This window comes from Patiria miniata, unplaced genomic scaffold (genome assembly GCF_015706575.1).
Source record: "Patiria miniata isolate m_02_andy unplaced genomic scaffold, ASM1570657v1 HiC_scaffold_7, whole genome shotgun sequence".
NCBI lineage: Eukaryota > Metazoa > Echinodermata > Asteroidea > Valvatida > Asterinidae > Patiria > Patiria miniata.
Genome location: NW_024037074.1, coordinates 6,373,422 through 6,445,510, shown reverse-complemented (window position 1 = coordinate 6,445,510; position 72,089 = coordinate 6,373,422). Strand labels below are relative to the sequence as shown.

At 41.6% G+C, this 72,089-nt stretch overlaps 3 protein-coding genes and 1 long non-coding RNA gene across 6 annotated transcripts in view; all 4 read left to right on the top strand.

The window, feature by feature from the left end:
* LOC119744703 (highly reducing polyketide synthase FUM1-like) overlaps positions 1-12,383 on the top strand; it is a 19,630-nt gene extending 7,247 nt beyond the window's left edge. The window contains exons 2-5 of the mRNA XM_038220775.1: positions 1,081-1,129; positions 1,169-1,276; positions 3,138-10,033; positions 10,411-12,383. Of these exons, the coding sequence (XP_038076703.1) occupies positions 1,177-1,276; positions 3,138-10,033; positions 10,411-10,746 (7,332 nt within the window). The 5' untranslated portion in view covers positions 1,081-1,129; positions 1,169-1,176 and the 3' untranslated portion in view covers positions 10,747-12,383. The remainder of the gene's footprint in view (positions 1-1,080; positions 1,130-1,168; positions 1,277-3,137; positions 10,034-10,410) is intronic.
* Positions 12,384-17,893: 5,510 nt separating this feature from the next.
* LOC119746281 lies at positions 17,894-21,393 on the top strand. 2 transcript variants are annotated; one of them, XR_005273716.1, is made up of 2 exons: positions 17,894-18,444; positions 21,019-21,393. It is a non-coding gene; the product is annotated as an uncharacterized LOC119746281 (long non-coding RNA). The 2 variants fall into 2 exon arrangements; XR_005273717.1 differs by having other exon boundaries at positions 17,910-18,444; positions 21,051-21,393.
* A 2,901-nt stretch (positions 21,394-24,294) lies between these two features.
* Positions 24,295-35,975, top strand: LOC119746280 (highly reducing polyketide synthase ZEA2-like). Its single transcript, XM_038223125.1, has 3 exons — positions 24,295-24,355; positions 26,550-33,442; positions 33,779-35,975. The coding sequence occupies exons 1-3, from the start codon at positions 24,295-24,297 to the stop codon at positions 34,112-34,114; spliced, it is 7,290 nt and encodes a 2,429-aa protein (XP_038079053.1). The 3' UTR covers positions 34,115-35,975.
* Positions 35,976-45,024: 9,049 nt separating this feature from the next.
* Positions 45,025-62,515, top strand: LOC119746219 (lovastatin diketide synthase mokB-like). Of its 2 annotated transcripts, none has more exons than XM_038223038.1 (4): positions 45,025-45,154; positions 50,756-50,946; positions 52,429-59,315; positions 60,074-62,515. In XM_038223038.1, the coding sequence occupies exons 2-4, from the start codon at positions 50,847-50,849 to the stop codon at positions 60,407-60,409; spliced, it is 7,323 nt and encodes a 2,440-aa protein (XP_038078966.1). In that variant the 5' UTR covers positions 45,025-45,154; positions 50,756-50,846; the 3' UTR covers positions 60,410-62,515. The 2 variants fall into 2 exon arrangements, with proteins under 2 accessions (XP_038078966.1, XP_038078965.1); XM_038223037.1 differs by lacking the exon at positions 45,025-45,154 and adding an exon at positions 46,957-47,104.
* Positions 62,516-72,089: the final 9,574 nt, after the last annotated feature.

Below are 72,089 nucleotides of genomic sequence, written 5' to 3'. Positions count from 1 at the left end.
TCTCTATAATGAGCATTAATAGGACCGTATGCGTGAAAATTTCCTTCCAAAATTACCAATGCATCTTCACTTTCAGATTCTCCGCCGTTACTGCAAAACCTACTTCGAGTCAGAGAGAAATCATCGTCTGAACTATCAATTTGTCGACGGAAAGAGCCGGGACAAATGTTGCAACCTGACGCCACTTTTTTTCTCCATATACCATCTCAATGAATGACATTCACTGCAAAAATGATGATAAGACATGAATCTGGGACTATGAAATATTTCCAATTTTGTTAGAAAATACTTTAAAAAAATTCTTGACTCTCCATACACTTTAATTGTACACAATCGCGGAAGTGGCGTCAGGTTGCAACATTTATCCCAAGTCTTTTCATCTCCACTCACTGTTAATGCCAATACTTAACACAATGGTTTAAGTCGAAGAATACACTCGCAAGTGTGGATTCTTAATTTACGAATTCACTCGGCGCTTCGCGCCTCGTGAATTCTTAAATTACGAATCCACACTTTCTCGTGTATTCTCCTTAACATACAAAACCATGGCCTTCTAACTCCACCTAATCGATATGCGTGATTTAGTCCCTATCGCTTCTCCTCCATTCAAAAGGACGTCGCAAGATTTACATGTCGTAAATATCTATTCAAAATCGCGAATAATTCATTGAATAAAAAAAACAATGATTATTGTGAATCCAGAACTGTGTTTTCAGCACGATTTAAAACGATTCATCGAATTTGAATGAAACTTCCTTTGATATGACCCTATTAAGCTGAACAGAAACAGCCCGACGGCCTCCAATAAAGCAAAACTCTTTAGACAGAAATTGAAATTCCATTTCTGTATATAGGAAAGTTATACTTATACAGGTCCCACGTTTTCTAAACCGTCAAAGATCAACACGGAACAGCTTCCCATATTGACGCTTTACACCACACAAGACCTGAAGGGCAAGATATGGTGTAACATTACGTTTCCTTTTAAAATTCTGAATTTGTCTTCTTCTTTTTCATTCAAAAATACGGTGTGTGCTGTGTACTAAAAAAAATGTTTTTCCATATTTTTTTCGTTTACAGGACAATTCAGCTTATTTATTTCAACGTACCCTATTTATTGAGCAACGGGATTCAGACGGGATTTCATCGAAACCGAGACAACACCGAGACATCAAGATGCACAGCAAACCGGTAAGGATGGAACAGTCCTCGGGTTCAGCAAAGATGGAACGGTCGTCGGCTGCGGCTAAACCCCCCATAGCAGTTGTTGGCATTGGTGAGTGTGAGATTCAGAAAGTTTCATACAATGCAATTATGGGTACAGGGTGAGTTCCAAAAAAAAAGAGACCCAAATGTCAGGACCATTTTTTTTTAAATGAAGTTCTGCATGTAGCACTTTCAAAATCTAGGATGTGAGTGAATTGTTTTCGTTTTGCTGAAAAAAAAAACACTTACCATTTTTGTGATCCGTGGACAGAACTTTAAAACGGTGTTGTGTTCGAAATTCCGTAACTTGAAAAGTACATGAGTGACTTGAATGATTCTTGTAATAAAAAAATAATTGGGCTTATCCTACATTTTGAAAGTGCTACATGCAGAACTTCATTAGATAATTGGTCCTGCCATTTGGGTTTCTTTACCCTGTATAACCCGAAACAGCCCATACAACCCGACAAAGCTTGCACGCGGGCATTACTTAAAGGAGGAAATAATAAAGGAAACTGTCTTATTAGGAGAAGATACACGGCAAAGTCTGTCCCGCACATAGTGTCTTAGCACTGTGACTGGTTGGAAATTATATCGAGAGTAAATTAATAGCGCTTCAAGGCATGGATAAATTAACAAGAAAATCAACTGTTTACACACTGAACATCTCCTTGACCTTTTTGGCCAGAGAATCAAATCTCGTTTTTAAGAACATGCACGTCTGATGTCATCGTTACATCATGCATATTTGATTTGTTTGGGCGATTTCGGGGTTTGATTTGAACATCAAGCCCATTGTCATAAGCACATTATGGATTGTACAGGGTGAGTAAAAAAAAACCGGAACCCAAACCCCAAAAATTATATTCTATATTTTAAAAAATATGTAGCACCAAAAATAATAATGACTGGAAAGCCAATTTCATAAGCTACTTTAGATGAAAAAAAATACTGAAATTGATCAATCCGTTGAGAAAATATCACTATTTAAACACAATGACCCTAAAACCTGTCTCGTCCAAAAAAAAATGCGATTTCAAGAATCGTCGTCGCAATGGTCTTCAAACATCACCAGCGATAAAATCTCAGTTTAAACGTTATAAATATTCAACAGAATCCCTTTGAAAGCCTGTCCTTTAAAAAAAAGTAGATTTTATAAATCATATTGTTTGCCTAACCAGGGTTGTTAATAAAGATATTGTGTACTACAGGTGGTGACAGTTGTTGAAACAATTAGTATTCTGTGTCATTTTCTTTGTTATTCCAAACAGTCAAAACACACAATGAATAGCTTTAGGACAGGTTTTAGGGTCATTGTGTTTAAATGGTGATATTTTTTGAACAGATTGAGCAATTTCAGTATTTTTCTCATCTAAAAGTAGCTTATGAAATTGGCTTTTCCAGTCATTATTATTTTTGGTGCTACATATTTTTTTTAATATGCAATATATTTTATGGGGTTTGGGTTCCGCTTTTTTTGACTCACCCTGTATGTAGGAAACAACTGTTTCTGTACCAGAGCAATTAAATTAACCGTGTAATTGGAAAAGGACTGTTATGGTTAACATGATATTAGTTAAATTTCAAACTATTTCCCTGTGTGATTGCATATTGGAAATTAGTCGAACCCACTTCATGAACGCTTGTTAAATTATTTGATTCTTGTTACATTCCCGGAACATGCATTACGCGCTCTTTAACAGGTAAAAACAACATAACTAACTAAGCAATATCAGGATTTCAACCTCAAAACATGAACATGTCTCTTTGTTCGTACAAGCCAGAACCAGGGATCGCTAATGAAAAATATTTGAAAATATTTTTAAAAATGTACTCAGTAAATTAAATCAAATAATAAAAAGAAATGTTTGCTTACCAATAAAATAAAAGTATAACCATTGTAACAATTTTTTGACGTTGTTTACTTGCAGGGTGCCGCATGCCCGGAGGTGTCGACTCACCTAAGGCATTCTGGGATGCCTTGGTACGGGGTGACGACATGATCAGTGAAGTGCCTCCAGACAGATGGTCCTTGGAAACCTTCCATGATCCTGACCAGTCCAACCACAGCAAGATGGTGACGAGACGATGTGGCTTCGTCCATGGCATAGACAAGTTTGACAACACCTTCTTCAAGATTTCACCTCGTGAGGCAAGCTCCATGGACCCCCAGCAACGCCACATCCTTGAGGTCACCTACGAGGCTTTTGAGGATGCAGGAATCATCCCCAGCACCTTGGGAGAATCCTGCGGTGTCTACATCGGTGTTGGCATGATGGATTACCCCATTATGTTGATGGAGACATCACTCATCAACCCTTACACTCACACGGGTGTAGCACATTCTGCCGTCGCCAATCGCATCTCCTACGCCTTCGATCTCCGTGGCCCCTCCTATGTAATTGACACCGCCTGTGCTTCGTCTATGACAGCTATGCACAGTGCCTGCAATGCTATCTGGGATGGCGAATGTACAACTGCTGTTGCTGGAGGTTGCAACAGTCTACTCATTCCTGAGGTTACGGTTGGTTTCAGTGCTTTGGGCGTCTTATCTCCTGAGGGGAAGTGTTGTCCATTCTCTGACACGGCCAAGGGCTACGTAAGAAGCGAGGGCTTTGGCGTCTTCATCCTAAAACCACTTGACATGGCACTAGCAGACAACGACCATATCTATTCCGTCATCCGAGGAAGTGCCATCGCAGCAAATGGTTTCAGCAAGAGTCTTACAATGCCCTCAGCTCCCGCCCAAGAGATGGTGATGAAGAAAGCCTATGCACGCTCTGGAGTTCCACTATCGTCTGTTCAGTATGTGGAGGCCCACGGGACTGGAACTCCTGTAGGCGATCCCATCGAAGCAAGTGCTATCGGGCGTACCTTTGGCCAACTTAAAGACACCCCAGTCAAAATTGGATCCGTGAAGAGCAACTTCGGGCACAGCGAGTGTGCTGCCGGGATCACAGCTGCCATTAAAGTGGCTCTCATGTTGGAGAAGAATATGCTGGTTCCTACCATCAACTTTTCCAATGCCAACCCCAACATTGACCTTCAAGAACTCAACCTCGAGGTCCAGACAAAATTGGAGCCGCTGGACACCAACCCTGGTGTTAGTGCAAAAGACACAGATGACACCTACACAGTTGGCCTAAATAGCTTTGGCTTCGCAGGTGCAGTTGCTCACATGATCTTCCAGAAGAGACCAAAAGCAGACAAAAGCGCCATGCAGACAGCATCGGCTGGCTGGAAGTTAGGTGATGATAGTGTTGGACGCCCAATCATCCTGCCGCTGTCTGCAAAATCTGGAGAGGCTCTGAACGATCTTGCAAAGAAGTGGTTGGAGTTCGACTGCGACAATGATGCCCTCAGCGTGACATCATGGCAGGCAACTCGGAGAGACCATCACACGTACAGGATGACTGTCATTGCCGAGTCTACAGCCTCCTTTAGAAAGAGCCTGGAGGGATTTCTTCAAGGTTCTGGATCGGAAGCTGTTGTGACTGGCACAGCTCCCCAAGTTAAACCAAAGGTCTGCTTTGTTTTCCCTGGCCAAGGGCAGCAGTGGGAGGACATGGGCCGCAAGCTCTACAGAGATGAGATGGTTTTCAGGGACAGCATTGATACTTGCGATCAGATCTTCAAAAAGATGTCCGGATGGTCCCTGCTCGAATACTGTGGCTTATTCAACAGCCATCCAATCAATCCAGACACCTCTCCCTACACATCTGTAAACAACGCACTCAGTCAAGTAGAAGTCATCCAGCCCGCCATCATGTTCATCCAGGTCGCACTCTACCATCTCTGGCAGCACTGGGGAGTACAGTCTGACGTTGTTGTTGGGCACAGCCTTGGTGAGATCTCTGCAGCCTATGCAAGTGGTGGCCTGACCCTAGAGGAAGCCGTGGCTGTAATCTATCACCGAAGCCACGAACAGGCAAAGCAAGAGGGAACAGGTAGAATGGCTGCACTGCGAGCTACAAAAGAACAGGCAGAGAAGATCTGTCAGGAGCACCAGAATCTCTACATTGCAGCAGTCAATGCACCTGGTGCAATCACTCTAGCTGGCAACAGAGATGTAATAGCCGCTGTGGTTGAGGAAAATCCTGGAAAGGCCAAGCAGCTCCGGGTGACTTGTGCCTTCCACACACCGGAGATGGATCCAATCAAGGAGCCATTTTCCAGAGGCATGGAAGGTGTGGTCAAAAGTGAACTTGGCAAGAGAGATGTACCCTACTACTCCACTGTGACAGGCGAATACTACGACGGCAGTTTTGGCACTGACTACTGGTGGAGCAACATCCGAGGTGCAGTACTCTTCCAGCCTGCAATTGAAGCTGTTCTGCAGGAGACAAAGGCAGATGTCTTCCTTGAGATTGCAGCCTCAAATACACTGTTGTCCTCGGTAAAACAGATTGCCCGTGGTTTGGATCCCAAACACCCACCCATCACCGTCAACTCTAGCCTGCGAGATAAAGATGATTTGCAGAGTATCCAAAGAGCAGTTGGAACCCTCTATACAAATGGAGTTCCTCTAAATTGGGCTGCAATAACTCATGAATCAGGTGAGTGGGCACCGCTTCCAACATATCCATGGCAGCACCAGTCTTTCTGGTTGGAGACAGAGGAGAGACAGAAGCGTCGCCTTGGTTTGGATGACCGTACCTTCAAAGGACAGAGTGGTAACATCTCCCTAGAGATGTTCCCCTTCTTGGCTGATCACGTTGTGGGTGAGAGAATCGTATTCCCTGGAGCTGGCTACATCGAGTACATGACACAGATGAGTTTTGTGGAAACTGAAAAGCCGGCTCTAAAGAACATAAACTTCACCCGTGTCCTACCATGGCCGGAAGACTCAGACTCCAAAAAGTGCACCCTAAAGCTTGGGCTCGTGAAAGATGGGACAGCGATGCAGGTTACCTGTGATGGCAATCTACATAGCAACGCTCAGATTGATGTCTCCAGCAAAACAGATGTGGAAGAGTGTCTCCCTCTTGAGAAGATTACAGAGAGGTGCTCTACTGAAGTCATAGGTGAGGAGTTTTATTCCAGGCTCCAAGACCTGGGTCTCAGCTACGGACCCGCTTTCCAGATGGTGGAGAAGATGTTCCTAGGTGATGGCGAGGCACTTGCTGTTCTGCATGCAGTTCCTGACAACAAGCAGAGAGTCCAAGTGGCTCATCTGGATGCAACTTTCCAACTGGCTTTGTCTGCTGTGGGTTCAAACAGCGCAATGTACCTTCCAGTGCACATAGATTCCTTTGAGTTATCCAGAGAGGCTATTCCATCAGGGCAACCCATTATCGCCTACACCAGAATTATCGATTGTGACAGTATGATTCTCACAGCAGATATCACCATGGCCACTGAGCAAGGCAAAATCTTGGCAACTATGAAGGGCTTCCGGGCGCAGAACTTCAATGGGAGCCAGTCAGACGTACCTATCGAATCATGCATCTACACTACCGAATGGCAACCAGCAACGGCCAAAACACTGTCAACATCAGTTCTGAAAGACGTATTTGATGAAAGCAATCTGCTTGAGGCATATGGGGATGAGATGGATGCTGTTGCTCGAGCAGAAGACGTAATTGATGAAGTTGAGGGTGTGTGTGTGTCGTACATCCGAAATGCCCTTAACACAGTCCCACCTGCCGAAAGGGCACAGGGTAAGAGCTACACTAAGTACATCAACCGTTTCCAAGCCATCGCTGAAAATGCTACAAGCAAAATAATCGATTACAGAGATATTCCTGCAGTGTTGGAAAAGATCATGGGACATGTTCCTGAGTTAGACTCAGAGGTTAGCCTGATTAAGAGTCTTGGTGAGGCCTTGCCTGACACTCTTCGTGACCCACAAGTTGCCGTTCCTCTCATGTTTTGCGCTGAAGGGTTGGACCGGTACTTCTATGATTCACTCAGCACAAGAATCTACTACAAAGCTGGAGCTGAAGCAGTTGTCAGGGCTGTCCGAGAAGCTGCTAAGCACAAGAATGTTGTCCGAGTTCTGGAGCTTGGGGCTAGGATCGGAGGTTTGACTCGCTTCATCGTTGATCCACTGAAGGATTTTGGGACTGAGAAGAAGATGGAGTATGTATTCACAGATGTGAGTGCGACATTCTTCCAGCAAGCTCAGGGAAATCTCCAAGAATTCCCGTTCGTCCAGTACAAACAGCTAGACATTGAGAAAGAAATCAAAGACCAAGGGTTTGTTCCTGGCAGCTTTGATGTCGTAGTCTGCTTGGACACCCTACATGCAGCGGTTGATGTTCAGCGAAGCACGGCTTTCATGACCGACCTACTCAGTGCTGATGGGCTCATGTTCATCATGGAGGGAACCAACACCCACTACCTGACTGAACTCTGGTTTGGGGCTATGGATGTCTGTTGGGTGTTTGATGACTTCCGAAAGGAGCGTTGCTGGCTGCATCACCAGGGTTGGTTGGACACCATGGAAAAGGTTGGTCTGAAAGATATCTCATCGGCTTCCTCACCAAACGAGTTCTTCCATTCTTTGTTTGTTGGAAGAAAGCCTTCAGTTTCAGAGCGGGATCAAAGACGGATAATCCAGCAAGACAAGCTCTTCATAGTACGAGATGGCAACAACAGGTTCTCATCTGAGTTCCTTCCTCACTACCACGGTGAAGTCCTGATCAGCAACTTCTCCGAGGCTAAGTCTCTTGATCATGTGTTCAGTGAGCACACTGATTCCCCAATGGAATTGATGTACATCTACAGCGACGAAGACTCTAAGCTTCACGCCCTGTTGAAACTTTTCCAGGCAGTTGAGTCATACCCAGAAGTTGTCAAACGTATGTGGGTTGTGACAAAGGGAGGAAACATGGATTCATCTCTTCCGAATAGTTCTCTGGCAGTTGGTCTGACCCGGGCTGTCAGCAATCAGATTCCAAGTGTGCCTGTTTTCTCTGTAGACTTTGACCCCCAAAATTCTCTTGTAGAAAATGTCCATGAAATGCTCAAGCTGATGAATGACCATGATCTTGGTGAGCGAGAGCTTGTGATCCGAGGAAAGGAGAGGTTCGTTCCCAGGGTTATGCATCAAGACCTGAACACTGAAAACAAGATTCAGTCTATGAAGTGGCGCGTGGAGCAGGATTTGAGAAGTCAAGCAGGTAAAGGGGCTTCCATTGATGATCTTGCCTTCCACGATGTTCGTGATTTTGAAGTCCCACCGGGCCATGTCAAGATTAGAGTCAAGGCAGCTCCTCTCAATTTCAAAGATGTCATGATGGCACTTGGTCTTCTTGAGGGACTGGAGAGTGAAACACACCCATCATTCGGTCTTGAGTGTGCTGGAGTTGTCGAAGAAGTTGCATCGGGAGTACATGGCTTCAAAATTGGTGATGAGGTAATCGCATTCGGTAAAAGCTGTTTTGGTTCCCATGCTATCTGTGATGCACGGTTGACTGTCTCGAAACCAGACAATCTCAGCTTCGTAGACAGCTCAAGTGTTGGTGTGGTTTTTGTGACTGCATACCTTTGCCTGGTTGAACGAGCCAATCTGCAGAAGGACGAAACTGTCTTGATTCACTCAGCTTGTGGGGGAGTCGGTCTAGCGGCCATTCAGATTGCACAAATGATTGGAGCCAAGATCATATGCACAGCAGGTACAGAGGAGAAGAGGAACTATCTACAGAAGCAGCTTGGCATAGAGATGGTCAGCGACTCTAGATCTTCTCGTTTCTATGATGACGTCATGGAGTGGACTAATGGCGAGGGAGTAGATGTTGTCTTGAACTCGTTGTCCGGTAAACTGCTTCACACAGGTATATCCCTGCTGGGTCCTTGTGGACGATTCTGTGAGATCGGCAAGAGGGACATCCTGCAGAGCTCTAGTCTAAGTATGGGATTCTTTCTGGAGAACAAGATCTTCAATTCCTGCCAGGTAGATGTCTTGATGAAGCAACGTCCAGCAGTAGTGAAGAAAATAATGCAGAAGGTCGTTCGTCTGTTTGAAAATGAGAAGCTGAAGCCAATTCCAGTCACAGTCCATCCCATCAACGAACTCAAAGAAACATTCCGAATGATGTCCAAGGGCGCTCACATCGGTAAGATCGTCTTTGAAGTGCCAGAGGATTTCCAACCAATGGAGCTACAGCCATCATTGAACCAGTTCACACCCAATGCTACTTACATAATCACCGGTGGATTTGGTGGCATTGGACAGGCTCTCTCCAGATGGCTTTGCCAGAACGGTGCCAAGCACATTGTACTCGTCTCACGAAGAGGGGCTCAGACAGCAGCTGCAAAGAGAACAGTGAACTACCTGAAACACAATGGGGTTAACCTCTATGAGTTTGCACTTGACATCTCCAGCAAAAACAGCGTAGCAGCGATGTTTGAGAAGCTCCGAGATGACAAGCGAGTCCCTCCAGTCAAAGGCATCTTCCACCTAGCAGGAGTCATCGAGGAGGAAGACCTATCAGAGATGACATTTAATCAGATGTCCCGCATCCTTGGTGCAAAAGTAACAGGCGCAAGAATCCTCCATGAACTGACTCAAGACGACGACCTAGACATCTTCTTCATGCTGTCTTCAATCTCCACCACCTGGGGTCATCAAGCACAGCCTGTCTACTGCGCCGCTAATGCCTACCTTAACGCTTTGGCTGAGAAGCGACAGAGAAGTGGACTTCCTGCACTTTCAGTGCAACTGGCCCCCGTCAGAGGAGCAGGGTACTTGGAGGACAAGGGACAGACAGTTAAAGTTCTGGCCATGAAGGGTAACCACCAGCTCTATGTCGACGAGTTCCTTGACGTACTGGGTCAGCTGCTGCCACGGAAGGATCTGCCATGCGTCTGCCTAGCAAACCAGGTGAGTTCATCATAATTTGTCTCCTTTTTAAAACATTGTTCTATTTCTTATCGATGAGGATTCGGGAGAATCTTCAATTTGTTTTTTTTACCTCAAAGCATGCATGAATAAATGAAATTGCTTTCAAATAACCCTTGAAAAAATGTTTTTGAACCCTACTGGATTTTTCAAAGAATTGTTTTAAGGGCTGTTGTATAATATTTCCCCCATTTCACAAACGTTTTTGCACTTTCTATCAAAAAACCTTCTAAACACAAAGCTGGGGAAAAAATTACAGGAATACAAATGTATTATACCTTTGTCTTTTTCGTTACATTACCCGAACGGTTATAAGCGTTTGACTTATGTGGATGTTTTTTTTTTGCACTTACCATCAGGACTGGGGAGCCACACAGCAGTTCTGCCACAAGTATATGCTCAAATTCCACCACTTAGCAGCCCACAACTCCAAGTCTTCAAAGGGAGAGGCTTGTTGCCTTGACGCTGCCGACTTGGAAGCCAGAGTCAAATCCAAGATGGCTGAACTTCTGTGCATGCCGGAGGAGTCCATTGACGTCAGCCAGCCCATGGTGAACTACGGCGTGGACTCGCTGGTTGCCTTGGAGATGGTGAACTGGGCAACGAATCAGCTGGGAGTGACCATCTCTCAGCTAGATATCTTAGGAGGCATAACTACAGCCACGTTGCTTGAAAAGGCCGTGGAAGCAAACTAAACAGGGTAAAAATGGCAAAGGTTGAACACCAAAGGTGTAAAGAAACAAAAACAAAATGTTCGTCATTCCTTCCCTCAACAAGTATTTATTATTCATTTATCATAGTATAAACGAGAAAAAAAGTACCTCAATGTATTGACAATTTTGGAACAAAATCAACAACTGAAGATGCTCAAAAATTGAATTCAAAATCTCTCTATTTCAAAGATTTTAAAACAAACGAGCGTGCATAACTTACTTCAATCCATTTGAGCTGCATTAAAACTTAAACCTAGTATGTATTATATTCAATGAAGAGCTATTTGTCTCCAGGAAGTATCTCAAAAACCTTACAATCGTAATTACGGAAAATAGCAGAATATTGTAATGATATATATTTTTAGTTAAAGAAAGTTTTACATGTATATTTATTTATTTCACCATATTCGGAACTTCCAATTATTCATGCGGACAGTACTGTGCACAAACTTTAACGAATTTACCTCTGTGAAGGCTTAACACTTTTTTAAATTGTTTCCTAAATAACTCTAAGTAAATGTTTGCAAGAACATTTATAGTAACACTCCATAAATGCAAAATATCCAAAATAGGATTTCCTAATGTAAAAAAGAAAAGAAAAAAAAAGAGCTAAAAAGAAATCGATTAAATCGACTGAATTCGAAAGGAGCAACGTTTACCCTGAAAAGTCAGTATATTCGCGTTTGCTAAAAGCTATTACGTTTTCATTGTTATTAAAAGTTTTCTTTGTTTTTAGCTTTTTATTAACAGCAACAGTTTGGCTTTTTACACATTTCAGACGGCTTCTTTAAATTTTAGATTTTAGTTGGCATCGGACTCGTGAAATGTTTTTATGGCAACTTTATAATTATAGTCTTGTATATAGTAATTTTGAACTAAAGAAACAGTATTTCAGAGATAAGATAGAGACGGTCTCCTGATGACGAACAGAGCACACTGTTCGAAACGTCGAGTTAAGACAACTGGTTCTTTTCAGAACCAGACAACTGAAAAAAGATAATATTCACACGGTGTTAACGCAAACCTTCCATATATTTGTTTATGTCCACCATGAAAACCTCATAAGTCTCATTTAGACAGTATTTTGTCAAGTTTGTCGGACAAAAGGTGTTAACATTTACTTGGACTTCAAATTTTCTTAATTTGTTACTATTGCAACTTTTACACGATTTCGTTTCAATTTAGGTTACTCTGGGAATAATCACATAAATTTACTGTTTTGTCAAAATGAACGGGAATTCTGGAATATTTACAACATAGCCTGTCGGTTTTCGTTTGTAGCAAATGTGATGAACGAAATCACTTTAGGTTTAGAACTGTGGCTGTGTTCATGCGAAAACGTTAGTTGGTTGCAAAAGCATGCGATTTTTTCTGCTAACAACCTAACAGAAAGTTCCATGCATTCACATGCAGTTTGTTATTCCACTGAAATTATTTTTAAGATAAACATACTCGTCTGTCAATATTAAACTATCAGCGTTACAACAGCGAGTTGGGTCCATATCGCCGCTGAGGCATATACAATAGTTGAAACTTGTGTAACGTGTTATGTATGCTGTGGATTTTGTTTAATTATATGCTGTAATAAATTTGAGGAACTGTTTGTAATGTAAAAATAATTTTCTTTGGGAATTGTATGTTCCAATACGGTGTCTCAAGGTGACAGATTTGCATCACGGCTGGTCGGGGCCATGCCCCCCCCCCGACCCCCCCCCCCCGAAAAAGATCCAATCCCCCCCAGGAAATAAATTAAAACGTTGCGGATCTCCCTCGCAAGCTATCAGTTACACACATCTGTTCGTTTGAATATTACAATGTGAAAATAGCACACAATACTACACACTTAATCTCCTTCCCCTTTTTGAAAAAACTAAATACTCGAGCCCTTCCCCCCCCCCCCCAAAAAAAAAATGGTTCTAGATCCGCCCTTGACTGCGTGACAATCGTTTTCGTAAATTAAAAAAATCCGCTCTTTTATTTCCAAAAAGTGAAAAAATCGCTTTATTTTGGTGGGGTTTCAATCACACCGACAATCAAATAGAATTTGTTTTCACTTGAGTTTCCACTGGATTGCCTGTTTGTTTATTTAGATTGATTTCCACTCTAAATCGCCTGGTTCCTGTTATTTTACTCTTTGAAAGCGGTCCATTGAAAATGTACAGGGGTCCAAATACGGGTCACTTTATCTCAATTTATCCTGTATTTGTCGCTTTTTATTTAACCCCTTAAAGGTAAAATACAACATTTGCAAACATAAAAAAAACAAAATGATCAAATTATCACGAAATACCTTACTGAATTGTTAGGGACTGACAGTCTAAAGCATCCTTTGAAATCGTGGCTCCTGGTGTGCTGACATTTTCAAGAAAACCTGTATTTTTCCAACGCTGGTCGGCCGACCAGCGATGGAGAAAACTGGCTTTTTTCAAAAATTGTTCTTAATTTTTCATATTTAGTTATTTTGACTTTTCTTTGCAATTGATTTACACACCTCTGAAGGGATACAAGCCTGCTAGACTGATTCCCTGATCTTACTCTTCTCCAAAGTGTATTAATTGCTCCGTTTCATCTTAAGTGGGGTCAGGGAACCAGACTACAATAACATGATAGGTTTTCTTGGTTTTTCCAGCATATACAAGCCCAAAACGTGAAACAAGTCAGTTTACAAATATTTTCTATAACATATTAATCCTCCAAATCCATTTATTTCTGAAAATTGAAGCAAAAACAAATGCTGTACATTCCCTTTAAATCACCTAAGGCATTACTTTCTGGCCTAAGTGTGTTTTTGAGGGCACAGAATGAAAACTTAAAAATTGCTTTACCGTGCACACGAGGGCTAAGGAAATCAGCAGGGCCCCTTTCCGCACCAGTAAAAAAAATAACCGCGTGCTTCGGGGTACCCGTCCACCAAATTTCGGAACGGATCGCAGTGACTCGCGCCTGGCTTCACCGTGGCTGACTCAACCCGGCGATTCATCCACAGTGAACCCAGGCGCGATTCAGCACCGCGATCCCGGCCGGCTCGACATTTGGTGAGGAAAGGAGCCCTGCTGAGTTCGCCGGCCCTCGTGCGCACGGGACGAAAGCAGTTTCAAAAGTTGTTATTCTGTGCCCCAAGAAAACCACTTGGGCCAGAAAATAATGCCTAGCGACAAATTCTGGACAACCACCTCCCAACCTATTTATTTTACGGAGGCCAAGTGTCCAGACAAAAAAAATCTGTTAACATTTCAGCATTGATTTGCTGATGTACCCCCCCCCCCAACAAAAATAACTGGATCCGCCCCTGGAAAATGACCCGAATATTTGGACCCCTGTAAATTTTCAATGGACCGCTGTCACTTCCCTCCGCCAGGCCCATTGATGCGCCTGCGTGCATAATTATGAATAAACTAGTAAAAAAAAGTCCATAGCCGCAATGAATAGTGCCCACATTAGGCTAATTAGAGAGTTGGACAAATTATTATCCTTGGCGATCGATTTAGCGCCAAGAGTTTCTTGTACACACAATGGAATGCGCACTCAATATTAATACTGCGGTTTGCATTGAAAGCTATAAAAGCCCTCCCGAGAAACACGGACCTAGGCGAGGTCAATGGTGTGTACGTACGTACGTACGTACCCTGCCGGTCCCTAGTCAAGCCCCGCTGAGGTACCGGTACGCCCACACGCCCGTGCTTTACGGACTTAAGCTTCTTTTCATGATCCTCCAAGAATTAAACAATGGAGAGGGAACAAAAATTGCCTGAGGTTTCAGATCCGGTGTATTGTTCACTTAACATGTCAAAGGCGGATCCAGAACAAGTGGTTTTTTTTCTTGGGGGGGGGGAGGGCCCGTTGGACCCCCCCCCTCCTACAGGATCCGCCCTTGATACATACCGCTTGCATCAGAAAACCGTTCTTTCGAAACGGACACGGCGGGAGAAAAAAAAATCAAAACTTTCCACTAGGTTGATAACTTATACCTTATACAGGGTGAGTCACAAAAAAAACGAAACCAAAATGTTGGGACCATTGTTTTAGAGAAGTCCTGCATGTAACATTTTCAAAATCTAGGATATGAAAGCTCAATTCATAAGCTTTCTTTTAATACAAGAATCATTCAAATCACTCATGTACTTTTCAAGTTACGGAATTTCGAACTCAACCACTGTTTAAAGGTTCTGTCCACGTCATGATCACAAATAAATTCAGCGATCTTTCAGCAAAACGAAAGGAAATCACATAGGGATGTGTGTAAATTGTTTTCGCACACCCTTTTGTAATCCGTGGACAGAACCTTAAAACGGTGGTTGCATTTAAAATTCCGTAACTTGAAAAGTACATAAGTGATTTGAATGATTCTTGTACTAAAAGAAAGCTTATGAATTGGGCTTTCATATCCTAGATTTTAAAAGTGCTACATGCAGAACTTCAATCAAACAATAGTCCCGACATTTGGGTTTCGTTTTTTTTTTACTCACCCTCTCACCCTGTGTGGAATCTCTCCCGACATGCGCGATGCTCTGATCGGTCATACCGAGACATGCGCGATATGGCTAATGAGTCAATTTGTCATGTGGACCGAATTACAAGTCACTTGGTTTTCCGGAAATTTTGCTGCAGGAAAACGGAACGCTATTTTTTTGCTGGCAGCAAAATTTCCGGAAAAGTTTTGTCATTCCGTAAAATAAACAGACCCTTAACATGAGTTTGGACATGTGTACACGGTTGTGGGTGAAATAACAATATGTACTTAGATGTAATATAATGTGTAGGTGTTTGGGCCGATGTTTGGGCCGATGCGGTTGATTGTAATCACGCTAATTAGCATAATTAACATTTGCATTTACGGAAAGTCCGTAAAATTACGCCGAAAATACGGAATATTTCACTTTACGGAGTCCGTAAATTTACGGGCATTTTTAATACTGGTGTTTTTGCAGTGTATCGTCGGGCTTGTTGGCCAACTGATAGTCATACATATTATTTGGAAGAATTTAGGCTTGAATAATTTGTGGCATGTTAAAATAATATGCACTTGCTTATAAGAAAAAGTACCATACTAACATTTTTGCCTTATAATGTAAAAAGAGATGTCGTGAACATGCTGTGGTACAGCGAATTTTCATAGAAATAATCACGATCTCATAGACAGGGCTGGGGACCGCATTATTATATGATCTGTTAAATCATGGCTGCGCAGGATGTTGGGTCTAATTTTCCATCGAATGGACAATATTCACCAATGATACTTCATTGCAACTTTACACAGATCCAGTATCTGCGAAATCCTAGCACCCGACAGTCCAAATCACCTAGTCTTTATCTGGAAGCACGGACCAACAACACAAACACGCAACCTGTCAAACCCGGCATGACCGGATACGCGTATGTATACCGTCACTGGTTTTTGTTTTTTTAACTTCACTCTAATAACTGTAATGAACAGTACACTGTAAAAACAGTGCTTAGCATTTAAACACATCAGAAACGTGTTTATAGTTTAATACGTTTAGAAATGTGTTTCAATTCTAAACGTTTACCAATTTTTAATGTTGTGAAACTAAACGCGTTTACGTTTTGGACATGTGCTTAGGATTGTATATCTAAATGCGCTTAGGAAGGTGTTTTAATGCTAAACGTATTATTCACTGTACATGTCAAACGGATAATGCGTGTCACAGAAAAAGGACATCTAAACATGTCATGGTTCTAAACGTGTGGAAAAAGTGGGTACAGAATAAGTGTTTAGAAATGTCGTCACCGACACGACGAAGTATACACTCTACCGTGTTAAACCATATTTTTTTCGATTTTCAGTTTTTTTGATTTTTAAACATTATTCATCAAGGCCTACCATTGCACGAAATTTCAAAGCTTCAAGAGCTTTACTTTAATAATTACGCTAAGTATCCACGGCAACTTTTGCGCAAAAGTGACAATTTTCGTTTTCACGAAGTAACACTCAAGTTCCATTTACCATTGCAATGCATGGCATGCACTCTGCTCATAGTGAGCAAAAACGTTTTCACGAAGTAACACTCTTCTTGTAATAAGTTGTATGAGCGCGCGCGCGCTGGCCTGAAGTTTCACTTTCCTCGTGTTGTATACATTGAAGAGTGTTACTTCGTGAAAACGAAAATTTACAGTCTCGCAGCTTTTTCGGTTTCACGAACTAACACTCATCTTTTTCTCTTATTTCTTGTTTATTTAATACACAATCGGGTGAAAAAAAGCAGATTTAATAAATTAAATTCATCAAGTGTCCACAACGAGAAACCCAACTGAAAATACTCTGTCGTTTTGACGCAAAGTGTTGTTTTAGAAGGCGTTCAACTTTAGTTGCCGTTTTCTCCGATTGCTAGTTTTTACTGGTATGTAGATGGGTGTTACTTCGTGGTGTTGGTGACGATGCGTTCAAATCCTAAACACCATTTTTACAGTGTATTTCTGCCTAACATGAAATGACATTGACAAGCGAAATATGACAATGACTATCCTTGGTCAGGCGCGGTTCTAGAGCCAATATTTTTTTTTGGGGGGGGGGGCCTAGCAAGGTGGTTCCAGAATTTTTTTCAGGGAGGCGTGCTGAAATGTAGACAGGTTATTTTCTCCGGACACTTAGGCCTCTGAAAATCAATAGGGGGAGGGGGGGGGGGGGGGGGGCTCGTGCCATATTTTCAATGGGGAGCGCTGATAAAATCCTACGATCAGGCACACTATATTAACTAAAAGTGTACAAATGCACCCTTCTCATTTAGGGGGAGAACGTTCCCATGTAGCCCTTCCCCCCCCCCCCCCAGAACCGCCACTGTCCTTGGTGAGGGATTAGCGCGAACAGTGCACAATGCATTGCGCACATAATGCATTGTGCACACAATATTTTGCACTGAAGGTAACGCCTTCCCGAGAAACGCGGACCATGACGAGGTCAATGGATTGACGTACCTCCGTCTACTCCCGCACGCTGAATGCGCATGCCGTTGACAATAACGTATACAGCATAATTCAGAAACTTTTTCTTTCAAACCCCTGGAAACGGCGGGAGATAAAAAAAAACAAAAGTTTCCACTGCGTGACACTGCCTGTTACGCATAGCTTTTTCCGTTCTGGTTCACGTGCTGATGTGCGCGTGATGTGCGCGTGAACCAGAATACGCGACTCACTTCGGTGCGGTACTCTGTACCTACGAACTCTCGCCCGCCACTTGCGGTACTCTCACTGAATCATACGAGGATGGTGGGTGCAGGATGTAAATATTTGTTTTGAATGGTTTTTGCGGAGGTGTGGCTTCGCGCATCCGCCTGATCGGGAATTGAATTGGAGGGGCCCATCTGGTCCGATCACCTCAACCTTTTACGTAATCAGAAATGAAGTGACCACCGATGCCAGTGACCACCAGTGATATTAGGCCTATGACATCATCGTCAGCCAATCACAGCGATCGTAACCAAGCTTTTTTGTACTTGATGACTCTATTTGGTCATACAGTAAGGGGTTGTCCGCGACGGAAATTTCTCCAGCCTTTAAAAAGGAGCGAAACGTTTCAGTTCGGGCAGTTTCGGAAAAGGTTCAGTTTCAGAAAGATTTGGACGCCGAAAAACCTGATGCTCAGGATTTTCGCAACGGGAAGAAGCAACGAGACATTTTACAGCCAGTTAGATTCAGACTGATCAATATTCTTCGCAAACTCAGGTAACAAAGAGACAAGATTTTCTTTATCGATTCACTTTTGGTTTCATCATTATTTTTTCCCGGGATGATACTGTATTAATTATACCCGAATCAGAACACTCTCAAAGCGCTGGTTCAAATTAGGTTCGTTAAAAAAGTTGGTTAAAATTTTAACCAACATTGTGTAAAATTGTCCAATTGGTTTAAATTTTAACCAACTTATTTAACCAACAAAATTTTAACCAGCGTTTTGAGAGTGTAGTTAGTTTTATATTTGGCCGATCAACAGTCTGAACATATTGTAATCTTTGAATATTTTTACGGCAGGACAATCTTAAGGTAAACTTCGATATTTTAACATGATAAGGCTATTACTTATTGGACGAGAGGTAAGATTAAGGACCTGTAAAGTTTATTACAGTTTATTAATGATTATTTAGTTTGCAAAGACACGAATTAAGAAAACGGATTTCATATTTCTTCAGTTGGGCTGACTATTCATCTTGTCTGCAATACAAATGGAGCAATGTTAAAATGTTAAAAATTAAAAACTGTAATTTGCGGATGAACGGTGGCAAGCGAGTAGGCCTATGTGGATCGCTCTATTAAATCTCGCTCCGATCCAGTTAGCTTGGAAGTATTTACATAGGAATAAGTACATACAATAGACTAACCGGCTGCAGTCCATACCGTTACGCATTGATGCCTTTCGTTGAATTGACGAAAATTTGCTACGAAAATCTCATTTGAATTTGAATGCATGTGTACAATTTCTGGTTCTCACTCAGCTGAATAAATACCGCAAAGAAAGAAAGGCCACACTCATAGGAGGGGTCATAATTTAGAATCTGATGGTCTTATGATAACGTCATTTATATAGACCTTTGGGGAATGTTGTTGTTTTGATACCTCGTTTGCTACAAAAGACTGTAAATCTTCCAACATTAACAACATTTTTCGAAAAAAAAATGACAGTTTGATGCATGGGAGCACGCGACTGCACAGTGCCCGAATAAGGGGCCAAGCATGTATGTTTGCGCTTAGCAATTTCTACTCCCGTAATCTTTAAATTTGCAACTTTTCAAACTGCCTCATTTTTTTTCATAAACCAGTGTTGTTGTTGATTCACCAACGTCGAGTCCGAGTCCGAGTCTCGAGTCATAAGCCTCGAGTCCGAGTCCGAGTCTCGCCGAGTCACAAGCATCGAGTCTGGGTCCGAGTCTCGAGTCACTTGTTCTTAGTTGTTCACCAACACAGTAATGCAATATATGATGTAATATTCACGCTATCCAAGCGATGACTAGGGTTGCACAAAAACTTGAATAGTTAGATTTTAACCAAAAGAAGTTATTGTGAAGACATAAATACAGGGCGAGTAAAAAAGAAAGTGACTCGGATTTTGTTCTCCTTAAAAATAAATTAAATTCGATACACCATTGAAGCACGTATCGAACAAGTGTACCAGTCCGCTTCCGAGACTAAATAATTGTGTATATAACAATTTTTTTCATAAGTATTTTTTGTTGTTGTCAGGAACCAACATTTTAAAGATGGGGAAAGTGTAAAAGGAGTAGAAATAAGTTAAAGTTTTTCCCTAGTTTCAGATCTGCTATACCCGTCTTTTTATAGGAGTATACCCCCTCTTCTCCCGTGTTTAGTTTAGTAGTGGCTTCCCCCATTGTTTATTCTAGCCCCAACTTCTTGCGTTTCATTGCTCTATGGTTCATTGACCTAGAGGCTCATTCAGCAGACCAGCATCACACACGGATCCTACACACAAGGATGAACGACTCGGCCCAACTCCTGGTTAGACGCGTGATAACGGCCTGTACTAATGGCAAATACCATGAATACTTTTCAACAAAGACCACTGCGCGCGGTGGCTTTCAGATTTGCAAGGCTCTGCGCCCGATCTGGCCTCGAAGTCTGTCAAGCCAGCGAATGATATTTTTGAATATTCATGAGTCTACGTTTTTGGTCTTGAATTATTGAATTCTGATAAGTGGTAACTACGTTACCATGGTAATGCCGAGCACAATATCTTTAGCTTTAAGATGAACAATGAAATGTCGCTTTTGTTTCATCGGTTCGGCATCCTATCTCTCTAAAACTTTTTAATAAAAGCCTAATTAAAAACGAAATTTGGGTAAACGGTGTTCTCCTCGAAATTTGACGTTTATTTCCCGGGTAAATACTGCACAATACCATCTGTTATATCCTGAAGTATTTATTTTTAAAATAATTTGGAACAATTATATCTTAAATAAGAAGTAGTTTTCAGTTTTATGAATATTTCCGTTTTAGATGTCGTGCAAAAAACCAACACAATGACACATCTGGAAAATTCCCGATTACGCGCCAACGGGTATTAATGCCCTTTATCATCGCGTCTAACCAATTAAGGCAAGTCCACTGAGTGCATTTTGTACTACACAGAAAACACAAAAAGAGTCATTAGACTCATTATTGTAAAAAAAATGAGTCAGTTTGTCCGTATAGTGACACATTTTGGCTCAAAGTGTCTCACTACACGGACAAAATGACTCAATTGTTACGATATTGAGTCAAATTGCTCACTTTGTGTTTTCTGTGTAGGGCTCAGAACAGTCGTTTATCCTGGTGTCTAGGATCCGTGCATCACACAGGCAAGACATATAAGCCCTGCTCCAGCATTAGTGCATTTTCATCCCGATCACAATTAAGTGTCTGCTCTATTTTTGGTACATTTCATGAGTTTCATTACTTTTCTTATTATTGTATAAATCCAGGTTTATATTTGCCTTTATGATACTCATATTATCCAGTTCAGTATCATTTGTTTAGCTCCTTTTTTCCCTATACATGTACATGAAACTGTTTTTGTCTCCACTCTTTTCTTAGAAATCGTTTTAACTAGCCTTTCTGTTTGGAAACTTTGAAACTTTTGATTACTGTTATAAGTTTTTATTCCAACTTGATTATTCTTTTGGCTCATTTCTAAACATTGGAAGTGTTCATTTCTTGGAAAGTATTGAAGTTGTGGGATTCTATTAAGTTTTGTAATATACGTTTGTCCAGGTTTTGATTACTTTAGTCTATAGGATTACCTGCATTTAAGTTTTATGTGTATGTTATCCACAGAGTTTAAGTTTCTTTTTCTTGCATTTGAGTTGATTTTTATATTTTTTAAAAGGTTTTTTGACTTGCCCGTTCATTTTTTTGTGAACTTCTGAATATATTTTTCAAGAAATATGTTACTAGGAGCAACGGTATGTTTTTGTTCAGAGAGTGACGGAACTGCTAATGCATGAGGACATTGCTGATCACTTGTTTCGCAAAACATTGTAAAAAAAAATTATAAAAATACTTTCTGAACACGTAGACGAAAAAGCATGAACATATTTCAAAACTTTACTTTGAAAAACCGCTTGGCAAATTTGCCTGTATTTAAAGGTAATGTGGACTGTTCGCAAAAAAAAGAAAGGATTTTTGCCTATACAAAGGATAGCAAAACAGTAATTGGGAAGCAGATTATAAAAAAAAATCCTGTGGAAATTGAAGCTCATAGAATACGTTTTGAGAAAAATGTGAAAATTAAAGTTTATTTTTCCTGACGCAAAGCAGGATTTCCGTTGAAAGTTATCCTTCCAAACTTTTTATTATTATGTCTTGACTTGCATCCTTTTTTGGAATGATGCTAGTTTGCCACTATATTTGGTCAAACATTTACCATGCGTAATAGCATAACAGGGAAGTGATGTAATCCCCATTTCTCGAATGATGACTGATATCACAGGATACTCAATACTATAAATATGATTTTTCATTATGTTTTGACAGTTTCGTTGCACAGTTTCGTTTTGACAGTTTCGTTTTGACGCAAATATAGGGCCTAGAGTCCATTAACTTAAAAAAAAAAAAAAAAAGCTTTTTCTAAGGGGTTGTCTGAATAATACCGTGACACCCCACTCGATTGCGTTTTGTTTGTTTGCAGCATACATCGTATTTTAACCACTAAAATCACGCACCCTAACATGAATTTTTATCACGCTGTGTGGATCACGCTGTGTGGATTTATCCCCGTGCTACATTCGAGTTTCATAGATACTTTTTCTCAGCTGCTTTTTTTCCCTAGCAATACCAAAGTTATTCACTTTTGAATGAGACATGGACCAAAAAAATCGGCCCATTATTTAGTTATTGAATTGTTACTTTTACAAATTATTGGATGTCATAAAAAAATTCACGTTCGTTTTCCAATGGGACCAGTTGTTTTAATTTACAGTAAAAATGTGTCCTTTTGCGTTGATAAATTGTAATATACATTTTACATATACATACACGCTATTTCCGGTTTGATGACGTCACCAGTTAAAATGTGCAAACGCAATATTGACTTGGTTCAGCGAGGATAAATATTCATCATGAACTGAAAAGAATCATGAAGCGAAACGAACGTACGAACATTGAAAAAGTACAACGAATGTATGAGTGTATTTATTAATAACACCTTACTTCCAGTCTGATGACGTCACAGCATTTTGAGGCAAAAAGTCAACATATTGTACGGAACATCATTATTTGTGCTTCTAAAAATGGTCATTATACACGGATCAAATAATGGACTTTTTAAAAAGAAAGAAATCTGATAATTTTCGATTTCTCTCTACAATTACGTCCGGTCCGATGACCGTTTCCGGTCTTAAACCTTGCTGAGTCATTTGCAGTTTTCAAAAGAATATCTGGTTGAATTTGTCAAACTTTTGACAAATGGAGTTTAAATTCAACTGTCTTTTATATGTTGCTAGATGACGGCCTGTTGGGTAATGACGTCATCATGCTTGTTTTTTTTGTGTTTGGCGTTCCAAACCTAACACTTTCCTAATGTGTTTGTCTGAAGTAATATGCTTCCGTTTTCAAGTTATATTCAATTTTCACTGCACTTCCAGTAACACTGGTAGTAAAGGTCAAACGGCTTTGGGTTCGAAATCACAAATATTGTCTATTAAACTGATCCCAAAAAAAATAGAACGTTACACCTTTCATTTGAAAAATTACAATTCCAACTAATCATTCAAATTTTGACCTTTAATCGTTTGTAATTATATACTTGATGACGGTCACAAAATTTATCGCATCTTCAGACTGAGGTTCAAGTTCATACTAGGTTTTATTATCATCCCGTACCCCGTTTGGAGAAATTTTCGTTTGTTTTGATTTGAGGCTCATGCCTATATTTTGAAATAACTTTCACTATCCGGTCAGACGAATTTACCTTCGGAAATCAACATGTTCTACAAGGTGTGAACCATCAGATCACAAAGTACGAACATGATTTTTCATGAATTACAAATGAGAAAATAAAATGATCACTTTTTAGGCCCCCCAAAAAGTCTTCGGTTTCTGGTATGGAGCTTGCCCCAAAAGTGGTGCGGCGACGCGGTGGTTTTGTTTTTTTTAGTTTTTTTTTTACTTTTTTCCCCCGCAAATGTCGGCTGATGACTGCAAATGGTGCCCGACTAAATTTAGTGCAAAATAAATGGGATCCCGAGATGCCACATAAAGCTAATTCTCGATCGTAACCCCATCTAAAACACGTTAAATTGTGCAGCAGCAGGATTCCAGTCAAACCAGTGAGTTTGGCGGTATTGAGACACATCATCTTACATTGAAAAAAAAAACACTTTTAAATTTTGCCGACGCGCATGGCTACGGCGACGCGCGCATACAAGAAACCGGAGCTTTTTTTGGCCTTAACAAAAATCGCTTGTAATTTGATAACTGATAACGTCATCATGACGTCAGAATAATATTCTTGTAATGAACAAGCAACACTGCATTGTGTTCTGCAGCCAATCATTTATTTTATCTCCTATTTTCTGTATTTTCAGGATGGACAAGTTGCAACAGACGATGGAATCAGCTAAGACTCCTATTGCAGTTGTTGGCATTGGTGAGTAAACTTGTTTTCTGTATATCAAAAATTACATAAGTTCTCTCTGTGACAGAAACATGATTTTTTTTCGACGCAAACCAAGACAACTCAGCAGACACATGTTATGCATCCTCGGAGACACATACAAAATATCCCTTTTCGACCAAAGGGTTAATTTGACCACAAACTATGTTTCACAAATAAGAACAAGAAGCGGATAACAATGTTTTTTTGTTGGTTGGAAAAAAAAATCCATTATTTCTACTTTCCAGGCTGAAAGCTGAACCTTCATGTACTTCAGTATTTTAGACGTCATGTAATAAATTTACACTTTGGAAAAAAAAGTGAAAAATGCCAAAGACCACAAAGCTACGGAAGCATATTGCTGCCAACCCCCCCCCCAAAAAAAATTAAAACAATTTTATTAATTCGAAAAACAAACCCAAAAATTTTGTTAATTCGAAAAACAAACCCAGAAATTTTATTTATTCAAAAAGCAACCCCCAAAAAATATTTTGAAAAACAAACCCAAAGATTTTATGAATTCAAAAAACAAACCCCCAAAAAATATTATTTCGAAACACAAACCCAATTTTTTTTATGAATTCAAAAAACAAACCGTGCGTTTGAGCGTGTTACTCTTGTTACTCCCGAGTGCAGGAAAATGTTGCGTGCGCATTACTCTCGGTGCAAGAGCATACTCCCAGTACGACGGAGAGTATACTCTTGCCATTGTCGATCGAGCTCTGTGTATGGAGATCAATGGCTCTTGCTAACCCCCGTTGGTCGTACTCCTGCCGTTCGTGCGCTCAGGAGTATACTCGTGTTAACACGAGTAGTACGCCCGAACGGAAATTTTTATTATTTCGAAAAACAAACCCCAAAAAATTATTAATTCAAAAAACAAACCCCAAAATTGTATTAGTTCGAAAAACGACAAAGCTTCAGCGATGCTATAATTTAAGGGGCGAGTCGGTCAGGGGCATTGATCTCCATTAGTAAGGGGCAAGTTTGTAAGGGGGCGAGTTTGTAAGGGGGCGTGTCGGCAAAGGGGCGAGTTTATTTACAATCCGTGACGGTTTCAGGTCAACTCGCCCCCTGGCCGACTCGCCCCGGACCGCCTCGCCCCTACAAAACCCCCACTCCCTGCCGACTCGACCCCTGACAGACTCGCCCTTTTACAAACTATCCCCCTAGCCGACTCGCCCCCTAGCCAGCTCGCCCCCTAATGCACAGTCCATGTGACGTAGTAGGCCTATAGACAGTGGAGGGGAACACATTACCCGGTCGCAGCGTGAAACGCTATTGAGCAAAATTATTTAAACGACATTTTGAAAGATTTCCGTTACAAATTCAAGAAACCAGTGATCCTTTATGGACAATTTGGGTTGCAAACACCCTAGCAAGTAAGAAACTTAGGTTGACAGTGTGAGCACATTCTAGGCACTGACAGATACAGCGCAGCGTGTGATTTTTGCGCGCAGCGGCCGGTAAAGGCAACTTCGTGCGTGCACTGTACGGAGACGTGCCGGCGCGCGACAGATACCGTTTATCGTTTTTCAATGACATTACTAAATAAATCTCAACTCTAGGTCCTCAGATTTCATCCTTTTGTTTATTTTCAGCCCAAACCATGTGTTGTTAATTTGTTTTTCTATTTTACCTGTCGTTATTTCCGTTAAACATTTAAAATTGTTTTAAGGATGCATATTTAAAAAAAATCCAAACATAAGTTATTTGTTTGGGCCTTGGACATCAGTGGTTGAATATGATGCCCTTGCACCGAGAGTAATGCTCACGCAACATTTTCCTGCACTCGGGAGTAACAAGAGTAATACGCTCGAACGCACGGGGTTTTTTTAATTAATAAAACAATTGGGTTTGTTTTTCGAAATAATAATTTTTTAGGGGTTTGTTTTTTGAATTAATAAAATTTCGGGTTTGTTTTTCGTAATAATAACTTTTTTGGGTAGTATTTTGAAATAATAAAAATTATGGGTTTGTTTTTCGAATAAAGACAAATTTTGGGTTTGTTTTTCGAATTAACAAAATTGTTGGGTTTGTTTTTCGAATTAATAAAATTGTTTAATTTTTTTATTTTTTTTTGGTTGGCAGCAATACGCTTCCGTACAAAGCAAAGTGGAACACGTAATAATTTACTTCATTGAAATCGATCGCTAAACGGCTATACATTTTCCTTTTTTTCCCCTAGGGTGCCGCATGCCCGGAGGTGTCGACTCACCTAAGGCATTCTGGGATGCCCTGGTACAGGGTGAGGACATGATCAGTGAGGTGCCTCCAGACAGATGGTCCTTGGAAACCTTCCATGATCCTGACCAGTCCAACCACAGAAAGATGGTGACTAAACGATGTGGCTTCATTCATGACATTGACAAGTTTGACAATACCTTCTTCAAGATTTCACCCCGTGAGGCAAGCTCAATGGACCCCCAGCAACGTCACATCCTTGAAGTCACCTACGAGGCTTTTGAGGATGCAGGAATCATCCCAGACACCCTGGGAGAATCCTGCGGTGTCTACATCGGTGTTGGCATGATGGATTACACCATTATGATGATGGAAACATCACTCATTAACCCATACACTCACACGGGTGTAGCACACTCTGCAGTTGCCAACCGAATCTCCTACGCCTTCGACCTCCGCGGCCCCTCCTATGCTGTAGACACCGCTTGTGCTTCGTCTATGACAGCCATGCATAGTGCCTGCAATGCTATATGGAACGGCGAGTGCACAACTGCTGTTGCGGGGGGCTGCAACAATCTACTCATCCCTGAGGGCACTGTTGGTTTCAGTGCTCTGGGCGTCCTGTCACCTGATGGAAAGTGTTGTCCATTTTCTGACACGGCCAAGGGCTATGTAAGAAGCGAAGGATGGGGAGTCTTCATCCTCAAGCCTCTCGACTTAGCACTTGCTGACAACGACCATATCTATTCCGTCATCCGAGGAAGTGCCATCGCAGCAAATGGTTTCAGCAAGAGTCTTACAATGCCCTCAGCACCCGCCCAAGAGATGGTGATGAAGAATGCCTATGCACGCTCAGGAGTTCCACTATCTTCTGTTCAGTATGTGGAGGCCCACGGGACTGGAACTCCTGTAGGCGATCCCATTGAAGCAAGTGCTATAGGTCACACCTTTGGCCACCTTAGGGACACCCCAGTCAAAATAGGATCTGTGAAGAGCAATTTTGGGCACAACGAGTGTGCTGCCGGGATCACAGCTGCCATTAAAGTTGCTTTAATGCTAGATAACAATATGCTGGTCCCCACCATCAACTTTGTCAATGAAAACCCTAACATTGACCTACAAGAGCTCAACCTCGATGTCCAGACAAAACTTGAGCCACTGGAGAGTAAGCCAAACAAAGTCAAGGAGACGGGTGATACCTACACCATTGGCCTAAACAGCTTCGGTTTTGCTGGAGCAGTTGCACATATGATCTTTCAGAAAGGACCGAAAATAAATAGCGAAGCCAAACACACGGACTTGGCTAGCTGGAAATTTGGAGATGATAAGGTTGGGCGCCCAATCATCCTCCCTCTTTCTGCAAAATCCGGGGAGGCTCTGAAAGATCTTGCAAAGAAGTGGCTGGAGTTTGAATGTGACAAAGATGCCATGAGTGTGGCATCATGGCAGGCAACTCGAAGAGATCACCATGCCTATCGGATGGCTGTAATTGCTGACTCTACCGACTCCTGCAGACAGAGCCTACAGGGGTTTCTTGAAGGTTCTGGATCTGAAGCTGTTGTTACTGGCACATCCCCTCAAGCAAAACCGAAGGTTTGCTTCGTTTTCCCTGGCCAAGGGCAGCAGTGGGAGGACATGGGCCGCAAGCTCTACAGAGATGAGATGGTTTTCAGGGACACGATCAATACTTGTGATCAGATCTTCAAAAAGATGTCCGGATGGTCCCTGCTCGAATACTGTGGTTTATTCAACAGCCATCCAATCAATCCAGACACGTCTCCGTATACATCTGTAAACAATGCACTCTGTCAGGTAGAAGTCATTCAGCCTGCCATCATGTTCATCCAGGTCGCACTGTATCATCTCTGGAGGCACTGGGGAGTACACCCTGACGTTGTTGTGGGGCACAGCCTTGGTGAGATCTCTGCAGCCTATGCAAGTGGTGGCCTGACCCTAGAGGAAGCCGTGGCTGTAATCTATCACCGCAGCCACGAACAAGCCAAACAACAGGGAACAGGTAGAATGGCTGCACTGCGAGCCAACAAAGAACAGGCAGAGAAGATCTGTCAGGAGCACCAGAATCTCTACATAGCAGCGGTCAATGCACCTGGTGCAATCACTCTAGCTGGAAACAGAGACGTCATCACCACTGTGGTTGATCAAAATCCAGGAAAGGCCAAACAGCTCCGGGTGACTTGCGCCTTCCATACTCCAGAGATGGACCCGATCAAGGAGCCATTTTCCAGGGCAATGGAAGGTGTTGTCGAGAGTAAACCTGGAAAGAGAGATGTACCCTACTACTCAACCGTAACAGGTGATTACTACGATGGCAGTTTTGGCACTGACTACTGGTGGAGCAATATTCGAGGTGCTGTACTCTTTCAGCCTGCCATTGAAGCTATTCTGCAGGAGACAAGGCCTGATGTCTTTCTTGAGATTGCAGCCTCAAACACATTGCTATCCTCAGTAAAGCAGATTGCCCGTGGCTTGGATCCCAAATACCCACCCGTCACCGTGAACTCTAGCCTGCGGGACAAAGATGATCTGCAGAGTATCCAAAGAGCAGTGGGCACTCTCTATGCAAACGGTGTTCCTTTAGACTGGGCCACAATAACCCGTGAATCAGCTGAGTGGGCACCACTTCCAACATATCCATGGCAACACCAGTCTTTCTGGTTGGAGACAGAGGAGAGACGGAAACGTCGCCTGGGTTTGGATGACCGCACCTTCAAAGGACAGAGTGGCAACCTCTCCCTGGAGATGTTCCCCTTCTTGGCTGATCATGTTGTGGGCAACAGAATCCTATTCCCTGGAGCTGGCTACATCGAGTACATGACACAGATGAGTTTTGAGGAAACTGAGAAACCGGCTCTAAAGAACATCAACTTCACCCGTGTTCTACCATGGCCAGAAGACTCAGACTCCAAGAAGTGCACCTTGAACCTTGGGCTCGTGAAAGATGGAGCTGGAATCCAAGTTACCTTTGATGGAAATCTACACAGCAACGCACAGATTGATGTCTCCAGCAAAACGGATGTGGAAGAGAGTCTCCCTCTTGAGAAGATAACAGAGAGGTGCTCTACTGAGGTCACTGGTGAGGAGTTTTATTCCAGGCTCCAAGACCTGGGTCTCAGCTACGGACCTGCTTTCCAGATGGTGGAGAAGATGTTCCTAGGTGATGGCGAGGCACTTGCTGTTCTGCATGCAGTTCCTGACAACAAGCAGAGAGTCCAAGTGGCTCATCTGGATGCAACTTTTCAACTGGCTTTGTCTGCTGTTGGTTCAAACAGCGCAATGTACCTTCCAGTGCACATAGATTCCTTCGAGTTATCCAGAGAGGCTATTCCATCAGGGCAACCCATTATCGCCTACACCAGAATTATCGATTGTGACAGTATGATTCTCACAGCAGATATCACCATGGCTACTGAGGAAGGCAAAATCTTGGCAACTCTGAAAGGGTTCCAGGGACAGAACTTTAACGGTAGCCAGTCAGATGTTCCAATTGAATCATGCATCTACACTACCCAGTGGCAACCAGCATCAGCCAATACACTGCCAACATCAGTCCTCGAAGATGTTTTTGAGGAGAGCCATCTTCATCAGGCATATGGAGAAGAAATGGATGCCATCAAGCGAACAGAAGAGATTCTTGATGATATTGAGGGAGTGTGCGTCTCATACATACGAAATGCTCTTAGTACCGTCCCACAAGAAGAGCGGGCACAGGGCAAGAGCTACACGAAGTACATCCATCGCTTTCAGACCATTTCAGAAAATGCTAAAAGCAAAATCATTCAGCACAATGAGATTCCTGCAGTCATAAAGAAGATCCTCCAGCATGTTCCTGAATTGGATTCAGAGATGACCTTAACGAAAACCCTTGGTGAAGCTCTGCCTGACACTCTGCGTGATCCACAAGTTGCCGTTCCCCTCATGTTTAGTGCTGACGGACTCGACCGTTATTTCTTTGATTCACTCAGCACAAGAATCTACTACAAAGCTGGAGCTGAAGCAGTTGTCAGGGCTGTCCGAGAAGCTGCCAAGCACAAGAAGGTTGTCCGAGTTCTGGAGCTTGGGGCTAGGATCGGAGGTTTGACTCGCTTCATCGTTGATCCACTGAAGGATTTTGGGACTGAAAGGAAGATGGAGTATGTCTTCACTGATGTGAGTGCCACCTTCTTCAATCAAGCTCAGGGAAATCTCCAAGAATTCCCATTCGTCCAGTACAAACAGCTAGATATCGAGAAAGAAATCAAAGACCAAGGGTTTGTTCCTGGCAGCTTTGATGTTGTAGTCTGCCTGGACACCCTACATGCAGCGGTTGATGTTCAGCGAAGCACGGCTTTCATGACCGACCTACTCAGTGCTGATGGGCTCATGTTCATCATGGAGGGAACCAACACCCACTACCTGACTGAACTCTGGTTTGGGGCTATGGATGTATGTTGGGTGTTTGATGACTTCCGAAAGGAGCGTTGCTGGCTGCATCATCAGGGTTGGTTAGACACCATGGAAAAGGTTGGTCTCAAAGATATCGTATCCGCATCCACACCAAACGAGTTTTTCCACTCTGTGTTTGTTGGAAGAAAGCCCTCAGTCTCAGAGCGCGACCAAAAAAGAATAATCCAGCAAGACAAGCTATTCATAGTACGAAATATCAACAACAGGTTCTCATCTGAGTTCCTTCCTCACTACCATGGTGAAGTCCAGATCAGCAACTTCTCCGAGGCCAAGTCTCTTGATCGTGTGTTCAGTGAGCACACTGATTCCCCAATGGAATTGATGTACATCTACAGCGAAGAAGACTCTAAGCTTCACGCCCTGTTGAAACTTTTCCAGGCAGTTGAGTCATATCCAGAGGTTGTCAAACGTATGTGGGTTGTGACAAAGGGAGGAAACATGGATTCATCACTTCCGAATGGTTCGCTGGTAATTGGCTTGACTCGATCCGTCAGCAATCAGATCCCTGGGGTAACTATTTTCTCGGTAGATTTTGACCCCCAAAATTCACTGGCAGATAACGTTCAGGAGATGCTTAAGCTGATGAATGACCACGATCTTGGAGAGCGAGAGCTTGTGATCCGAAAGAAGGAGAGGTTTGTTTCTCGGGTTCTGCATCAAGATTTGAACACTGAAAACAAGATTCAGTCTACAAAGTGGCGTGTGGGACAGGATTTAAGGGGGCTAACTGGTAAAGGGGCTTCCATTGATGATCTTGCATTCCATAATGTCCATGATTTTGAAGTCCCACCGGGCCATGTCAAGATTATAGTCAAGGCAGCTCCTCTCAATTTCAAAGACGTCATGATGGCACTTGGTCTTCTTGAGGGATTAGAAGATGAAACACAGCCGTCCTTTGGTCTTGAGTGTGCAGGCGTTGTACAAGAGGTAACATCGGGGGCACATGGCTTCAAAATAGGTGATGAGGTCATTGCATTTGGGAAAAGCTGTTTTGGTTCCCACGTTATCTGTGACGCACGGTTAACTGTCTTGAAACCAGAAAACCTCAGCTTTGTAGACAGTGCAAGTGTTGGTGTGGTTTTTGTGACGGCATACCTCTGCCTGGTCGAACGAGCCAATCTCAAGGAGGATGAGACTATCTTGATTCACTCAGCCTGTGGGGGAGTCGGTCTTGCAGCAGTTCAGATTGCAAAAATGATTGGAGCGAAGATCATATGCACTGCCGGTACAGAGGAGAAGAGAAACTATCTACAGAAGCAGCTTGGCATTGAGATGGTCAGCGATTCCAGGTCTTCCCGTTTCTATGATGATGTTATGAAATGGACCAACGGAAGGGGTGTGGATGTCATCCTTAATTCTCTGTCTGGTAAGCTGCTTCAAACGGGCACCTCTCTGCTGGCTCCTGCTGGACGATTTTGTGAGATTGGTAAGAGAGACATTCTGCAGAATTGTAATCTTCCTATGGGCTTCTTCCTGGAGAACAAAGTCTTCCATTCCTGCCAAGTGGACGTTTTGATGAAGCAGCAACCAGCTATAGTTCAGAACATCATGCAGAAGGTCATTCACCTCTTTGAAGAATCTAAGCTGAAGCCTATTCCAGTCACAGTCCATTCTATCAAAGAGCTCAAGGAAACATTCAGGACTATGTCAAAGGGTTCCCACATTGGTAAGATCGTCTTTGAAGTACCTGAAGATTTCCAGCCAACTGAAGTGAAGCAATCACTGAACCAGTTCACATCCAATGCTACCTACATAATCACCGGTGGCTTTGGTGGCATTGGACAGGCTCTCTCCAGATGGCTATGCCAGAATGGTGCCCAGCACATTGTTCTCGTTTCACGAAGAGGGGCTCAGACGGCAGCTGCAAAGAGAACGGTGAGCTACCTGAAACGCAACAAGGTTAACCTCTACGAGTTTGCACTTGACATATCCAGCAAAAACAGCGTGGCAGCGATGTTGGAGAAACTGCGAGACGACAAGCAAGTACCTAAAATCAGAGGCATTTTTCACCTGGCCGGAGTCATTGAGGAGGAAGATCTATCAGAGATTACATTTGATCAGATGTCCCGAATCCTTGGTGCCAAAGCAACTGGTGCCAGAATCCTCCATGAGCTGACTCAAGAGGACAAACTGGACATCTTCTTCATGCTGTCTTCAATCTCCACAACCTGGGGTCATCAAGCACAGCCCGTCTACTGCGCTGCTAATGCCTACCTTGACGCTCTTGCTGAAAAGAGACACAACTGTGGTTTGCCTGCACTTTCAGTGCAATTGGCCCCCATTAAAGGAGCTGGGTACCTGGAGGACAAGGCAGAGACAGTCAAAATCATAGCCATGAAGGGGAACTACCAGCTGTACGTGGACGAGTTTCTTGCTGTGCTCGGTCAGCTTCTCCCACGGAAGGATCTACCATGCGTGTGTCTTGCAAACATGGTATGTATGGTGTATAATGTCACTTGAAATCGTTTACAATCTAAATCACAATTTAACAGATAAAGGCTCATTAGACAAACTGACTTTTTTAATTTAAAAAAAATGCCAAAGTGCTGTATTCCTCTCTCACAAAATCTGCACACTTACTTATATCGACTTTCCAAAAGCAGAGAGAGACACATCAGTATGAAGCCTGCCTATATCACGCTACTGATTCTTATAGGTGTAATTAACAAGAGTGGGCACTATTAACAAAATTGAGGTTACATTTCATTGTAAAAACGTAGATGCAATAAACATCGACTTATTTCCAGTGTTATATGTTCTTACCTTCAGGACTGGGGAGCCACACAGCAGTTCTGCCAGAAGCACATGCTGAAATTCCACCACCTAGCAGCCAACAACTCCAAGTCTCCAAGTGGAGAGGCTCGTTGCCTTGACGCTGCCGACTTGGAAGCCAGTGTCAAATCCAAGATGGCTGAACTTCTGTGCATGTCGGAGGAATCCATTGACGTCAGCCAGCCCATGGTGAACTACGGCGTGGACTCGCTGGTTGCCTTGGAGATGGTGAACTGGGCGACCAATCAGCTGGGAGTGACCATCTCTCAGTTGGACATCTTAGGAGGCATAACTACAGCCGCTTTGCTGGAAAAGGCCGTGGAAGCAAACTAAACTGTGACAATTAGGAAAAAACAGTGACAATGTCAAAAGTACGCTTTTGTGTCTGCGGCATTTTATAATGGTCGAATGGATACCATGTGTGCGAATGCTAGTACGTGCGCGCCTAAATACGAGCGCGCCAGCGCCTAGTGCAACGTAGAGTTTATTTTATCTGAATTTGCGCAAGCGCACACTGTTTAGACCTTGTCGCAGCGGCAATGGCGTACAAACAAGACAAGTGTTCTCTTGTCAACATCAAAGAAGGGGTACTTGCGCACGGGGTCCATACACACATGTAAATATAAACCAACAAATACGCAGAACAATAATGTATACCAGAAAACTTCTATCGGCATTTAAGATTAGGAAAAAATTAGGAAATTAGGAAAAAATGTTTCGGCTTTTTGAATTGAATGCGTGTAATTGTGAAAACACCGCCTTTTCTTCAATCTCAAACAGAATAGTGTAAAAAAATAATTAGTTGAAATTCCAAGAGAACAATCAATTAGATTCTAGGTTTTTCTCAGGCCATGTACACAACATCGGCCGCAAGTGTCAATCAAGCTGAGCCAATCCTGCGTGACGTCGAATCTTGCAATTGCCAAGATTCAAGAACAATTCTGTTTAACCGATAAAATTATCAAAGATTATCTATTTTTATAATATTTTATTCTGTATTTATTCTCCTCTTCGAAAGTTTACATCGCCAGATTATATCACACATTTCTTTCATTTAGTATGCCAAAATTACGTACATAATTTTTTTTTCAAATACCAGAATATTATGCAAAAGTTCCTTGGCCTCTGATTTAAAATCAGAACGATGTCGCAGTTCTTCCAAAAATGAAAATTTCAGGGCAGTCTCTTTGTATTCATCTTCGAGATATACAGTATAGAAAAAAAAAACGTATCCGGCCATTTTTTTGTGATGGTCATTGAATTTTAGTGAATGGCAAAAACTCAATTTTTTTGAGTTATACGTATATCTTATAGATTTGATGTAAAATAAGAATCAAATGAAAAGTTTAGAAATTGATTATGCGACTTTTTCTGTTGGTGGGTAGCGGGTAAACGTAGATTAGAAAGATTAATGGGTTTGAGTGTTAAAAACCTCGCTTTTTAAACAGGATTCAACTGATAATCAATTTTACTGTTTAGTTTTGCCGGTATACACATATAATTAAGTTAAAGGATTCTATAATGACAAATTTAAAGATCGATTAACTATATTTTCTATTAGCGGGTATTGTATAAACTCAGGTATAGATATGGACGATTAATGAGTCTGAAAGTTAACAAATTCGCTGAATAGAAATTATTCAACTGACAATTGGTTTACTCTTCATTTTTGTTTGCATATACATGTACTCAGTTTAATTTAAGGACACTAATGACAAATTAAGAGATCGATTAACTATTTTCTATTGGCGAGTATATCATGCAAAAAAAGTAGCTATTAAAGATTAATGGGTTTGAGGATAATAGACTTTCTTTTTAAAAAAGTATTCAACTGACAATTTGTTTACTATATATTTTTGTTTGAATACTCAGTTTAAAGTTAAAGGACATGCACTAATGACAATTTGGAGATCGATTAACTTTATTATTTTTTTATTGGCGGGTATCATGTAAACTGAAGTAGATATGGAAGATTAATCGGTTTAAGGATAATAGATTTGCGTGTTAAAAAGTATTCGACTGAAAATTTGTTTACTATATATTTTTGTTTGCATACTCAGTTTAAATTTAAGGACACTTATGACAAATTAAGAGATCGATTAACTATTTTCTATTGGCGGGTATATCATGTAAAAAAAAGAGTAGATATTGAAGATTAATGGGTTTGAGGATAATAGATTTGCTTTTTAAAAAAGTATTCAACTGACAATTTGTTTACTATATATTTTTGTTTGAATACTCAGTTTAAAGTTAAAGGACATGCACTAATGACAATTTGGAGATCGATTAACCTTATTATTTTTTTATTGGCGGGTATCATGTAAACTGAAGTAGATATGGAAGATTAATCGGTTTACGGATAGTAGATATGCTTTTTAAAAAAATTCAACTTACAAATTTGTTTACTTTTGTGTGCATACTCAGTTTAAAGTTAAATGACACTAATGACAAATTAATTTAGAGATAGATTAACTCTATTTTCTTCTCGCGGGTGTCATGTAAACTAAAAGTAGATATGGAACATTAATTGGTTTGGGGATAATAGATTCAATTTTTAAAATGTATTCAACTGACCATAATAATCGTCACCGTTTTCACGAACAGCCACATATGTCAAAAATTACCATTTTTTTTTCGATTTTGATTTTTTTTCCTCACTATTTCACTTTATTTTGTTTCTGTAAGCATTACATCATTAATTTCCAAACAACATTAATGATGCAAGGGGCAGATATCTCGAAAACTGAGTTTTGCGTTTTCACGAAGAGCCATATACATTTTGGCCCCTTGAACGCGTACAAAACCTATTAAACAGAAAGGGCCAATATGTAGGAAACTTGAATTTTCGTTTTCACGAAGAGCCACATATCATTACAAATTAATTGTCACTAATTAACTAATTAATACAGTGGTATTAATTCTAATTACTGGGTTCACGTAAAAATTCAGCTCGCATAGAATCATGTGAAGTTTTTTCATTGCACAATGTTGTTGCAAAGTAGTATTTCTTGCAGTATTAAAATATGAGAAACTTCTTTTGCGAATGTCTCGAAAACACTTTTCTTCAAAATCAACATTATAGTATGTGGCTGTTCGTGAAAATGGTGACGGATTGTTTACCTTTCAGTACATACTCAGTTTGGTCAAAGGACACTTAAGAACAATCATACGTAGATAGGTATCGTGGATGCTGGTACTCAAGATCTTGAAAACGCCAAATATAATTGTAAAACGTCAATATCCATCTAAATCTCCTTTTCAAGAAAAGAATTGCTGGATGCTTTAATTCGTCTTATAATATTTAAAACCTAATGATGTGATTTACAATGGTAATCTTAGGATTTTTCGAGGCTCTAAACTATATTTTTTTGTATTAAATTGTTCATATCATTGGTGATATATAGAATAAATGAAAGGTATTCCAACTTCTATATGTAACTAATGTGTTATTTTCCCCCATAACCTTGCAGTGGTGTTTAGTGATAGGGATCAGGCGCGGATCCAGGAATTTTCGCGGGGGAAGGGGGGGGGTTTCATCGGCCAAAAAATCTGAAATGTAGACAGGGTTTTTTGGTCGGACACTTGGCCTCCAAAAAACAATAAGTTGGGAGGGGGGGGGGGGCTCCTACCGTACTTTCTATGGGGGCGCTTTTCAAATCCGACGATGATTAACAGTATATCACAGAATAGTGTGCAAATACCCCCAAACCAATCTGGCTCTGTCCGTATTTTGTGCAAAGGCGGACATTATTACCAGTAAACAATTTTTGGGTGTCAGAGTGGGGGGGATAAAATTTATTTCCATGAATTTCTATGAATTTTGTTTTTATTTTGACAGAGCTGTGGGGCTTTTTGACCCCCCCCCCCGATCCGCGCCTGGGGATTTGTACTGAGACTTTCGTGTAACAGAGAAATAAATCGTGCGCGGCAAGTGTTGAAGACAAAATACTGCGTTGTCTCTTTGTAGTAACCAATTTGTGTTGTATGGATTAGATTTAAGGGGGGGCGGGAATCAACAAAATAATTTGCAGAGGGTTTGGGGATTCGCTGAGGACCGGCCCAAGAGATATGCAGGGTTATGGCGTTCGTGGGTATTTGCCTATACAGACACCGCTTCAAATCATCATTCCTTTTTCTTCTTTTTTGGGCCTTGATAAACCTTTGGGTTTTTTCCAGAACAGAAATTTTTATGGTAAAATATCACAAATCACGGAAATCAAAGAGATTTTTCAAAAATCTGCGTCTTCGCCCGCTTGAAGATGCGCATCGACTTCCCGACCGACGGGAGCTCATATCCACCAGAAATAGAGCATGTTTCAATACGCCTCTTTGGAGGCATTGGCCAGGCTCTCTCCAGATGGCTATGCCAGAATGGTGCCATGCACATTGTTCTCGTCTCACGAAGAGGGGCTCAGACTGCAGCTGCTAAGAGAACAGTGAACTACCTGAAACACAACAAAGTTAACCTCTACGAGTTTGCACTTGACATCTCCAGCAAAAACAGCGTGGCAGCGATGTTTGAGAAGCTCCGAGATGACAAGCGAGTCCCTCCAGTCAAAGGCATCTTCCACCTAGCAGGAGTAATTTATTTATTTTATTTATTTTATTTATTTTATTTCTTTCTGGTAATGAAACCGAGGGTCCCTCAAAAGTGCCTTAAGCACTGTAGCCCGGAAGCCTGAAGAAACCTGTAGAGAGAAGACAATGAGAAGACATTACAGTTTTAGAGGTGGGAGGAAAAGCCCAGAGGAATATTCTGAGGAGAACCCACGAAATCAGGTAGGGACTGAAAACCCAATCCACATATTGGCCCGGGCGGGATTCGAACCCGGGTCACAGCGGTGGAAGGCGAGGAAAGTACCGCCACGCCAACCTGACTCCCAAAGTTCTAAGCGATTAATCTATCTCTGGTGGATTGGAGGACCGGTATTATTCATCGATATTCATCGAGGAGGAAGGCTTATTAGAGATGACATTTGGTCAGATGTCCCGCATCCTTGGTGCAAAAGCAACAGGCGCTAGAATCGTCCATGAACTGACTCAAGACGACGACCTAGACATCTTCTTCATGCTGTCTACAATCTCCTCCACCTGGGATAATCAAGCACAGCCTGTCTACTGCGCTACTAATGCCTACCTTGACAGTTTGTTTACTTTTTTGCATACTCGGTTTAAGTTAAAGGACACAAATGACAAATTAATTTAGAGATCGATTTTGGGTGTCAGAGCGGGGGGGGGGTGAGAGAAATGATGGCTCTATCCATCAGAGACGCCTCTCCTATAGATTGGCTTGTGAATAAAAAAAATGTGCGTAAGAACAACACATTGAGTTATTCGATGGTGTGATATTGTGTGGTTCATTTCTTCAATTGAGACACATGAAGGGATCTCAAAAATTGGGTAGAAATAAGAGGGAGAAATCAAAGGAAGTTTTGACCGTAGCCAAGTTTACCCAGGCAGTGGGGTGGGTTAGGTTTTACCTGAGGGCAATAGCGGGAATGCATTTTCGTTCCATCGGGGACTCATCAGCCGCTGGATTCAAGGAATCGGTAGGTATGGGTTAGTGAGTTAACTGGAACTCACTTTGAGGAAAAGATTCCGTCTTATTTATCCGGTATTTGTGATTACAACTTCATTTTGATGGGATTTGTTCATCCAATAGTGAAATTAGGATATCAAGTGTGTTATCATCGTTCTCAGTTGCGGAGGATTGGTTTTCTTCCGTATGGCTGAGTTTGGCTCTGACAAGTCCCTTCTTGGTGTTTTCAGCTATCTTATAAGCAACTAAGGGAGGTTTAGGGAAAACTTCTGTTGGGGAATGGATGAGTCGATACACAATTCTTTGGTTGAGGACTGTGTTTACCGTGACTGTTTATTCCACAACAATTATGTTATTTACACATTGATTGATTGAACTGGTTACAGTGAATTGAGACAAAGAGAACTGACGGTGAACTGACTGGATGAGCAGAACGAATTAACTGACTACATGATTGGAATTGAAACAGAATAGAATAGAATAGAAATGGAATGAAGAACTGCTAGTGGAGCAGGACTTATATACTGGTGGAAACAGGAAGTCTGGAGAATAAGAAATACTTAAGAATGGGAAAACTTAGTCATATCTTGGTTTCCTTGAGTCTCAGAAAAAATGACCAGGAATGAGTAATATATTTCCTTTAAACAATGATCTTAAAAGTAACTTGGTTGTACTAAGAAACTGACCAATGACTTGTGTGTGTGGGCAGTGAAGGTCATCTACTCTGTATAAAAGTATAGGGACTACACATTGCATAGGCACTGTGTGGGTGTATGTGTATACAAGGAAAACGATGAGTAATGCATGCAGGAGAATTAACCATTAAAAAGTTCAAAAGGAACATTGATAATTAAAGTGTGATAATTAACTAAAAACTAAGACGAATTGATAATTAAGAATTGATAATCTGAAAACGCTACACTTCCTTCAAAGTTGGGTTGCTTGAGATAAGATGCCAGTGTCTGGAGATGTCCATGTGTTTTACATGGGGGTTGTAAGTCGTGGTGAAGACGAGGGGAAGTTCTTTTTTGGTTTTCACTTGTTCTGTGTGAATCATAGATTTCCTTTGTGAGAAATCAATGGATTGCTTGCACTTGTGAATATCGGCTTGATTGTAGCCTCTTTTCAGTAGTTTTTCTTTGAGACTTTGTACTTTTTGTAAGAAATCATCCTCATTGTTTGTGTTTCTGGCATATCGTAGGATTTCTCCTTTGATAAAACCGTGGAACACATGGTCTGGATGGGATGATGTTCTTTTCAAGTACTGATATGTTTCCGTAGGTTTCGTGAACACTCGTGTGTCCAGGGTACCGGTGGATAAGAAACGCGGGCCTTTAAAAATGGTAAGGTCCAGGTATGTGATGGAAGTTTCGGATGCCTCAAATGTGAATTTGAGGGTGGGATGCAATTGATTCGACTGGTGAACAAATTGGGTGAAGGATTCGAGTTGGCCATTGAAGACGATAAGTATATCATCTCTGAATCTTGCCCAGAACAGGATTCTGTCTGTGAGGGCTGAGATTTGTACTCAAAATCATGTAACGTAATGTCGCAAATTTCTGGACTAGCCACAGATCCCATTGCACATCCTATTTTCTGACGGAAGAATTTTCCTCCGAATTGAAAATAGTTGCGGCCCAGAACGAGTTCCAGGAGCATGCGGATGTGTTTTGAAGGGGGTTTGGTTATGGCGTAGTTGTGGTTGGTTTTTTCGTAGGCTTTGTATACTGATTCAATGGCTTCCGCCTGGTGAATGTTGGTATACATGGAAACTACATCGATGCTTGCAAGGAGTGAGTTTTGTGGGAAGGTTTCCTTTTCTAATTTCCGAAAAATGTCTGTGGTGTCACGGACACAAGTGGGGTGGGCGGATACTATGGGAAGGAGGAAATAATCCACATACTCGGATATCTTGGCTGTTGGACTCGTGCAACCGCTGATGATGGGTCTACCGACAAAGGGTTCACCCGGTGGGGGTGTTGTGTGTTTTTTCGGAAGAAAATACATGGTAGGCTGGCGCGGTTCTAGAACCAATATTTGGGGGGGGGGGGCTAGCACGGTGGATCCATAATTTTTTCAGGGAGGCGTGCTGAAATGTTGACCGGTTATTTTTTCCAGACACTTAGGCCTCCGAAAATCAATTTTCAATGGGGAGCGCCAATAAAATCCTAAAATCATTCACACTATATTAACTAATGCACCCTTGTCACGGCTATTTCTTCTTTAAGGGGAGACCGTTCGCATGTACATCACAATCCTTCTTTTTGCTAATGCAATTTTTTTTTTTACGGAATTTATTTTTGGGGGGCTAGACAAAAAAATTGAGGGGGGGGGGGCTACAGCCCCCCCCCCCCCCCCCCCCCCCCAGAACCGCGCCTGATGGTAGGGCAGGTCGTGGGTTGTTCAAGTGGGTCAAGATAGGCAAACGTATGTTTGTCAATGTGTTTGTTTTTGATCATGTCGGTAAGGGCGCTGTGTACCTTGAGTGCGGTTTCGTGAGTGAGATCTCTGTCCACTTTTTTCATAGTGGTACGGGAGCTGAGGTGTTTGAAACCAACGTTGAGGTAATCTTCACGGTTCATGATGCAAATGCCTCGGCCTTTGTCGTAAGGCTTGATAGCAACTGAAGGGTTGTTTTTGAGTTTGCGTATTGCTGATAATTCAGCTTGGGACATGTTTGTTTGAGGTTTTCTCAATCTAATATGGGCGAGTTCCATCTTGATAGCTTCCAAATAATTCTCAAGTGTGGGGTTTTGAGTGGATTTGGGTTGCCAGGTAGATGGAGGTTTGAAAGGCCTCTTTTTCAGAACTTTTTTGTGCATCAGAAATGCAATTCTCGTTCGTCTTTGATATTTGTTTATATCTTGGATAAGGCCAAAAAAATAAGTCTCCGGTTTCTGGTATGGAGCTTGCCCAAAAATGGTGCGGCGACGCGGCTTTTTTTTTTTTTTTACCTGATTTTTTTGCTTCAAATGTCGGCTGACGACTGCAAATGGTGCCCGACTAAACTTAGTGCAAATATATGGGAGTCCAGAGAGGCCACATAAAGCTTATTCTCGACCATAACCCAATCTAAAAACACGTTAAAATTGTGCAGCAGCAGGATTCCAGTCAAACCAGTGAGTTTGGCGGTTCTGAGACATCATCTTTCATTAAAAAATTGTTTTTTTCATTTTGCCGACGCGCATGGCTACGGCGACGCGCGCGCATACCAGAAACCGGAGACTTTTTTTTTTTGGCCTAAGTGAGAGACAGGTTGGTTTAGCCGGGGTGGGAACAAAGTTTAAACCTTTACCTAAAGCTATTTTCTCGGTAGGGGAGAGTGATAGCTTTGATAGGTTGGTTATGAATAATGTTCATTTTGGTTGGCTAGTTCTTTCCGTTGGTCGGCTTGGGACAGCCGTTGGAGATTTGAACAAGAAAGGGCAAATCGTTGGGCTTTTTTTTCTTAGTTTTCCTTTTTTGTGGAATGAACTAATGTTTCTCCTAGTCATTGTTATTTACTGATAATAATAATGATAATTATTATATGGGGTTGGCATTTTTTTCCCCATGAATTTCTATGGCATTTTTATTTTTTATTTTGACAGAGCTGTGGGTGTTTTTGCCTCCCCCCCCCCCCGGATCCGCGCCTGGGGATTTGCACTGAGACTTTCGTGTAACAGAGAGATCAATCGTGTGCGGCAAGTGTTGGTGTCCAAATGCTGTGTGTGTACAGTATTCAGGGGAGAGAATAGAGGTTGGGGTTTGAATAATCACGAAATAATTTGCAGAGGGTTTGGGTGTCGCTGATGGAGGGCCGGCCCCAGAGCAATGTAGGGTCTATGGTACATATTTGTATTTGGCTAAAGCAACTCCTAAACTAATCTTTTGTTTTATCTTAAAGTCTTTTTTTATGAACACGGAGACCTATATGGTAAAATCTCACATTCTAAGTGATCTTTCAACTCAAGATCTGGAAAAGTTTTACAAGTCATACCCTGCTTCCTATACCATAACTGTTTATGGTATGGCGGCGAGTGTCAACTTCGACGGGAGCTAATATACACCAGAAAGAACAGTGGCATGGGGGCACGTGCCCCCCCCCCCCCTACAAATCTCCAGTGCCCCACCCAGGTTCCCGCCCACCCAAAATTCGAATTTTCCTTTCGTCCAGGACTTTATTTGGTATTAGCAATTGAACCAGAGGAGGAATGTAGATGACTAGTTTGTTATATGATTCTAATACCCTTCACCCAAGGATTGATGAATTCTGAATAAATTGAAAATGAAAGACAGCGTCCTCTAACGTCGACAGAGGTCCAGCGTTTCGAATCTGCAGCACTAGGCCGGCCAGTTGGCGCCTGAAAACTTTTTTTGTGGGTCCGCCCTTGGTCCCCCCCCCCCAAAAAAAACCCAGATCCTGGCTACGCCACTGGAAAAGAACCATGTAATAATTCTGCAGCCATTTTGTAAAATTTGTCAGACGTCTAAAAAGTCCAGCAGTTTTATGTTATATTGAAGCTTCTTATATGTCATCTTCTTCAAAGTGCCCCAAACTGAATGAATCTGTTCCGATGGGCTGCATGGACTGCAACTAAATACCAATACAGATCTCAGCATCAGTCCAGCATCAGTTACATGGGCATCGCCATGTAATTGATTCGTGCGAGATATCCCCGTGTACGTGTGTGCGCTTTGCAGCTATTCATGGGTTTCTGCAAACCTCGGCTACGCGTCCCCGTAGTATTTCGCCTGAAATTTTAAAATCCCTGACTTTGGAGATTCCACTTAAATATGAGTAGATGTTACTTTGTCTGTACAGGGATATCAAATTGTATGACATTAAGCCAACGATGAGAAGTTTTGCCATCTCCTCCGGACAAGGCCAAACCATGAAGAAGCCAATATTTGGGAAACCCCCATGGTATAACTTTTGGCAGGCGCAGGTAGTTTTTTTTGCCGAGTCTCGAAAGGATTCGTGTGAAGCCAAGTGATGTATTATACAGTACAGATCGCTATTGAACGCGGACCAGAACCCGAATGTGTACTTTAAACTGATAATCGAACAGTAATCGAACAGATCGCTATTGAACCCGAACCAGAACCCGGATGTGTACTTTAAACTAATAGTCGAACAGTAATCGAACAGGTCACACTGCGAAGTCCACCTAACACTGCACGCACAGAGAACACAAAATAATGGGGCGGATTAATGAGTTTCCTGCTAGCGTCGGTTGCCAAGTGCCAAATAAATGTTTGGATTTCTATTTAAGACGCCTTATCGTATCTGGCTACTCAATTAAGTAAAGCACTTAGAAGTATAAACGGGAAAAAAACTGGACTGTCCCTAATCTACATGCAAGGATGTTACACAATAGTCAACCAATCAGTGCGATCGTTTTAATTCGTGTGTGGCAAAAGTTGGTGACCAAATACTATGTTCTCTCCTTACAGTAACCAATTGTGGTGGGTGTTTTTTTTTTTTTTGGGGGGGGGGGGGTTAGATTACTGGGAAATCAAAACCAAAATCAGCGAAATAATTGGTAGACGGTTTGGGGCCGGACCCAGGGCAATGCACATGCAACTAAGAATTACATCATACTCAACCAATCAGTGCGATCGTATGCGCGTATCCAAGTGCTGTCGGCCTCTGATTGGCCAAGAAGCGCGCCGAGTGGTGGTCTCATTTGTATACTCAAGTGCCTTTAAATGGCGAACGGAAAGTTGCTTTTGGTACAGAAGACTGGAAGCCTGGTTCGAGAGAGGACAGGCAAAGACGTGATACTAAAGATTTCATGCAAACGTTTGAACGAGCGCCAGGACTCTGAAAACTTGGATCTTCGCAAACTCAGGTAAAACAATTGTAACTTACATTTTCACCTAGTTTACAGATTGATCTATTGTATTAAAACAAGTGATGAACACCTTGAATTTTACCATTTTTTCATTTTTGTCAAATACAAATAAGTATGGTAAGTAAGAGTATACCCTTCGACATTTTTTTACACTGGATGTTAATGAGATACATGTAGTTCAGTTACATTCAAAGTAAAGAGTAATTTGCTTAGAAACTAACATTTGTCTATTGTTTGAACAGCCGAGTTTTGGTCCCTCGAATGATGCAACCTTTTTACATTTATTGAACTCTACCTCGAGTCCGGGAAAGCTGCGAAAAGTTTCTGATTATATCGTTGTATGTTTTCACTGAACTTTTCCCAGACAAAATCCGTTCTAATTTGATTTCAATTTCAGACCTACAGATAAAATGTGTCGGATATGTCAGAAATGTGTCAGTGGAGTACTAAATTAAATATTATCTCATTCAAAGGTGTCTCTTTCGGACTAATTTAGTTTATTACCTCCGCCAAGGAGGTTATGTTGGTTGGCTATGTTGGTTGGTTTGTTGGTTTGTTAACAAGATAACTCAAATAGTTATGGACGGATTTGCATGTAAGTGTTTGTAGGGTTGGTTTGTAGAAATCCATCGGATTCTGGAAGTGATCAGGATCTGGGTCTGCATGGATCCAAGATTTTTTTTAAAGGATTCTGCACCATTAAAAGAGTATTTCTTTTGGATGCACTGACATTCGCTCGTACCCCCCGCCCTGCAAACAGGACGCTGGGATACTCTGATGAATTCACGCTCTGATTGGTTGGATTTTGCGTGACCAGTGACCTGCGCGTAATCACGGTCATGACTCTGCAAGGTTTGAAACGGCCGTTAAGACCAATTCATTACTCTTTTATTCCAGTTTAGAGATGTTTTTTCTCGTTGAAAAAGCGTAATATTGTAGGAACTTCTGTAAAACTTATCTGCGTTGTAAATTTACAATTCCCGTCACTCACTCAGGCTCCGTTTCGAATCACGAACGATCGGATTGCATTACGCGACGCTCAAAATTTTGTCCACATGCTCCGCAATGAAACCGAAATCACATCCGTTATGGAATGCGCGCAATTCTATGGGAAGTTTCTGATAGCATTTGCGCACATTGTCTAAATGCGGTCTTGAACAGCTGCAGCCAGAATGTTTTATACATAGGTCATAGGCCATTTCCTTCACAAGATTCTGTGAAGCTCATTAGAGTATCCCAGCGTCCTGTTTGCAGGGCGGGGGAGACACGAGCGAAGGTGCACTGACACTGCAAGCATGTCAATAGATGTCGCCCTCCAACACTCACGGTCATCGCGGCTTGGTTGTTTCCGAAGGGTCCCACATTGCCACAATATGGCGGGGAATTGTTTAGCCTTAGCGGAGCTTTGCGCTCTCTGAGTGCTTTTGTGAACTATTCATACCATGGAGGAATTCCTCCATGTTTATACAAGTCCCTCGACAAGATTGCTTTTCTTTTCGTGATCCTACTAAAATCTCTTGCGAATCTTTTACCACATTCTTCAGGTAATTATATTGTGTCGTAATGTATTCCCATTGAACAAAACTTTACTCACCCTGTATAGCGATGACGCTTCATGCAAATAAATTCCGTGCAGCGATATGCAAATATAAACATGTTGAACAGTCAGCTTCGCGAACGCTCAGCTATTCTTTTATAGTTTTGTGTGGCCCGAATATTTCACTATTGTTTTGCACATCTGTTCTTTGTGCCATCTTACGTAACATTGGGAGTGGGCCAATCTTTAATTTCGTGTGGCATGAACTGAACGCCAAGTCAGAACAGCTCCGAACTACGTCCAGAGCACAACTTCAGCGACATTTTTGTGTAGGCCCCTTTTTTGTTCACACTCGGTTTTGAGTACTAGTATTGGGAATCGTGGTGGCAGAGATAGTGGAAGGCTGCGTGGTATGTACATTTGGTTGTGTTTAACGAACACCAACACGTTTCTGTAGTGGCGTAGCCACGGGGGGGGGGGGGGGGGGAGGCGATAGCCTGCCATGAAACCTTGTCGCCCCCCCCAGTCGCCCCCCCCCCCCTGAGATTTTGAGTTTCTAAAAAAATTATCATTGCTCTACATGACGCCCCCCATGAAATGTTCAAGCCCCCCCCCCCCCCCAAGCGGCCCCCCCCCCCCCCGACAAATTCCTGGTTACGCCACTGCGTTTCTGGCAACACCAGTAAAAGCTTTGTCTGTCCTTTAAGGATATTTTGAGAGCTGTAGTGTAGATACAAACATTTTGAAGTACTGAAGTATCATCCACCATCTTTAACCTGGAACTAGGTTCTCGACATCATACAGTGTTGATACATGTTGACTCGTAAACGAAGAGAACATTATTTCAAACTGAGTAAATTGTTTTCAGAGGATAAAGTAGTATTTATTTTGTAAACATTCATTTGTGGAGGATCTTGAAAACATAATTTTGCTAAAAATTGTTATTACAGATTTATAATTAGGAACATTATGGTACTGTATAATTAGACTGATAGTCCCATAAATGTGACGGAAATACTGGACTACCTCCGTATTTAACGTCACACATCCACCTATGGTATAAACGCGGAGCGTCCCCGTTGCTAGGGGAGCCGAAAATTCATTAAAAAATTATTTGGTCATTAGAAAAGCAACCCAGCTATTAGTATGACTGCTAAATAGCACAAAATCGTTAAATTCGGTACCTAGAGGTCTGGTTATCCAAAACTCATGGTAATTCGTCAAAGAATGCAGACGGTTTTGAAAAAGCATGGCGTCTCTGATATTTACCAGACTGTTTCCCGGCCACCCTAATTATAGTCAAAAGGCCAATGGGGTCAGGGAACCAGACAAGATCTTTAGTCATTTACTGAGCGTGCGTCAACGTTGGCAAAGCGCACCACGGCTGTTTCCTGTCATTCCAAAATCTTTGGCGCTCTGTGAAGTACCCGGATGCAATACGCGGCCGCGGATAAAGAGCGCGCACAAGAGGGCGCGCTTCACTGCAGAGGGCTTCAAAAATGTTGGAATGCAATCCCAACGGATTTCTTCTTCTTTTTTTGATCGCTCAAAAGGGTTACAAACTTTTGAAGTCTTCGACGTTTTTGTTTTTAATATTAGTTTCTTCTGAAGATTTTTTTTCTATCACTTGGAAAAGGTGCGAGCTTTTTGCCATCTGGTTGGTGAAAATCCAGTATGCATTTCCTCCTTAATCCAAACAAAGACCTGTTTATGAAACAGTTCAAGTTTGTCATTGAGACCTATGTTCAATTATTGATTTGATTTAATTCTATTTTCATGTTCAAATTCGCCTAAATTGTTTCATGGTGAGCATGAACTGACACACTGTTGTTTTACATGTACTGTAAAAGATTCCTTCAATCTGCGGCGAAAATCTTTGCTATATTAAAGTCAGGTGCATGCCAAATTGTTTCCAAAATACCAAAAACTCGTACATTTTACAAACGTTTCTTTTCAAATTAATCCCGTTTATGCATGGTATTGTTTGCAGGGGCTATTCACAACAAAACCTGTAGATTCTCAAAATCATCTACAGTTAACTGTACATTAGTTTTAAGAACGTACAGTTAACTGTACATTCTGAAGAAAATAAATGGACACTTTACTGAGACGTCACAAGGGTAGTTAAAGGGATATTACAACATTTGCAAGCATCGAAAAATAAAACTACCAAGTTTTTACGAAATACCTTACAGGATGTTGGTAAATGACAGTCTAAGGCATCCTGTAAAATTATGGCATCTGGTGTGAAGTCATCTTCAAGTAAATGGGTATTTTTGTATACATTTCCAACGGTGGTCGGCCGACCACCGTTGGAAAAACCTAACTATTTTTCAGCTACTGCTCAAAATTTATCATTTTTTCTTCAGTCCAAATTTTGTTTCCTATTGGTTGCATGTTCATGAATGGGGGCAGGCCAGCTAGACTGGTTCCCTTACCGTACACTTTTTCGGCATCTATAAATTGATCCATTTAATTTTTTTTGAGGAAAAGAAGGTGGTGTACTCATTGCCTGCCTTTATTGCGATGTCACATAAAAATTAAAAAAAATTGGTTTCGTTTTGGGGGGGGGGGCCATGGCCCCCTTTGCCCCCCCCCCCCGGATCCACCCTTGGTCAGGGAACCAGAGTACTTGAACATTTTTGTTTTTCTTGGTTTGTCCAGCATTCCCGAACACAAAACTTCAAACATGTCAGTGCAACAATAATTTGATCTATTATACTAACCCCTCAAATAGTTCATTTCTGAAAATTAAAGCAAAAGCCAATGATGTACATTCCCTTTAAAGCCTTATTATAACTGCCATTCCGTGGCCGTAATAGCGGAGGCAGAACAATTCCGCGCTAACCCTTTAGGCGCAGAATCAGAATCCTAATAAGATGTGCGCATTAGCCCAAACTCCTTGCTTAACCCGTGAAATATGCTAACCACGTGCGCGGAAGTTTCTGCCACAGTAAGCGGGAATTAATTCCGCAGTCCCTTCTGAGGTTGAGATGTACTGTCCGTGCCATGTTCATTTTTCACCCAGGCACGTATTCCTTTCTTTAAATTGCTACTTTTCTGGTAAAACAATTAAAGGTTATCCACTTTAGAATGAGACATCGAACGCGAAATCGGTCTATGTGTAGTGCTGAAAAAATCAAACTACCAATTATCGTCGGGTCACCCGGTGCGTGAAAGAAAGTCCGATTAGGGCCCCACAAAATGGGTCAAAAGTTCAAGTTCGGATTTTTGGGGTAATCGACAGAGCATGGAAATATCTGTCATATGATATACATTTGTATCAAAGGGCTTTACGTCACAATGGCATAATTAACAGTAAACAAACGTCATAACGAGGTAGGGTGGGGGGCCTGGACACCACATTACACTCGGGGCGCTCTTGGTTTTGCATTAGGGGACTTCAAACCAGCATGCAATTTGTACACAATTATGTAAGAGAACAAAAGGCGTCGCAAGCACCTTTACTGCCTAAATTAACCTGATAATGCAACAGACCAATATGCGTCGCAGGAATCTGACCGGCGACCAGAGCTGCAATGCACTAGTAACAGACTCGGCTACAAGAATACACTTGTCTTTCTTCTTGCATCAATGTGATGCTTGTGATGTGTTGCCAACTTGTTTTTGCACAATTGCCTCTTTTCCTTCCCACAATGTATTCGCTACCTTGCAAACTCATTCTGCGTTTGAGAAAAGATACTGTTCGAGTCGAAGTAAAGGGCTGGGTCCATCGGCGTATCTAGAAAGTTTCAAAGGGTGGGGAGCCTCGTTTGGGGCTTCAGAGTCAGAGCATTTTGAGCGCATAGTACCAATACATCGGCAATTTTTTATTATGTGAGAGAACATCATTTTTACGCTGGGGGTGTTTCGACGCTCGGTGGCGTTTTTTTCGGCGGCCCAAGGGGCCGTACCCACCCTTTCCCCCCTCTCCCCATCACAATCATCCGCTGGTGGCTGGATCACCGCGTCAAGCCTGTATGATTTGCACAATATAAAACATCTTTGTTCTTAAATGAAAAGATTAATTTTGAGTTTTCTTTTCTCATTTTCATTTACAGAGGACTCTCTTGTTCATCGACAGGAGTCGTCCAAGTTGAAAAAAAAAGTTCCCGTCTTCAAGTGTACTAACGAGAAAACTCAGTCGCCAAGATGCACAGCAAACCAGTAAAGATAGAACAGTCGTCGGATACAAGAAGGAAGAACCCGAAGGCGGATTCAGCCAAGACTCCCATTGCAGTCGTCGGTATTGGTAAGTGACTTCAAGTCTTTTGCAGAGTGTTGATGATGTTCGGAATATTATGCCATACAGGGTGAGTAAAAAAAAACAACGAAACCCAAATGTTGGGACCGTTGTTTTAGAGAAGTAATGCGTGTAGCATTTTCAAAATCAAGGATATGAAAGCCCAATTCATAAGCTTTCTTTTAGTACAAGAATCATTTGAATCACTTATGTACTTTTAAACTTACGGAATTTTAAACACATCCACCGTTTTAAGGTTCTATCCACGGATCGCAAAAAAGTTCAGTGTTCTTTCAGCAAAGCGAAAAAAAACACATAGGAATGTATGTGAATTGTTTTCGTTTTGCTGAAAGAACGCACACCTTTTGGTGATCCGTGGACAGAACCTTAAAACGATGGTTGTGTTTAAAACTCCGTAACTTGAAAAAGTACATGAGTGATTTGAATGATTCTTTTACTAAAAGAAAGCTTATGAATTGGGCTTTCATAGACTAAACTTTGAAAGTGCTACTTGCAGAACTTCAATAAAACAATAGTCCTGACATTTGGGTTTCGGGGTTTTTTTTTACTCACCCTGTATATCGCAGTATTGAGAGAGTAGTGACACTTATATGTAACAGGTAAGCGCCCATCACTGAACAAAGAAACAGTGTTTAGCTTCTAAGCGAAGCGTGAATCGTGCATCACTCTGATATCTAAAAAGTCAAAATTCATCAAAGTTAACTGTTCAAAGGCTTTTCAGAAAATATACAGGGTTTCAAAGTACAAATAAATGCTTATTGTTTGAATTAACTTGAATTACACACAATATCATTGAAATATGCCGCACTGAGTTTACAAAGGAACCATAACCGTTAAATGCATGCTTCTCAAATTCTTGCATAAGTAATTATTCGGGTTCCAGCGCTGTTTTTTAACAGATTTTCATGATCAAATTGTAGAAAACGAAGGTTCACCTTCCTTGCTCATGTCGATAAAATTGAAGATTTGAGTATTTATTATAACAAATCTTTAAAATCCGGCAAACACATGCAGCGAGAATCGATTCTGAGTCCACAGTGACGATTTATATCCTATTCAAAACCCTCGAGATAAAAAAATAAAGATGTTATACAATTTTTGAGAAGAAGGCTCTCGTTTGACGAAACATTTCCAGACACTGAATGACAGAATTCGCCTTTGGGGATTTAGCTCATTTTGTATCTCAAAGAAGAGATACTAACAATATTTTTTTTTTTATTCAAAATAACTCATTGTTCAAAAACTCATCACTTGCATAAACACGTCAAAGTTTCCTTCCCGATTTTTCTCTTTGACCTAAATCTAGTAAAAGTGATCAACAAACTATTTTTGGTTATTGCACATAGGCCTTAACATGCATAACTTTAGGAACGTGGTGAATTATACTTCTGACCACTTCATAAAGATTATCAAGATGATAAAAGCTAAATACTTTCTACGCAAAATGTTATGTAACTTTCTTTTCTGCAGGATGCCGCATGCCTGGAGGTGTCGACTCGCCCAAGGCATTCTGGGATGCCCTGGTACAGGGTGAGGACATGATCAGTGAGGTGCCTCCAGACAGATGGTCCTTGGAAACCTTCCATGATCCTGACCAGTCCAACCACAGCAAGATGGTGACGAGACGATGTGGCTTCATCCATGGCATAGACAAGTTTGACAACACCTTCTTCAAGATTTCACCTCGTGAGGCAAGCTCCATGGACCCCCAGCAACGCCACATCCTTGAGGTCACCTACGAGGCTTTTGAGGATGCAGGAATCATCCCAAACACTTTGGGAGAATCCTGCGGTGTCTACATCGGTGTTGGCATGATGGATTATACCGTCGTGCTGCTGGATACATCAATCATCAACCCATACACACTCACGGGTATAGCACACTCTTCCATTGCCAACCGAATCTCCTACGCCTTTGACCTCCGCGGCCCGTCCTACGCTGTAGACACCGCCTGTGCTTCGTCTATGACAGCTATGCACAGTGCCTGCAAGGCAATCTGGGATGGCGAGTGCATAACTGCTGTTGCAGGGGGCTGCAACAATCTACTCATCCCTGAGGGCACTGTTGGTTTCAGTGCTCTGGGCGTCTTATCTCCAGAAGGAAAGTGCTGTCCATTCTCTGACACGGCCAAAGGCTACGTAAGAAGCGAGGGGTTTGGCGTCTTTATCTTAAAACCACTTGACATAGCACTGGCTGACAATGATCATATCTATTCCGTCATCCGTGGTACTGCCATAGCAGCGAATGGTTTCAGTAAGAGTCTCACCATGCCCTCAGCAGCTGCCCAAGAGATGGTGATGAAGAATGCCTATGAACGCTCAGGTGTGCCACTGTCTTCTGTTCGGTACGTTGAGGCACATGGCACAGGAACACCTGTAGGCGACCCTATAGAAGCTGGTGCTATCGGGCGCACCTTTGGCCACCTTAAGGACACCCCAGTCAAAATTGGATCTGTGAAGAGCAACTTTGGTCACAGCGAGTGTGCTGCCGGAATCACAGCAGCTATCAAAGTAGCTCTTATGTTAGAGAAAAATATGCTCGTTCCAACCATCAACTTCTCAAATGCCAACCCTAACATTGACCTTACAGAACTCAACCTCGAGGTCCAGACACAACTGGAGGCATTGGAGAGCAACCCAGACGAGGAAAGTGACCAAGATGAAGCATGCACCATTGGCCTGAACAGCTTTGGATTTGTTGGAGCAGTTGCACACATGATCTTCCAGAAGGGACCGAAAGCAAACAAGAAGGTCTTAGAGTTAGAATCAGTCGGCTGGAAGTTTGGTTATGAGAGGGTTGGCCAGTCAATCATCCTCCCGCTTTCTGCGAAGTCGAGGGAAGCTCTGAAGGATCTTGCCAAGAGGTGGTTGGAATTTGAATGTGACAAAGATGCTCTGACTGTAACATCATGGCAGGCAACCCGGAGAGACCATCACACATACCGGTTGGCAGTCATTGCTGACTCTACTGTTTCCTGCAGACAGAGCCTCGATGGGTTTCTTAAAGATTCTGGGTCTGAAGCTGTAGTGACTGGAACAGCTCCTCAAGAAAAGCCTAAGGTTTGCTTTGTTTTTCCCGGCCAAGGCCAGCAGTGGGAGGACATGGGTCGTAAACTCTACAGGTGTGAGCAGGTTTTCAGGGAAACTATCAACAGTTGTGACATTATCTTCAAGAAAATGTCTGGGTGGTCATTACTGGAATCTTGCGGCTTGTTTAATTGTGCCCCTGTCAACGTACACAACTCCCCATATAAGTCAGTTAGCAATGCGCTTAGTCAAGTAGAAGTCATCCAGCCTGCCATCATGTTCATTCAGGTGGCACTGTATCATCTCTGGAGGCACTGGGGAGTACAACCCGATGTTGTGGTCGGGCACAGCCTTGGGGAGATCTCTGCAGCCTATGCAAGTGGTGGCCTGAACCTAGAAGAAGCCGTGGCTGTCATCTATCACCGAAGCCACGAACAAGCAAAGCAAGAGGGAACAGGTAGAATGGCTGCACTGCGAGCCACCAAAGAACAAGCAGAGAAGATCTGTCAGGAGCACCAGAATCTCTACATAGCAGCAGTCAATGCACCTGGTGCAATCACTCTAGCTGGAAACGGAGACGTCATCGCCACTGTGGTTGAGCAAAATCCTGGAAAGGCCAAACAGCTCCGGGTGACTTGTGCCTTCCATACTCCAGAGATGGACTCAATCAAGGAGCCATTTTCCAGGGCCATGGAAGGTGTTGTCAAGAGTGAACCTGGGAAGAGGGATGTTCCCTACTACTCCACCGTGACTGGCGAATACTACGACGGCAGTTTTGGCACTGACTACTGGTGGAGCAACATCCGAGGTGCTGTACTCTTTCAGCCTGCCATTGAAGCTGTGCTACAAGAAGCCAAGGCTGATGTCTTTCTTGAGATTGCAGCCTCAAATACATTGTTGTCCTCGGTAAAACAGATTGCCCGCGGTTTGGATCCCAAACACCCACCTGTCACCGTCAACTCCAGCCTGCGAGACAAAGATGATCTGCAGAGTATCCAAAGAGCAGTGGGAACCCTCTATACAAACGGAGTTCCTCTAAACTGGGCCACAATAACTCATGAATCAGCTGAGTGGGCACCGCTTCCAACATATCCATGGCAGCATCAGTCATTCTGGTTGGAGACAGAGGAGAGACAGAAGCGACGCCTTGGTTTGGATGACCGCACCTTCAAAGGACAGAGTGGCAACCTCTCCTTGGAGATGTTCCCCTTTTTGGCTGATCATGTTGTGGGAAACAGAATCATATTTCCTGGGGCTGGTTACATTGAGTACATGACACAGATGACTTTCGAGGAGACTGAAAAGCCAGCTCTTACGAACATCAACTTCACCCGTGTTCTACCATGGCCAGAAGATGCAGACTTCAAGAAGTCCACCCTGAAAATAAGTCTGGTGAAAGATGGTGCGGGGATGCAAGTGACCTGTGATGGAAATGTACACAGCAATGCTCAGCTAGATTGTCCCATGGCCGATTCAAAAAAATGTCTCCCTCTTGAGAAGATAATGAAGAGGTGCTCTACTGAGGTAACTGGGCAAGAGTTTTATTCCAGGCTCCAAGGCATTGGTCTGAGCTACGGACCCGCTTTCCAGATGGTGGAAAAGATGTTCCTTGGAGATGGCGAGGCACTCGCTGTACTTCATCCTGTTCCTGACAACAAAGAGAGAGTTCAAGTAGCTCATCTGGATGCAACTTTCCAACTGGCTTTGGCTGCCGTAGGCTCTAGCTCCGCTATGTACCTGCCAGTACACATCGACTCTTTTGAGTTATCCAGGGAGTCTTTGCCGTCTGGAGAACCCATTCTTGCTTACACAAAATTCATCGACTGTGACACAATGATTCTCACAGCAGATATTACCATGGCTACTGAAAAAGGCGAAATCTTGGCAAGTTTGAAAGGTTACCGAGGGCAAAACTTCAACGGCAACCAGTCAGATGTTCCCATCGAATCGTGCATCTATACTACCCAGTGGCAACCAGCATCAGCCAGTACACTGCCAACATCAGTCCTCAAAGATGTTTTTGAGGAGAGTAATCTTCGCCTGGTATATGGGTCTGAGATGAATGCCATTGATAGAGCTGAGAAATGTCTCGAAGATATTGAGGCAGTCTGCGTGTCTTACATCCGAAACGCCCTGGAAACAGTCCCTCAAGATGAGCGGGCGCAGGGAAAGAGCTACAGTAAATACATCAATCTATTTAACAGTATCGCTGAGAAAGCCAACTGTAAATGCATCGTGTACAAGGACATCCCTGCAGTCTTACAGAAGATCCTCAAAGACGTTCCTGAGTTTGAGGCAGAGATGAACCTGATGATGCTTCTTGGCGACGCTCTTCCTAACACTCTACGTGATCCGCAACTTGCCGTTTCCCTCATGTTCAGTGCTGAAGGTCTAGAACGCTATTTCTATGATTCACTCAGCACAAGAATCTACTACAAAGCTGGAGCTGAAGCAGTTGTCAGGGCTGTCCAAGAAGCTGCTAAGCACAAGAAGGTTGTCAGGGTTCTGGAGCTTGGGGCTCGCTTTGGCGGTCTGACTCGCTTCATTGTGGAACCACTCAAGGACATGGGAGCTGAAAAGAAGATGGAGTACTTCTTTACTGATGATAGTGCCAACTTTTTTCCACAAGCTCAAAGAAATCTCCACGAGTTCCCATTTATTAAGTACAAACAGCTAAGCCTTGAGAAAGACATCAGGGACCAAGGATTTGTTCCTGGCAGCTTTGATGTTGTAGTCTGCTTGGACACCCTGCATGCGGCGGTTGATGTTCAGCGAAGCACGGCTTTCATGACCGACCTACTCAGTGCTGATGGCCTCATGTTCATCATGGAGGGCACCAACACACACTATATGAGTGAGCTTTTGTTTGGGGTTATGGATATCTGTTGTGCGTTCGATGACTTTCGTAAGGAGCGTTGCTGGATGGATCGGGAAGGCTGGTTGGACACCATGGAAAAAGCTGATCTCAAAGATACCATATCAGCCTCCTCACCCAACGAGTTCTTCCACTCTGTGTTTGTTGGAAGAAAGCCTTCAGTCTCCGAAAGAAATCAAGAAATAATCCAGCAGGATAAGCTCTTCGTAGTACGAGACGGCAACAACAAGTTCTCATCAGTTTTCCTTCCTAACTACCACGGTGAAGTCGAGATTAGCAACTTCTCTGAAGCTAAGTCTCTTGATCGTATGTTCAGTGAGCACACTGATTCCCCAATGGAGGTGATGTACATCTACAGTGAAGAAGACTCCAAGCTTCACGCCCTGCTGAAACTCTTCCAAGCGGTGGAATCATATCCCGAGGTTGTCAAGCGAATGTGGGTTGTGACAAAGGGAGGGAATATGGATTCAGCTTTTCCGAATGGTTCCCTGGCAGTTGGTTTGACTCGAGCTGTCAGTAATCAGATTCCAGGTGTGCCAATCTTCTCTGTAGATTTTGACCAACAACCTTCTTTACAAGAAAATGTCCAGGTAATGCTCAAGCTGATGAATGATCACGATCTTGGAGAGCGAGAGATTGTTATCCGCAAGAAGGAGAGGTTTGTCCCTCGAGTTATGCATCAAGATTTGAGCACAGGCAATACAATACAGTCTATGAAGTGGCGTGTGGAGCAGGATCTAAGAGGCCAAGCTGGTAAAGGGGCTTCCATTGATGATCTTGCCTTTCATGATGCTAATGATTTTGAAGTTCCGCCAGGCCATGTCAAGATTAGAGTCAAGGCAGCTCCTCTCAATTTCAAAGATGTCATGATGGCTCTTGGTCTTCTTGAGGGATTGGATGATGAGACACACCCATCCTTTGGTCTTGAGTGTGCAGGAGTTGTAGAAGAAGTTACATCTGGGGCACATGGCTTTAAAATTGGTGATGAGGTTATAGCATTTGGAAAAAGCTGTTTTGCCTCCCATTTGATCTGTGATTCCAGGTTGACTGCCTTAAAACCAGAAAACCTCAACTTCGTAGACAGTGCAAGTGTTGGTGTGGTTTTTGTGACTGCATACCTCTGCCTGGTCGAACGAGCCAATCTGCAGAAGGACGAAACTGTTTTGATTCACTCAGCTTGTGGAGGAGTCGGTCAAGCGGCCATTCAGATTGCACAAATGATTGGAGCCAAGATCATCTGCACTGCCGGTACAGAGGAGAAGAGGAATTATCTACAGAGGCAGCTTGGCATTGAGATGGTCAGTGACTCCAGATCTTCCCGTTTCTATGATGATGTAATGAAGTGGACCAAAGGTAGGGGTGTGGATGTCATCCTCAATTCCCTATCTGGTAAGCTGCTTCAAATGGGTACCACTCTGCTGGCTCCTGCTGGAAGATTTTGTGAGATTGGTAAGAGGGACATCCTGCAGAATTGTAATCTCCCTATGGGATTCTTCCTGGAGAACAAGGTCTTCCACTCCTGCCAAGTAGACGTCATGATGAAGCAGCAACCAGCAATAATTCAGAACATCATGCAGAAGGTCATTCACCTCTTTGACGAATCTAAGCTGAAGCCTATTCCGGTCACAGTCCATTCTATCAAGGAACTCAAGGAAACATTCAGAACAATGTCAAAGGGTTCCCACATTGGTAAGATTGTCTTTGAAGTACCTGAAGATTTCCAACCTGCTGCACTGAAGCCATCGTTGAGCCAGTTCAGATCTAATGCTACCTACATAATCACTGGTGGCTTTGGAGGCATTGGGCAGGCTCTCTCCAGATGGCTATGCCAGAATGGTGCCAAGCACATTGTTCTCGTCTCACGAAGAGGGGCTCAGACCGCAGCTGCCGAAAGAACATCAAAGTACCTGAAACGCAACAAGGTTAACATCTATGAGTTTGCACTTGACATATCCAGCAAAAACAGCGTGGCAGCGATGTTGGAGAAGCTCCGAGATGACAAGGAGGTTCCTCCTCTCAGAGGCATCTTCCACTTAGCAGGAGTCATCGAGGAGGAAGATCTATCAGAGATGACATCTCATCAGATGTCCCGAATCCTTGGTGCAAAAGCAACAGGGGCTAGAATCCTCCATGAACTGACTCAAGAGGACAAACTGGACATCTTCTTCATGCTGTCTTCAATCTCTACAACCTGGGGTCATCAAGCACAGCCAGTCTACTGCGCCGCTAACGCCTACCTTGACGCTTTGGCTGAGAAGCGACAAAGAAGCGGACTACCTGCATTGTCGGTTCAGTTAGCTCCCATTAAAGGAGCTGGGTACTTGGAGGACAAGGAGGAGACTGTCAAGGTTCTAGCCATGAAGGGGAAGCACCAGCTGTACGTGGATGAGTTCCTTGCTGTGCTTGGTCAGCTCCTCCCACGGCGGGATCTTCCATGTGTCTGCCTGGCAAACCAGGTGAGCCAATCATACTAAAAGTCCTTTCTACTTTACTACCAAGTGCAGATTGGAGACAAGGAAAAATATCTTTTAATGTGATATTTTACACAAATTGCAGGGGAAAGCTAAGTGCTAGATAACCGTTTTTGAAATGAAAGCTCTATAAGGAAAGTATGGATATATATTAAAAGTTGCATTCCCCAGTGCTCACTTGTGAGATTGATCCCGAAATGTTTTTTTTTTTTAATTTGTTTTGTTTTGTGTTTTTTTAGCAAAACAAAAGTTATGTACTTTTGAACAGGACATTGACCAAAACAATTGGCTCACGGTTAGTTACTGAATTATTACTTTACAAATTTCGAATTAGTTGCGGCACCGACAATGATTCCATTTCTGTAGAGAAGGCTGGTTCCAGTCCCACAATCAGTATAGATAATGCGCAGAGAATCAGGCTGATCTGTTTGTGCCTACAACAAAAACCCTTTTTTATCAGGTTTCAGAAGCACAAATAAGAAAAAAGGAGTTTTGGTAGTTGTAATAAAACTAAAAATGTAAGGAGGAAAAAAAAGGGTAGAAACCTCTTCTGCAAAATTGTGGCAAAAAAATAACGTGTAATAGTGAATTTCAACATTATTATGAACTTTCTGTCCGCATTCAATTGAATATTATGACCTCATGTGCAACGTGCAAGCGAACTTGTAATGTAACATTGCAACAGCAATAAATTTGCACCTGTAAGTTTATGGATTATTTCTGATTTTGTAACTTACCATCAGGAATGGGGAGCCACACAGCAGTTCTGCCACAAGGATATGCTGAAATTCCACCACCTAGCAGTGCCCAACTCCAAGTCATCCGGCGGGGAGGCTCGTGTCCTGGATGCTGCGGACCTGGAAGCCAGCATCAAATCCAAGATGGCTGAACTTCTGTGCATGTCGGAGGAATCCATTGACGTTAGCCAGCCCATGGTGATCTATGGCGTGGACTCACTGGTTGCCTTGGAGATGGTGAACTGGGCGACCAATCAGTTGGGATTATCCATCTCTCAGTTCGATATCTTAGGAGGTCTCACAACGGCCGCTTTTCTGGACAAGGCAAAGGAAGTAAACTAAATTGAACGCATTGCCATTTACAATATGCAGACCAAATAAACAGTGATGTCAATATTTCTTTTCCAAGGCATAATTGTTTTGGGTTTGTATAATACTTCAACAAAATCCAAATTAACTCCTGAAAAAAAATTACTTCTATTTATTCATCAGACAACTGACGCACAAATACTGGGAAAACACACTACTGAAAGAAAAAAAACAGAATTAAATTCAACGAAATTCCAAATTAACTTCTGAAAAAAAATTACTTTTATTTATTATCAGACAACTGACGCACAAATACTGGGAAAACACACTACTGAAAGAAAAAAAACAGAATTAAATTCAGATTATCACTACTTTTATATAGAAACTTTTACTTTTTTCCCATAGAGCCAAGATGTACATACATAAGTAATGTATTTTTACAGAATTGTCAGCACAGGAGGTATGATGAAAAAAGGCCCAAGACAAATTGTAAAGCTTTCAGTTTTGTAAAAAACTTTGAAATGCACCTTTGTGTCCAAATTTCTGTATTTTCATTCATTGTTTTACCTCTGTGAATATCTGTTGTAATGCAGAGTTTTTGTAAGCAAATTTCTGATTTTTGAGCAGAAAAGTGATGTCTTGTTGAGGCTTATTTTTTTAATTCCATCTACTTCTCATCAAAGGAACCGAAATTTGTATATAAAAGTGGCCATTTGTCATATTTAAAGTGTTTCTTTAAGTGTATTGTTTTAATCAATACACACTTTTGGCATATGTAAAGAATGTATCTAACCTGATGAGTGTAGTATCCTTCACGTCCTTAGTTGTTCAAAAATAGCCAAGAAATCATGTTCACATAAATTATCTTACCACAATGGGTGTCTCATTGTTGGACTATATTTGTAGTTCTTGGGTGGATACAAAAAAAAGCATTGTTGTAATTTCGGTTTGATGGATTTCTCTGAATACACGTTTTTACCCTGAATACACGTTTTTACCTTGGTCTTCAATTTATTTAAAGTGTTTCTGTCATTGTTTTTTTCTGTAACTGTATTACTTGTGTAATTGTTATGAGGCATTTAAATAAAAAATAACAATTTGCTCTGCCATGGTGGACCTCAATATTACCCAACTGAATTTGAACAAATCTTACACAACTTACAAAGGATTATGTCTTACATGTATGTCAATTGAGTTTGAAGTATACGTACTTCACTTGTTTTATAATAGTTGTGAAACAATGTGTCTAACATGTATGTCAAATGAGGTTATAGTTTACTTCATGTGTTTTATGATAGTTTTGAAACAATGTGTCTAACATGTATGTTGAATGAGTTTATAGTTTACTTCATTTGTTCTGTAATAGCTGTGAAACAATGTGTCTTATGTCAAAATAATGAGTTAATAGTTTATTTCACATGTTTTATAATAGTTGTGGAACAATGTGTCTTACATGTATGTCAAATGAGTTTATAGTTTACTTTATGTGTTCTGTAATAGTTGGGAACAATGTGTCTTACATGCATGTCAAATGAGTTTATAGTTTACTTCATTTGTTCTGTAATAGCTGTGAAACAATGTGTCTTAAATGAATGTCGAAATAATGAGTTAGGCCTAATAGTTTATTTCACATGTTTTATAATAGTTGTGGAACAATGTGTCTTCCAAGTATGTCAAATGAGTTTATAGTTTACTTAATGTGTTCTGTAATAGTTGGGAACAATGTGTCTTACATGCATGTCAAATGAGTTTATAGTTTACTTCATTTGTTCTGTAATAGCTGTGAGACAATTTGTGTCTTAAATGAATGTTTAAGACACAAGTCTTAAACATTTGTTCTGTAATAGCTGTGAAACAATGTGTCTTATGTCAAAATAATGAGTTAATAGTTTATTTCACGTTTTATAATAGTTGTGGAACATTGTGTCTTCCAAGTATGTCAAATGAGTTTATAGTTTACTTTATGTGTTCTGTAATAGTTGTAAATCAAAGGATAGACCTATATTTACATTGGACATAGTTAATCTATTTTATAGACCTATATTTACATTGAACATAGTTAATCTATTTTATATCAATAGTTGTTTCCATGTCTTTTTAATTGCAGAAATAAACATGTGATGTGTAGTTGGTTTCATATATTGCTTTTTATAGTCACAGTGACAAAAATGGACAAGGGCTTTCAAAATTAATTCAGCAGGCATCTTTGAGGTGACTTATGTTATTTGAATTCAGTAACGATGAATGCAAATGCGATATTTCATGAATGCCCCCTGTGAAACTATGCACCTCAGAGATAGCTGCAATGTAACGCGTCAATTTACTAATTAGTAAGAGAAAAAAAAGAATCCCAAAGTCTAGTCCGAGCTTACAGGCCCTAGATTTCATGTTTTAATATACTCAGATTTCTGTCCAGTTGTGTTTTTAAAGTAACTGTTTGATTTGTTCGTTTTTTTTACAGGAAAAACATCAAACTTGTAGTTTTTGAGAGTTTGGGTACTTATGCCTTCTCTTGTTTCATATATTGGGAAAATTTTTTCAAGCTTTCGGACATTAAAGGGAATATACATCATTTGCTTTTGCTGTAATTTTCAGAAATGGATGGAATTGGGGGGTTGGAAATAAATAGCAAATATAGTTACACTGACTTTTTTGACGTTTTGGGTTCAAGAAAATGCTATAAAAACCAAGAAAAACAATCATTTTCCTGTAGTCTGGCTCCCTGACTCCATTTAAGAAGAAACGGAGCAGTTTACATACATTGGGGAATTGTAAGGTCAGGGAACCAGTCTAGCTGGCTCGTACCCGTTCATAGGTGTGTAATCAATTGCAAACAAGTGCGATGGTCAATTGGGGCCAGTATTTGAAAAAAAAGCACGTTTTTTCCAACGCTGGTCGGCCGATCAGCGTTGGAAATTGATACAAAAATACCACTTTTCTTGAAAATGACAGTATACCAGGTGCCATGATTTTACAGGATGCTTTACACTGTCATTCACTAACAGTCCAGCAAGGTATTTCAAAATGATTTGGTAGTTTTATTTTTTGATGTTTGCAAATGTTGTATTTTCCCTTTAAAAACATCCAATTAAGAATAAATTAGACTGGCACATGAAACAAATTAACTATTCAGGCCGAGTAAAAACAAACAGTTTCTCTCCAAGCATTTTGACAAAATGGAGGCACCCCCCCCCCTTTTTTTTTCCAAGATGGTGGATTTTCCAAGATGGCGCATGGAATCTTCCATTTTATTAACTCTTTTGCTGACTCAAACTTGTGTCCAAAGGAGCCATCACCTTTTTACATCTATAGACAATTTTGGAAACAACTAAAAAGACTATGTTGACAATATATTTGCAAAAAATCATTGCAAATGCATGAATTAAAAAAAAAAAAAATAGGAAAAAGGAAGCAGGCAGAGACGAGAAACTGGTTACTTTTTTTTACTTGGCCTTCGATTCAGCTTTCTACATAGCCTATAGCTACAATTTTGGAAACAACTAAAAAGACAATATGTTGACAATATATTTGCAAAATATCATCGCAAATGCATGAATTGAAAAAAAAAATAGGAAAAAGGAAGCGGGCAGAGACGAGAAACTGGTTACTTTTTTTTACTTGGCCTTCGATTCAGCTTTCTACATAGCCTAAAGCTACAATGTTGGAAACAACTAAAAAGACAATATGTTGACAATATATTTGCAAAATATCATTGCAAATGCATGAATTAAAAAAAAAAAAATAGGAAAAAGGAAGCAGGCAGAGACGAGAAACTGGTTACTTTTTTTTACTTGGCCTTCACTTCAGCTTTCTACATAGCCTATAGCTACAATGTTGGAAACAACTAAAAAGACAATATGTTGACAATATATTTGCAAAATATCATTGCAAATACATGAATTTAAAAAAAAAATAGGAAAAAGGAAGCGGGCAGAGACGAGAAACTGGTTACTTTTTTTACTTGGCCTTCACTTCAGCTTTCTACATAGCCTATAGCTACAATTTTGGAAACAACTAAAAAGACAATATGTTGACAATATATTTGCAAAATATCATTGCAAATGCATGAATTTAAAAAAAAAAAAAAAAGGAAAAAGGAAGCGGGCAGAGACGAGAAACTGGTTACTTTTTTTTACATGGCCTTCACTTCAGCTTGAGCCTACCAAGTCCCTCTTCAATCTCCAACTGATGATCTTGGAACATCTCAACAAAGTAGGAAATGTGCCATTTGTTATTCTTCAAAATTTGAATCACTTTGTGTTCCATTGTCTGGTGCCAAAGGTCGCGACACTATTCAGATTTGAAATCGTGTGTAGGCTAGTTGAAATGCCAGAAAATAGTTTTAAATTTTGAAAATTCTGAGAGCTTAAGAATGCGTTGGCCTGGAGTTTCTTTGTATTGCATCCTTTTATTATTAAGTCTGGTCTTCCATCGGGAGACCAAACCAGTATTTTTGATATTGCTGCACTGTATTGCAGCAATATCCGAGCCACACTTAGTGCCTATTTTTGTAAGCCTTTTACTAAAAGTAGACTAAAGTTTTTAGATCCTACCTTCTTTTTGAAATCCCGAATGAATTTTTTCTGCTTGTAAATTTCTCAAAAGCAAATTATTCTAGCCTACAGAGATAAGACTGTTCCTTTTTTTATCTCGGTAAACATAGACAAATATACAAACGTTAGCAAACAGAATGTGCAAAAAGAAGGTCTATGTGTTTAATGGTTGCCTTGAGCTGAGTGATCGTCCATGTTGAAAGTTGACTAGCCCAGGTTGAACTCCATTGTGTACATGTTGTGCACTTTCTTGAAAATCACGCATTCTTAAGAATGCGCATGCACATTCTTATGATTGTGCAACTGGATCCTTGCGCAATCTTCGCAAAAAATAACTCTTCCAGATTGAGCGCACATTCTTAAGAATGCGCGACAAGATAACAGTCTTGTCGATACCGAGCACCTGCTGCGCTTGGCAAGTCTAGCTGCATCCTCGTTCACTGATTCTTAATAATTATACTGTTGCAACGCAAGGCGCTGAAAAGTAGAGTGGATATGAAAAGTATACGCGTATTGGGGGGGGGGGGGACCAGGAAAAAAATAAGAGACATAATAACAGTGTATTGGAAAGAATTCTAATTTTGGGATAATAAAAGTGGGGGGGACGTAAGAATGAAGAATGTGAAGAATGAGAATGAATACTGTGACATCCCATAGTGCTAATGCTATTTCCCATTTAAATTGCCACCAATTTATTGTTCACACCCCCACCATTACGCCGCAGAGCTGGTTTCTATCTAGTCAATAGAGCAATTTTGGCAGCTTCTGGAGATCGTTTTTTTTTTTTTCGTGGCATGCATATGATACATACAGGGACTTGTAACTTGTCTAGCCTAAACAAAGCACTTCCCAGACTAGTTCCCAGTCCTCCGTTATTACAAAACTTCCCATAGTGGGCAGAAAAAAGCAATAATAACAGGTTTAATTTGATTCAAATTATCGTAGTTATACGAGTACAGAAGCATAGAACATTTTCTTTCCTCTTTATATGAATTATTTCCCTTTTTTAAACCGCTATGGGGCCTACATTTCATTTAACATAGTTATGTCGTGCAATGTTTGTTAAGATTGCGCAAAATTCATAAATTGCGCACGTGATATTCCCACGCAATATTAAGAATGAGCGCTCATTCTTAAGAACGCGTGCTCATTTTTAAGAATGCGCGCGCATTCGAAAGATTGCGTGATTTTCAAGAAAGCGCACAACATAACACGGTGTACGCAATGCAAGAAGACGTCGTCCAACCTGGGCTAAATGTTGACTGAATTACCGGTCTCTATGCTGTGTTCAATCCACTCTGACTCACCTTAAATTGGCGATATGATCCCGTCGAATACCTTCAAGAAAAAACTCGTGTAAAGAGGGAAGGGTTTTCAATTGTGATTTGATGGAAATTGTAGGCTTACGTCAGACGGAGGCCCTACTATTTGGGGGCAAAACTACTTGGCTAGGGGCCATGACGCGCACGCAAGAAGTTGAACTTGTACACGGGGGACGTACATGTACGTCCGGCCTGGCCGCCTGCACGTGCGCGGTGTGAACCCGTCTGCGACATTGCATGCCGAACCGGGTATGGAAGCTTGTCGCTGATTGGCTGATTAAAAGTTACATTTTCGATTATCAGTGATCTGACCTGTGATTGGTCAAAAGTAGCAGAAGAATTAATAAACGAAATGGCGAAATGTTGACTTGACGCTGAAAAACGCAAGTTTAATTTTCCAAACAAAAGCACAACTTGAACTTCCTGAAGTTAACTTTTGTGATACATGTACTTATATAGTGCGGATCCTGTGTGCCATTTGATTCTAAGTGTAAGTTTTCGACTTACTTGGGGGGGGGGGGGGTTCATGATTATTTTGTACCCCTGGGGCCACCGTTTTAAGCATCCATGGTTTCTGGTGGCTAATAATATACCAAAACGTTTGGTACGTTGGGGTAAAGTATATACGTGCTGGACGTACTGGGATACATTATTGGGGGGGGGGGGGGGGCATCACCAGTGGCGTTCCCGCCCAATAAAATAATATTGGGGGGGGGGGGGGCATCCCCGTTCATCCCCCCCCCTTCCCGGAGCGCCGCCCATGGTCGGCTCGTGTTGATTGTCACAGAATAATCTTGTATACATGACTTCCAAAAACATCACGCACATGCCGTGAATAGCGCCCTCGTTCCTGGTTACTACATTGTTTTCGGCATCCGTGAATAAATGTGGGTCGTTCTAATTTCTTCACTGGAGCGAAAAATTGTACATATCCATCCACTGCAAGGATCCTTGGCCTTTTGGAGATGTAGGCATGGGCGTCGCGAGGGGGGGGGGCAAGGGGCGCTTGCCCCCCCCCCCCCCGGAAAAGCAAAAAAACAAAACAAAACAAAACAAAAAAAAGGAAGAAAAAAAAGAGAAAAAAAGAAAAGCAAAAGAGGCGCGAAGTCATAGTGGTGTAAATTTAATGAGTTGGGGGGGGGCAAAATGTCCCTGCCCCCCTCTAAAACTGATAAATGGAGAATATGTTGTCGTTGAGAAATATAGGAATTTTGGGGGAAAATATGTTTTGCCCCCTCTAGAAAAAATCCTGGCGACGCCCATGGATATAGGCGTCACTTTTCATTCATGGTAAATTGCAGTTGCGCCTGGTGGCTATTGACTGATGCAAATTGCGTATCGTGTCGTTTTGTTTATAGTAATGAATTTATCAGAGCTGACGTCACTGAACAAAATAACAAAGCCATCTTTGGCAAGATGTTGTTGACTTCCATGATCTGCACCACGCAGCTCGTGTTCAGTACCTTGATATTTTGAGAGGCAACATCCTCGCATCTTTGGGGACTGTATTGGTTGCTAGTATGCGCTGTGCTTCGCGTAAAATCGGATATTATTTCCCAGAGCTTTTCAAATTAAATAGCCTGCATGCCTGAATTTATTTTTATGTTTTTCTCCACTTTATTTATTTATTTATTTATTTTTAGTTTGGGCTCCAGACAGGGTCGCGGGTATTAAAAACAACTTTTTTTTTCTTTGGTCGGGAGCCCAAAGTATAATAATAGGGTCGGTCGGACATGAGAACTAAACAGCTAAAAAGGGAGACAAAAGGGGCGCTATTTGCAATGGGTGAGCTCTTAGTCTGGTTCCCTGACCTGACAATTTACCGACGCCCTGACGTCTGTAGGTCAGGTAGCCACCACCGGGCAAAACAATAAACATGATGGCCCTTTTTCAAAGCTCGGCTTCGTTTCCGGTTTGGCTTTATCATTAAAAGCTTTAAAATATAAAATATTTCTGTAGGAAGAAAACATTGACTAATGTTGAGCTGGAATTTTCAAAGTTAGGGACCCCAAAATAGCAGGCGAAGCCGAAATTGAGACGACGCTGGGTTTTGGAATACCATAGGCGTACCCGGAGGGGGGGGTAAGAGGGTATTCCCCCCCCCCCAATATTTTGTGAAGACTGCCTTTTAACATTCAAATGCTTTTTTTTCACCAGCGTTTAAACCTCCCTCCCCCCCCCAATCTTTTTTACTCCCCTCCAAACAAGTGGGTTTTTTTTTTGTTTTTTTTTTAAAGTCGTGCCCTTTTTGTGCCAGCGGCCGTTACGAGTGCCTTTTGTTTAATTTCGCCCATGTGTCGCCCTGAAAGCGCCAGATATGTTGTCTGTTACTAGCTGTGCATAATCGCCTGATTTGAACAGCGCCCCCGCCAGAAGATGTGATTGAACTAAAATTTAACAAAGTGAGAAAAAAAATCATCAGCAAAACAGTGTCGAGTCGTACCAGCTAGGGTCGTGCGGCACGATGCTACATCTTTCTGAATAAAAATGACTCGTTCTTTCCAAATCAATTTTATGTCATAGATAATCATTTATGTGGTTGTCATAGTGATGCCGGTTGTCATGGCATGACCCTAGATAGACGGCAATGAATAAAAGGATTTTCCGGAACGATTTTATTGGCGCGCGCAGGGGTGGCGTGATGAACCTGTTCAGGTCATGTCTGTACTGTGTAGACACGCGTTCGTCATAATGGCACTGATGATCCACTGGTGGCCTATAGGCCTACACTGCAAAAACTGCAGTGTTAAATTTACACCATTGGTATCTATATAGGACCATCTGGTGTTAAATTTTACTGGTGTTGTCCTATATAGATACCGAATGGTGTTAAATTAACACTACAGTTTTTGCAGTGTATACACGTCGTTCTAGTACTTTACACGGCCAGCCTGATGTGTACACACTTTTTTCAATAATTGAATGTGTTCAGATAATATATTGATGATAAAGCAGTATATTAAAGTTGCAATTTTAATCCTTTTTTTCAGTTTTTGTTTTCTAGTTCGACGTACAAACGGTGGGCGTGGTTTGGGATAAAATCGGTAGGGGAGACGGAATCATTCATCTCACCGGGGTATCATTCACAGGAGTGTTCAAGTTTCTCTTCCGCATTTGCTTTCTTTTTTATCTTTCCATTTGAATTATATCCGCTAAATTTAAATTGATTTTTATGCCGGGAATTTACACTGAAACTTTACGCACTCTCAGTTAGTGCAAGGATCCGTGATAAGAGGTGGTGCTCTTGTTGCAGCTAGGGATACGCATAGGCAGTCCTTTTGTGAACTCACTTTTTCTGAATCAAAAACCCTCTTAGATGGATGCTAAATGCAAATGGTCTGTACTTTGCCACAGAACATTCTCTGCTAACGTCAAGTTTGACGAGTATAGTTGGCGATCATACGTTCACGTGCAGAGCCACACTACACTGGCAAACCATACAAGCGTCTATTCCATGATAATGGAGGACTTTTGAGGGTTCAAAAGAGGACATCTGCTTTTCTGCTAGTGGACCGTTTTGCTAAAATGCATTTTTCTACTCTTTCGATTTTAATGTTTTACCCGTAGTAATAGACCAGCGTGATCGGCTTTTATATCTGCAGCAGAAAACAAGCGGATGATGGCCACTTTAGAACCCGCCACCGAGACAAATAGTGGGGCTGATAGGGGAAATATGTCGGGGAATTGTGCCTTTGGTGATACATTGGCACACAGTCAGAGTATGTCTGAAGAAAGATGGTTATAGGGCCATTGCAGATTTGTCCTTTGAAAAAAAATATAGGTAGAATAACAAGCAATGTTCAAAATTTTCAAAATGGCTGTCATTGCTTGTTATTCTACCTATATTTTTTCACATGAAAAATCTGCGATGGCCCTTTAGCCAAATATCTTTCTCATGACATCCTTCCTCCATGCTCTGACAGTGTGCCAAGTTCCATGCTTGTATCATCATCAGCTATCTGCCATACTAAGAAACCGAAGATGGCCACTTTTCGAACTCGTGGTCACAACGTTCGATCCTTGCTCTATGGTTCGCTCTGCTTTCTCGGAAAAGAGAAAAGAAGCAAAAATAGATCTGTTTGACGTCACGATGATCAATCGGCTTTTGTAAAGCGAAAAATCAGATGTCCACCTATGACCGAGTAGTAAAATCTGCTTTTCTAGAAACAGAAAAGTAGAAAAATAAAAAAAATATTTTAGCAAAATGTTCAATCTAATTTCATTTATTCTGTTAGCAGAAAGGTAGATGTCCACTTTGAGCTTCCATACACAGACTAAAGCTTGACATGTAACCTCGGCAATAAAAACTCAACGACAAAAGTTTGTTGACCTGTAAAAACATCGTCCGATGGCAGCTAAACGAGTATGATTACATTAGACTTGAGGGCAAGTCGCTAGACATTCGCTTTGATATCGTGTTTGGTGATTGGTATCGACATACACGCATAGAGGATCATTGCGAGGATGCACAAAGCGTCCCCCGCAAGTTAATAGTGCCATACCGCATGCTACACCCTGGGACGGTATCGCGAACTACAACCGACCAATATACGATTTGAGTTCAAGTCTATATACGTACATGTACATTACACCAGAACCAAACTGACGTTAATATGTGTTGAATATGTTTCTGGGCTGCTTTCATTTAAAAACAATTGAGGTAATACAAAAACAATCAGCAATGTAAATAACTATTGTTTTAATTTTGCGCTCAGCTCAATACTATATCTTTTTTGATTTGAGTCTTCAAAGTCAACGCTAAATTCGATTCCTGCGATCAAGAAAATGCAGTGCAAACTGCAATTCAGTTCGGTATACATTGTATTTCAAAAGTTCGTTTTCTTGAGCAGACAAAGATCCTCGAGAAGAAAAAGAGATATGTACGACATATTGGCAATGGGCTTTTGTATCAGTCGTAAAGCGAAAAAGCAGATGTCCACTGTTGAACCGCTACTCTCAAAAAGTGTGTTTAGTAATAACACTTTAATTTTAAGCACTTCCTTGCTTTTTGTTTGTAAACATGTTTAAATACAACATGTTTAGATCATTGATGCATACTTCACTGTTTAACGATTGAACATTGATGCTTAGGAATTGAACACGGTTTAGCTTCTAAACATGTTTACAAATTGTGTTTAATTGCTAAACACAGGTTTTTGGAGTGTAGCGTATGGGTAAAAAGTATAAAATCCGCTTTTCTGGTAGCAGAAATGCAGAAAAGTTAAAAAATGAATTTGAGTAAAACAATCTGTTTTTCTACTATTCTTTCAGCAGAAAAGAAACAGAGGTCCACTTTTGGACCTCCATACGAAGGGCCTGTTTCGCGCAGATCCGAGCCAAGTCATGAATAATTCAGTAGTTTCGATTGGGCCAGTATGTTTATTCATGAGAACAGAACAACGATACCAAGACCATTGTTGTTATTTTAGTCAACCTGTTGCATTAAAGCATTTTAAAGTACGGTCGTGGTCGAGCTACCACAGTAGCCTATAGCGAGATGAGCTATATGCATACAGAGATCCCTGTAGGTTCGAATCCACGTCGTCACTGCTCATTTTCATCGACTTTTTTTCTTCTCTAAATTTATCGTTCCAGATCATTTTAATTTATTAGGGGAAACTAGAGAACGAGAACCTAAGACTTGTCTTGCAATTATTCAAAGGAAAAATGAATTATGCATGACTTGGCCCCAAACCTCCTAGGAAAAACATACGCCTTCGGATCACGTTATAACGCAAGATCAAAGATGGCGATGTGCGCGCGCAACGGACGGAGAGAAAAAGTTGTATTTATTTTTAGTAGTATTTGAAGCATCAAGTGAGGTTTGGTAAAACTTTA

Coding starts and splice junctions, on each gene's coding strand:
- LOC119746280 (XM_038223125.1), top strand. CDS start 24,295: ATGGACAAGTTGCAACAGACGATGGAATCAGCTAAGACTCCTATTGCA. Junction 24,356..26,549: donor TATTGCAGTTGTTGGCATTG/GTGAGTAAACTT, acceptor TTTTTCCCCTAG/GGTGCCGCATGCCCGGAGGT. Junction 33,443..33,778: donor GCGTGTGTCTTGCAAACATG/GTATGTATGGTG, acceptor TCTTACCTTCAG/GACTGGGGAGCCACACAGCA.
- LOC119746219 (XM_038223038.1), top strand. CDS start 50,847: ATGCACAGCAAACCAGTAAAGATAGAACAGTCGTCGGATACAAGAAGG. Junction 50,947..52,428: donor CATTGCAGTCGTCGGTATTG/GTAAGTGACTTC, acceptor TCTTTTCTGCAG/GATGCCGCATGCCTGGAGGT. Junction 59,316..60,073: donor GTGTCTGCCTGGCAAACCAG/GTGAGCCAATCA, acceptor ACTTACCATCAG/GAATGGGGAGCCACACAGCA.